The sequence below is a fragment of the Papaver somniferum genome, chromosome 2 (assembly GCF_003573695.1).
Source record: "Papaver somniferum cultivar HN1 chromosome 2, ASM357369v1, whole genome shotgun sequence".
Lineage (NCBI taxonomy): Eukaryota > Viridiplantae > Streptophyta > Magnoliopsida > Ranunculales > Papaveraceae > Papaver > Papaver somniferum.
In genome coordinates, this window is record NC_039359.1 from 119,505,513 (window position 1) to 119,577,601 (window position 72,089).

The 72,089-nt window shown below is 37.0% G+C and overlaps 3 protein-coding genes and 1 long non-coding RNA gene across 10 annotated transcripts; 1 reads left to right on the top strand and 3 right to left on the bottom strand.

Moving 5' to 3' along the window:
• Positions 1-8,709: 8,709 nt before the first annotated feature.
• On the bottom strand, positions 8,710-9,828 carry LOC113351844. Its single transcript, XM_026595763.1, has one exon. It carries the CDS (start codon positions 9,826-9,828, stop codon positions 8,710-8,712), a length of 1,119 nt encoding a protein of 372 aa, XP_026451548.1.
• Positions 9,829-23,908: 14,080 nt separating this feature from the next.
• On the bottom strand, positions 23,909-25,153 carry LOC113348951 (oxygen-evolving enhancer protein 3-2, chloroplastic-like). The gene is made up of 3 exons (XM_026592867.1): positions 24,713-25,153; positions 24,330-24,625; positions 23,909-24,174 (listed from the first exon to the last, which is right to left on the bottom strand). Exons 1-3 carry the CDS (start codon positions 25,020-25,022, stop codon positions 24,076-24,078), a joined length of 705 nt encoding a protein of 234 aa, XP_026448652.1. The 5' UTR covers positions 25,023-25,153; the 3' UTR covers positions 23,909-24,075.
• Positions 25,154-25,327: 174 nt separating this feature from the next.
• On the bottom strand, positions 25,328-29,556 carry LOC113348950 (eukaryotic translation initiation factor 3 subunit C-like). Its single transcript, XM_026592865.1, has 4 exons — positions 29,429-29,556; positions 29,099-29,170; positions 27,193-29,004; positions 25,328-26,564 (listed from the first exon to the last, which is right to left on the bottom strand). Exons 2-4 carry the CDS (start codon positions 29,120-29,122, stop codon positions 25,581-25,583), a joined length of 2,820 nt encoding a protein of 939 aa, XP_026448650.1. The 5' UTR covers positions 29,123-29,170; positions 29,429-29,556; the 3' UTR covers positions 25,328-25,580.
• A 218-nt stretch (positions 29,557-29,774) lies between these two features.
• Positions 29,775-37,544, top strand: LOC113348952. 7 transcript variants are annotated; one of them, XR_003359842.1, is made up of 7 exons: positions 29,775-30,076; positions 30,435-30,551; positions 30,636-30,681; positions 30,766-34,295; positions 34,377-34,490; positions 34,594-34,841; positions 37,136-37,544. It is a non-coding gene; the product is annotated as an uncharacterized LOC113348952 (long non-coding RNA). The 7 variants fall into 7 exon arrangements; XR_003359841.1 differs by having other exon boundaries at positions 30,766-33,822; positions 34,089-34,490; XR_003359844.1 differs by having other exon boundaries at positions 30,766-32,505; positions 33,626-34,490.
• Positions 37,545-72,089: the final 34,545 nt, after the last annotated feature.

Consider the following 72,089-nt stretch of genomic DNA (forward strand, 5'->3'; position numbering starts at 1 on the left):
GTCATAATATGTATAAAATACTACAAAACATGGAATAATACATCATATTTTGTGTATATTTCACAAAAAAAACCTTTATTCTAGCCAATTATTGACATTCTACCACCGTTATGGTGACTTATTTTCATAATAACACATACAATACCTAAATATTTGAAAAACATTTATATTGGAAAATATAAAATAAATGTGCCTGGCACAACACAACACGGCACAACATGTTTATTTTTCTGGCACAGTCCAGCACATCACGCCTTTAAGCACGGCACACACGACACGTCATAATCTCCGGCACAACACAACATGGCTCATAACACGCTAAGCACGTGATTTCGCGGGATGTGTTGTGCTGGGCCGGCACGTTTTACACCTCTAGTTAGGACACCAATTAGTACTTTGATCAATTAACATGTATTTTTTTTTTTGCTCGATAATCATAGGCACGAGATGACAAAGCAGAAACGAACGAAGTTCGGCAGATAACTCCAAACACAAATACGTGGGAAGTATTGAAAGTCATAAATGGAAGAATGCACGGTGGAAGACGCGAAACCGTTGCTGAAATCTCTAATCGGTGAAATAATTATTGGTTCCGTAGACGTGGAAAATCCTACAACTACATCCAAAGAATCACAAACACACATCTAATGAAGGAAACAAGCAAGAGAGGCACAAGAACACAAGATATACGTGGTTCGGTATGATTGCCTACGTCCACGGGGGTAAAAGGATGATCTTATTACTCGATTCAAGGTTACAAAGCGTATATCTCACTAACAAGCACTCTCTTCACTCTCTCAAGCTCTTGATATTCTCTCCACCCTTACTGATTACTTGCCCTTTAGCTCTCTACATGGCTCTCTATTTATAGCTACAAGTGATGATACATCCAAGTTATAGTGTAAGTCGTGGCGTATCTTCCTTGATGTCCTTCTCGAGTAGCAGGCGATGTTTTTTTTTCGAGATGTAGGGCTAGGCCTGGTGATATCTTCTCCAGACATCCATTCATCCTATATCGATCAGTTAGTGTGTATAGACGATGTCGCCCTTGATATTCTTAGCCGAGTCTTACTTTGACCAGATTCTCCTTATCTTCTCAACTACTTCGTCAATGCATTTATTGCTCTTGTACTCGATGGCTGTCTCTTCTGTCACCTCCGACCTTTAAACGTATTGTCTGCACGGGTTCCCTTGGTGTCTCTTTTCTCGCGCCTAGGCCAGGTAGAATGATTTGGTTCTTCACGCCTCATCTTCTGTCGATGCCTCCACTACCTAAGATTGCTCCACCTGGATCTGCGTATTATTTACACCTACATATATGTCCCTTCTTTTACTCGTGTGATCGACACGAGGGGAAGAAACCGCATCGCCTTCCACGTCCGCTGCCATGCCGTGTTTCACGCAATGTTGTTCCCCACTACACTCGTCTTTATGACATGTTTACCCTCTTCGCCGGTTACAATTGTTGGGACTATAAATTCAAGCCTTAAACCCTTGGCTTTTCACTTTTACTTTATCCTAAAATTTACACTCTCTCTCCTTAGTTTCTTATTTCAATTGCTGCTCTGATATTCCTTTATCTTCTGATTCTCTGAAAGTTTCAATCATCCTTTGATCCTTCCATTGCTTTCCCGTTGCTGTTGTTGCGATTCTTGCTGCTTGTTATCTTTTTCGGTCTGAAATTTCTTCCCAACAGTTCTTCCATGGCTTCTTCGACTTCCTCCATGACAGAGAAGAGGTTTATTGGTTATACCTTTTCTGAGGATGATGGTGTTCCCATTGATTCTTTGTTTATTGTTGACAGCCCTGCGCACCATGATCATCATGCCCTTAACTCTATCCTTTATAATGGTTCTCCTTTGTTTTCATGTAGGAATGACAAGAGAGTTGCCAAGGACTTGACTGATGAACAGTTCATCAAGCAGTTAAAAGATGATTTTGGTCTCCATGGTTATGACATCAGACTCCTATCAGGCCAGAAGGGTGTTTTGAAGAAAGGTGACGTCATGAATTTCCCTCACTCGGCCGAGGCGACCGTCATCACCAAGGGTCAATTGGAACTCGGGCTGCGCTTTCCATTGTACGATCCTAGTCGTCCCTTCATGTATGAAGCTCTTTCAAAGATTCGTCCATCTCGTGCTTTAACTCAGTGGAATGGCAACACCTTTCGTCTCATAAACGACTGGGAGAGGTAAGGGCGAGGCGAGTGCACTCCCACTACCTGGTCGACCTATGATCCTTCTCAAGCAGGCGACTATACTCCCGCCAGCTTTGCTACCAACTACCGTAGTGGAACTTCTATTAATGGTGATCTTGTTGGCTTCGCTGTTAGTCTTCATCGCAACAAGACTCTCCCTGAGGGTTTTGAGAAGATTCTCTTGGACGAGGACCCTGAGGGGAAAGCAACTAATAAGCATTCCCGCCATACTAGTGATGTAGCTTGGGATCAAGTTCCTCTTGCTATTTACGGTCCTCTTCTTAGTGGCAAGTTTCCTCCTCCGGCCAAGCCCTATCAGTTCTGGGTGGTCAATGTTGATCGAGTAATTTTTTCAGTCTTGGTCGATGTCGTCCCGAGTGATCAGTGGAATGATGTTTTAATTTGTTTGTATTTTGTAGTTCAAGTCCCAGAGCAGTCTACCCGAGGCTCCCAACCTTCGAAAGAGGGATAGAGGTCCTAGCGCAGGAGTCGAGAAAGAGACAGGGAAGGTGACAAATATACTGCTTTATTCATAGTACATGTACTTGCCCCTATTTGTTTCCTTTAATGGATCTAACGAAGACTCTTGTGCAAAGGTCGAAAGCTGACAAGGGAGGAGCTGGAGGAGCGAAAGATGGTGAGGATCCCGAGGATCGGCTACCTTTATCTCATTTCCTGAGGGGGTTTCCTCAGAAAACTTCTGATGTCTCGTCTACCGTTGTAAGCCCAGTGGAAAGGGTAAGGAATCGAAGGTCGATGAGTCTGCCCCAGGGAAGGTTGGGTCCCAACAGTCTGCTGGTAGATGTGTCATTATCGCATATGGTGTTGTATTTGTATGCTCTGATGATGATGAAGATGATGAGGATCTGTTCGATGAAGCCGAGGGTTTAGTCGGGGATGAGGAAGAGGAGACGATGTCAAAGGAAGGATCTGTAGATGGAAAGGGCCCTGCTCAAGAAGGAGAGTTGTTGGAAACTGTGCCTACTGTGTCTCCTTCCCCGACTACCTTCTTTACTTTCTCGGGCCCGGTGTGTGATTCTTTGGAGGCTATGACTTCTCCTGATTTTGGCTCCTTGACTGATGAAGGGATGATCCTGGCCGTATCCTCGTATTCTGCGGGTCTGAAGGGCACCTTTGATCAGATGGTGAGTGAACTTCCTCCTGTTCTGAAGTGTGAGTAAACTTTCTTAATCGTATCGTTGTAATGTGGTCAGTTCCTCATGCTATGAGGTGTGATGTTCTCAGGCTGTCAATAATAAGTTGCTAGATGCATCCATACGACAGAAGGAGTTAGCAGAAATGGAGAACCTTCACCTTCAATTGCAACAAGAGCATGAGCGATCTCGAGGGCTGGAAAAACGGCTAACCGAGACCCAAGTTACTTATTCAAAAATTCAGTAGCTGTGATTGATTCCGTAGTGCCAATATCCAGAATTTAGTATTATCTTGTTAGCCGAGATGTCTAGTCTATATGCCGATGCAACTTCTGAATATCGTTTGTTAAAGAGAAAATTGGATATTGAGCTATACCATGTTGACAATCTTCGCCAAAGAATTGTGAATAAGGACGATAAGATAGATCGACAAGAGGCCGATCTCGAGCAACTTCGAGATGAACTACTTTGATATCAGAGATTTGAGTATGTGCCGGAAGAGATGGACAATCTTCGGATGAATTTGTCTCGGGCCCAAGGGATCGCTGCCGATAAAACGTTGTTGGCTGACAACTTGGAAAGTCAGTGTGGTAGGTTGAGACTTCATATTAGGGATTTGCATGTTGATCGTAAACGGATACTGAAAGAGAAAGATACTGCTGAAAGTTCTAACCAAGAATTAAGAGAGAAACTTCGACAATTTGATGAGGTATCCCGAAATTTGGAGTGGGTTCAGGATCAGTTGTCAGGCCTGCAGTTGGCTCATGATCGACAGAAGTCTAGCTGGAGCGACCACAAAAAACATTGCCCCACCAATGAGTTCAACAAACAACACTATAACGAGTTAACTGCTAAGATCTCGGCCCTCGAGTGTAGTTTACTTAAGTCCGAGGAAACCGTTAAAGTAGTTTTTCCCTTGCATGAAGGTGTTGTTGGCTGTGTTGTGTTATGTTTGTTTCTATTTTTATGTTATGATGTTAGTGCCCCTATCACTAGTCGTCTTTTCTCATCTGCAGTTGAACAAGGAAAAGTGAAGTCTTTGGAGGAAGATATTGTTCGGCTGAAGGCGAAGGAGACCCAACTACTCGGGCAGGTAGCTACTGTTGAGGCGGCATCGACTCAACTGACTCGGGATCTTGCTTCCGAGAAGGAGAGGCTCAATACTGATCTTGTCGCCAAGGTGAAAGAAGGTGTGAAGGTGGTCATGGAAAAGAAACGGGCCGATGCTGCTGCTAAGAAGTCTGGTTCGGGATCAGTTCCGCCAAAGGCATAGGTAGGTCTTTTGTAGTGTTGCGCCACTATTGTGCTCCTTATGTTGGGTTGTAATTCGCTTGAACATCTTCATCTTTTTTGACAATTTTCTTTGATGGGGTGATGCGTCGCCAATCGGTTGTTTTCTTGTTGCTTGACATTTTTAACTTGTGTTGTTATGGTCGTACTTTGGATTTCTGTCTATGGTGAATTTATTGTTTCCTCCCACAAAATGTTTTTAATGTGTTGTATAAATGTCATTTCTGTCGAACACACTCAACATGGAGGGTCATCGGGCCCAATGCCATGTCCCGATTGAGGTATCTCATCATCGTCATTTTTGATCTAGCGGTAAGGTATTTGGTCATTCCTAGGTTCTATTGGCTCGATATCCACAAGAAGTTATCAATTAACTAGCTTGGGAAACTGATTTCGGCCACTTGCGATGGGAGCAATGTTGTATGCTCGACTGTTGGGTACTCATGCCGCGACAATGGGCCACTGGTTTCCAACCACCAGGTCCCTTAGACTACCTTGGAACTTGCACACTGCCACTGCCCCGAGTTCGAATAGCCCGTCGAGTGTAAGACACCTCAGAACTTGCACACTGCCATCGCCCCGAGTACGAATGTCCATTCGAGTCTAAGTCACCTCGGCACTTGCACACTGTTGTCGCCCCGAGTACGAATGACCATTAGACGAAATTGTCACATTCCCTACCCCACGTGGATTTTTAAGGAAATAAATGACAGAATATCATACCTGTTTACACATCTCTCATGGGTGATATAGCTTTAGGCGTCGAATGATCCACGGTCGCGGTTCGGGTGTTCCATCTGGTTTCAGTATCTTATACGCCCCTTCTCTAACTTTTTCCACAATGGTATATGGTCCGACCCATCGTGCCGCTAGTTTCCCGCCTTTGTTGTCACGCACATAGCTGGGTAGCTCCTTTAATACCAATTGCCCGGGTTGAAATTTCGAACTCGTTTTTTGTATTCACGTTGTAATCTCCTTTGGTAGTTTTCCATTTTTCGTAGGGCCATTTCTCTAGTTTCTTCTAAATCATCGAGCTTAGCCAAAATAAGGTCTGCTGAGATGTTCCTTCTCCACGCCTCGGTCCTTGTAGTAGGTATCATTTCCTCAGTTGGAAGGATGGATTCAGTCCCATATGTTAGCATAAAAGGTGATAAGCCTGTCGCGTCCCTGCGGGTGGTCCTATATTCCCACAGAACATTGTAGAGCTCTCACACCACTCGCCATATTCTCCATCCAACTTCTTCTTTAGGTTGTCGGCTATGGTTTTGTTTGTGATCTCGGCCTGCCATTACTTTGTGGGTAGATGCGCGTTTCCTTGCTTTTGCGGATGTTGTAAGTGTTAAACAATAGGTCATTGTTCTTTCCTTGGAGTTGTTTTCCATTGTCTGAGACGATTGTCGTTGGCACGCCAAAACGACAGATAATGTATTCCCAGATGAAGCGAAAAACGTCATTATCCCGAATGTGCCTTAGTGGCGCAACTTCCACCCATTTGGTGAAGTAGTCAGTAGCCACGATCAAATATTTTCTATGCCCCGACCCGACGTGTAAGGGTCCTACGATATCGATCCCCCACATGGCAAAGGGCCAGAGGCTGATCACTGAGTTCAGAATTACTGCAGGCGCATGTATCTTTTTTCCAAACTTTTGGCATTCATCGCAAATTAATGCCATGTGCTTTGCATCTTCGTTCATGTAGGGCCAAAAATATTCCATGGTCTTAGCTCGGGTTGCCAGGCTTCGACCCGAGCTGTGGTTTCCTGCGGCCCTATAATGTAGCTCGTACAGTATTGAGTGCCCTTCTTCTTTGCTTAGGCACCTTAACAGTTGCCCTAGGTAGGACTTCCTATACAGAACACCGTCTCGTAGTTCGTATGCCGCTGCTTTGCTTTTGATTTTGTTGATCTCGGGTCGTCCTTTAGGAAACTCTCCCGTCTCCAGATATTGGTGAATGGGTTTTCTCCAATCGCCGTCTTCGTATTTATCAGCTGTAGTTACTGCTATATATGCTTTTATGTCTACTGGCTCAGGTACAGATGGCATCAGGATTCTCATGACTCTGATGCCTTCAATACTCGAGTCTGTTAGCATGGAGGCGATGTATGCCAGTGCATCTGAATGTCGATTATCTTTTCTGCAGATGTGTCGGAACTTGATGTTTGGTATCTGGCCGATATAAAATTGGGCGAGCTCCCAATACTTCTGTAATACTGGGTCATGTATAGCATACTGCCCATTGATCTGCCTAATGACTAGCTGAGAGTCACTAGTCAGTCTTACGTCGTGAATCCCCATTTCTACTATTATCCGTAAAGCATGTATCACGACCTCGTACTCGGTGACATTGTTTGTTGCCTTAAATTCAAGCCTAAAGGAGTGAACCATCTTCTGCCCCTTTGGTGTGGTGAAGACTAGCCCTAGGCCCGACCCGTCTTTATTAGATGACCCGTCGACGAAGACTTCCCATCGCGTCGGACTGCAAGTTTCAAGGAGGTCGGAGGGATCTTCTCGGTATTCTTCCATGCTCGGAATGTCTTCAATTTCGTCCTCATCGTCTAAAGGGAAATATGCCAGAAAGTCGGCCACTGCCTGTGCCTTTACTGTCGTTCTCATCTCATAGAAGATATCGAATTGTTTGATTTGAGCACTCCATTTAGAGATACGTCCCGACCTCGCTGCATTATCGATCACTGATTTTACGGAAGACTTCGTAAGCACTCGAATTCTGTGAGTTTGGAAGTACGTTCGAAGTTTTTGTATTGCAAATACTAAGGCTAGTATCAATTTCTCAATTCTGGTGTAGTTCTTCTCTGCTGGGTTCATGGTTTTGCTTATGAAGTACACAGGCTTCTCTTCTGCCCCCACATTTTTGACTAAGACCGCACTTATGGCATAACTCGTTTCCCCGAGATATTGGGTAAGCACTTCATCGGTCTCGGGTCTTTGCAACACTAGTAACCTCGCGAGATTTTGCTTAATCTTTTGGAATGCCTCCTCACACTCCTCGCTGCATTTGAATTTTTCTCCTTTTCTTAACGTACCGAAGAAGTCTTTACATTTATCCGAGGACCGTGAAATGAATCTCCCTAACGCTGCCAAGTTTCCGTTTAGCCGATGTACATCTTTTATTGTCACCGGGGACGACATTTCCAACACAACTCTAATTTTTTCCGGGTCGGCTTCTATACCTTTATCAGTGATTTTGTATCCCAGAAACTTACTCGAGGTAACCCAAAAAGTACATTTGGCTGGGTTTGCTCGCATCTTATATTTCCTCATGGTTTGAAATATTTTCCTGAGATCGTCAATATGGTTGGCTGCCACTTTTCTTTTAACTAACATATCGTCCACATAAACCTCGATGGTGTTGTGTATTTTGTCCTCGAACATGTTCTCCACCAACCTTTGATAAGTGGCGCCGGCGTTCCTCAACCCGAATGGCATTTTAGTGTAGTAATATAACCCTCTGGGTGTGAAGAAAGACATATATTCTTGATCCTCGGGAGCCAGGGGAATCTGATTGTATCCCGAGTATCCATCCATTAGCGTTATCGCCTTGTACCCAACTATGGATTCTACCAGTTGATCGATGCTGTGGAGGGGAAAACTGTCCTTTGGGCAAGCTTTATTCAAGTCGCTGAAGTCGATGCAGATTCTGACCCCTCCATTCCTTTTAGGGACCATCACCATGTTAGATATCCATTGCGGATATTGAGCCTTTCGAATGATCCCAGCTACTTGTAGTTTCTTTAACTCGGCCTCTACCGCTTCTTGCAACTTGGGTGCAATTCTCCGCATTTTCTATCGGATTGGTTTGAATTTAGGATCTATCCTTAGGTGATGTGAGCATACCTCCGGATCAATCTCCATATCATGCATTTACCAGGAAAATACATCCAGGTGTTACTTTAATAAGGTTATTAGCTGCTCTGTTTGTTCGTCCGATAGTAAGGTTCCAATTTTCACTAACTTAGGTTCCTCCTCGGTCCCTAAGTTGATCTGTCGGGTAGTCTCCAAGGCCGAGAAGTTGGGGTTTGATTCTTCGACCGACGTCACCTCCTTTGATTGCTATAAGATCTCTTGCTCGCCTGTTTCGTAGGCTGTAATGGATTGTGAGAGTACCTTCTCCAATTCTTCCGCTGCTTTAGCTTCCTTAGCTTTGTTCTTTTCTCGGCGCTGTCTTGATCGCCTTTCTTCACTTTGTTGAATATCCAGTTGCATACATTGTCTTGCAGCCTGGGGATCTCCTAATACTTCCAAAACCCCCCGGTAAGATGGGAACCTTAATTTCTGATGGTATGCCGACGCCACCCCTTTGATGCCCGCGATCCAAGGCCTGCCGAGAATTTCTTCATAGGGCGATACGACATCCACTACACAAAATGTGGTAAGTGTGTCCAAATATCCTTCTCCATCCGAGACTCTGAGAGTGACTTCTCCCTTTGGCACGGTCACTGTACCATTGAAGCCGTAGATCCGATAAGTTGAATGGATTAAAATATCATCAGATAGCTCCATTCTTTTAAACGTGTCGTAAAATAGGACCTCGAATGAACTCCCACTGTCCATCAGCATTATTTTCAGCCCCCACTCCTCGATGAGTAAGGTGATTACTAGGGGGTCTCCATGTGCTTGGCCATTCGATGGGACATCTTTTTCTGAGAAGGTGGTCGGTTGCATCATCCATGGTTCCATAGGCAAAGTTTTTGCTACACTAAAGATCTCTTTTCCCGCACGATCTCTCTTGTGGATTCTAGAAGTAATGCTGGTCCCCAAGTCGAACCCTTGATTTGCCGAGTGTGAGATGGTATTGTAGGTGAACTGAGTTCCTCGGTCGATCCTCACTTGATGCACGAGAGCATCGGGCTGGGTAGATGTCGGCGTTGTCTTAACAAAGTGTCGTAAGTACCCATCTCGGATCAAATGTTGGACAATGTCTTTTACCTCTCGGCAATTATTAGTCGAACGACCTCGGTACTGATGGTAATGACAAAACTCGGGATGGTTTCTTGTCTCGTCAAACTGGTTCCCCCTAGTCTTTGGGTATCTGATGTCATTTCGCTTTTTTACTTCCTTGAATATTTCTTCCAATGGTGCGTTCAGAGGCGTGTATGTTCTTGGTTCATGACGAGGCTTTTTTCCTTTCTCGACCCATTCCCTCTTTCCCGAGCCTTGCTGTGGTGCCATCGGCCTTTTTTCTGATCACTTTGGGTCTTCTCGAGGAACAGGATCCACCGCTGCGCTGGCTTCTTGTACTCCTCTATCCTGCGCCCCTCTTGTATCTCCTCCAATGCGATGTAATGATCTTGCATCTTCCTTATCTCCCTTAACGTTTGTGGTTTCTCAGTGTACATTGCTATACAAATAGGATCAGACTTTCCTAATGAATTTTCAAACCCGAAGATCTGTTGGTCGACAGGTACCTTCCTGATATCGGTACACAACTTCCTCCATCTGTCCGTTAGAGATCTTAAGGGTTCCCTGAACCTTCGTGCCAGTGTGAATAGTTTATTTACCCTTGGGCGAGCAATGTTGTTATGCATATAGGTTTCGAGAAATATTTCCACTAGGACGCCATAATTGCCAATGGACTCATCGGGCAAAGTATAGAACCAGTTCTTCGCCTCACCTTCTAGACTTGCCGGGAAAAACTTACACATAACCACGTCATAGTTCTTCCATTGTAATAGGGACATGCTATACATCTTGATGTGCTCTCTTGCGTCGCTGGTGCCATCAAACCTGGACGGGAAGGTTGAGAGGGTACACTTTGGAGGGAATGGTGCTCGTTCAAGTTCCGTGGTGAAGGGAGTTTCTGTGATTCTCTAATCACCTCTGCCAGCTTATCTTCCTCGCCATCTCCAGCCAATTTCTTAACCATCTCCTCAAGTTGCTTGAGTTTGGCCTCAGTCGCCGCCTCGGGTCTCCTGTTATGCACGTCTTCGTCGGTTGAGGAATTCTCGGGAGGGTCGTACCCGCTTCTTGTACGTTTAGGGTCGGGTATGCGTCATCAGACAAGGGGTGGAGTTCGGGTTCGTCCTGATCGGGTATGGTTGCTGGAGGCTCCTCGGCTCGATGACCCTTGTGATCCAGATCTCTGGTTCCGAAGCTGATAGTTTTCATGCTCTAGTGCCAGATTCCTTCTCTGGAGCTCCCTCATCATATCTTCCTGCCTTCTCTGGTTGGCCAGAATTGCTAGCAATGTTGGGACGGTGCTTTCGTGACTGGAATGACCATTTACATGGTTCCCTACCATGTTGGGTAGTGTAACCGGTGGTGCCACAGGAGGAGATACGGGGGGAGCGGTTGCGAGTGGTGAGATGTCTCTAGTGGTGTTTCCCAAGTCTAGATGCACTTGTCTAAGCCTCTCGCCTTCTTGTTCCAAAGCAAACCGATAATCCTCTTGTTGCCTTGCTCGTCTACGGTCCTATCGCATCATCCGCGCTTCCTCGTCTTCCTCTATGTCCGATGCAGTCATTCCGTCTATCATCTCCCCTGGTCTCATTTGGCTCGGGTTGATCCTTAGTCCTCTCGGGGAGAGATCATCGTCTCATCCTAGGTCGACTTCCTCATTGACAGTTACCATGCCTCCACCCGGTGCCCGAGATTCTTACTGCTGGTGATGTCGACTGTTTTGTTGTCGAGAGTCTGTTACCCCTTCCTGCGCGCTAGTTCTTCTTACAGTTCGATTCCTCAGGATCCTTCCCGTCCCGGAAGTACTTGCCATCGGCTCAGGTATGATTGATATTCTTCGGCTCGCCCTTCCCTACCTACGTCATAAAAATAGACAGTGCCTCACTTTGGACTGTTTTCGAAAAAGTTAAGGACGAAGTACAGCAGTTCTGAATTTCAGAAAAGGAAAAAGTTCAACCAAGTACGATTCCTTTTTACTTCAATATGCTAAACTCAGCAAATGAGGTGGTTTTGACTAATAAGACGATTTTTTGAAATGTTGTTTTGCTACATCGCTTTCGGTACTTTTCCCATGCATTAATCATTATTTGTCCTAACATTCTTTGTGCCATAAATCATTAATCATCCGTACGTTTGGTGGGAAAATTTCTTTCTTGGCTAAGGTTTGTAGTGATGACTTCCGTCAATCGTTTTGTCGGTGTCTCAGCTGCACAGGTTTCCAAAACAAGTTTTCTCTTCCTTTTGGCTTTGTGATGATGATGTAAGGCTCTTGTTATAGGATTAGGATGAAACTGTCGTCGAAGTGCTCACCATACCCTTTCTAGCCATATCTTTGGAAAACCCTAACTCAATGATTTTGAGTTGATTTTGCCGCTACTACTATTGCGTTTAATTAACCCACGACGAGATATGACCAGTGAGATGAAGTTTCATTCTAGCTTCTACCAAGCATCAAAGATGATCCTTTTGGGAGCTTTGAATCTTTCTAACAACTCGTCTTGTCATAGAAGAAAACACGATCAACCATAACTCAAACCTGAGATCTTAATCATAACTATTTCAAGGATTTTGACGTAATGAAAATATTTTCGAAGACAAAACAAATCACAAGTTTCTTTGACTTGAAATCGTAAGATAAGAAGATTTTTGTTCAACAGGCAACAAGAAATTTTAACAAGAGCAAAACAGTTTGGACTGTTGACAGGATTTTTTGACTCAAAATGAGGACTCTACAAGCTCAACAAAGATTAGATAAAAGCGAATGTAACAGATCCGAGTTTCGAAGGAAAAATTGCTTTAAAAGACTCATCTATAAACTCATATGCCTCAACCACAAGAGTCTTTCACTTAGCGTCAACTAACATCAAAAGATGTTTTAGGAGCTTTTGAATCTCTCTTTAATGGTTTTGATGCAAGGTATCAAAAGATGTTACACGGTCCCCTTAGTCGGCGCCAGAATGTAGATGTGGAAAATCCTACAACTACATCCAAAGAATCACAAACACACATCTAATGAAGTAAACAAGCAAGAGAGGCACAAGAACACAAGATATACATGGTTCGGTATGATTACCTACGTCCACAGGGTAAAAGGATGATCGTATTACTCGATTCAAGGTTACAAAGCGTATATCTGACTAACAAGCACTCTCTTCACTCTCTCAAGCTCTTGATATTCTCTCCACCCTCACTGTTACTTTCCCTTTAGCTCTCTACATGGATCTCTATTTATAGCTACAAGTGATGATACATCCAAGTTACAGTGTAAGTCGCGGCGTATCTTCCTTGATGTCCTTCTCGGGTAGCAGGCGATGTCTTCTCCGTGATGTAGGGTTAGGCCTGGTGATATCTTCTCCCGACATCCATTCATCCGATATCGATCAGTTAGTGAGTATAGACGATGTCTCCCTTGATATTCTTAGCCGAGTCTTACTTTACCAGATTTTCCTAATTTTCTCAACTACTTCGTCAATGCATTTATTGCTCTTGTACTCGATGGATGTCTCTTCTGTCACCTCCGACCTTTACACGTATTGTCTTCACGGGTTCCTTTGGTGTCTCTTTTCTCGCTCCTAGGCCAAGTAGAATGATTTGGTGCTTCACTCCTCATTTGCTGTCGATGTCCCCACTACCTAGGATTGCTCCACCTGGATCTGTGGATTATTTACACTTACAGGTTCTTTGGTGTTCTTTGGAGGACACATTTAAAAACTACCAAATCTCATAGGTTTTGGTCCGGTCAATGGGAGGAAATTATGAATTTGTAATTAGCTTTTGCTATATTTCTAGATGTCTCTTGTGGCCTCTCTTGTGATCAAATCCAAATTCAAGATATACAACAATTTTCTGGTTCAACTTGTGCATCTACGGTGTCAAAAAGATTTAGAGCATTTAGAACCTCTAAAACCCATGCTTATAATCACCAGAAAAAAAGAGACAAATGTTGGTGCAAAGACAAATTACTTTTTAAACTGACCGAAATGATTGTTTACTTTTTTTGTGACGTTGATCCCTCTGCTAGACACTAGTTATGGCTTCATAAAGTTAGTTAAAGTATATGGAAATGGTTCAGTAGGAAAGTGTAGTTCAGACTTCAGATTTCAATGTCTCACCTAATGGGTGCCCTGGTGCCTTTATTTACAATTGTTGTAGCAACTTTCTACAGTTGTAATAAATGTTTCCTGTAATTATTTTACCATTTCAGTTAGTTATTATTGTCGGTTCATCACGGACTGTTATCTGTAACAGAATTATGTCTCCTATAGACATTTTAACGTTTTATGTTTAATATCAAGAAATGATTTCCTGTTTTCCATGGCATCAGAGCTTTGATTTCCGTTTCCTTGCTTTCGTCATTAAACCTACAATTTTTTTTTGTTTTTTGTTTACTGATTTATCATGGAGTCTAACATCTTTAAAGTTCCTCTTAATACAATTTATCACATTGTTTCTTTGAAGCTTCAACATCATAATTTCTTAGCATGGAAAGCTTTACTTTTTTCATTATTCAAGAAATTCAAAGCTCTTATTTATAAATGGATCATATCCTTCTCCAATAAAATATGTTTATGTTAGAGCATTGCTCGGTCGAACTCGCATGCGTTGCTATCTCAAGCATGTTTGTCAATGTTAGTGATCAGAATTATAAGTCTTGATTTCTAGCCTATTTGTAGATGTCTCGGACTAGGACATAGATAGTGTAGTTGACCTTAGATCTCTCAACGTTCATCTCTTGAAGACGAAGAACTACTAAGGGGAGCTTGTGAAACTTCTTCGGAAAAAAGTATGTGGAGACTTGAACTCATCTATCACTTGGAAAGTCTATTTCTACTATCTCCTATATTGAGACATAATTCGTGTTACGATATAGTTTTCTCTATACACATTTGAGATTTGGAGCTGAGTATATCTCACTTACATATTTCTCGAAATATGTGTTGCTAAGCTTTCGCTTCGACCAAGTTCATCTTATATTATGAGAAAATTGTCGAGTAACATCTTACATGGTTTGTGTGATACAATCATTTGATGTAGGCTTGTAATGTTTCGATAATGATTATTTCAATATCTTGAAAATTGCTTTGATGCTAATAGTATGTTAAAACGGCTATTGTCATTATAGAAGAATGTTTCAATGATTGAAATAAAGAGTTGATGATGTAACCATCTTTGGATATAATCATATATAGTGTGTTCGCACATTAGTGTATAAATCCATAAACCGCAAGCCAAGAGTATGCATATGTGTGTATACGAAATTGGTGAAGGAGACAGCTTAAGTATGCGTACCCGTACGCATACTGGTGGAAGTTCTCGAACCGAGAATTTCTTCTGAGTTTAGTTTTTGACAAACTCTTCACTAGTCACCTTAAGTATGTGTGGCGGAAGTTTTCGAACCGAAAATTTCTGCTGAGTTTGGGAACTTTACAAACTCAAAAAGCCGGTTGCTTAAGTACGCATACCCGTATGCATACTTAAGCTGGTTACTTTGTTAAATCAGTCAGTTCATGGAATTAAACATTTAAATCATAAGGAATGCAATCTTTGAAAACTGTGTCTATAATGTCCATGATTGATTCAAGTGAATCAAACCGATTCGGTTTCAATTGTGTTTTCTACACAATTGAACAACTCTTTAACTAGTTTCATTTGAGTCATTTGAACTAGTTATGGTTAATATGAATAAGGTTGATATGAGAGTAATCATATGGCTAACCTCGGTTAACTATTTCTGAACCAACCTGGTGTGCACGTTTAGGTACGGTTACATATACCTAAATGAGGGTACATTTCATTTGTGTGTAACAAGCTAAGTTCGATCTAACGGTTGAAAGATATTAACTTGGTTGAATCAGGTTTTTCATCTAACGGTGATTATTGAATGCTTTGTTACCAAGGTAACTTAGATTGCAAACCCTTATTTGAAAACTGTATAAAGGAAAACTCTAGCAACTGGGAAAACTAATCCCTACACCTCATCTGTGTTACTAGTTGCATAACTAGAGTCGATTCTCCTTTAACCTTAGGTTTCTTCTCGAGACCCTGTAGGCCAACGACTTGAAGACTTCATTGGGATTGTGAAGCCAGACCCAACTATTATCTTTGTAGTTGCGTGATCTGATTTTGATGTTTCTATCCTGTTGAGTGCAATTGAAATAATTGGATCGAGATTTTATATCTCTGATAGGAAAGATAGAAAAGTAATCACAAACAAACTTCGTCTTATCGTTTGTGATTCCACAATAACTTGTTTCGCTAGTCGATTAAGTTTATTGTGAGGTGATTGATAATACTAGGTTGTTCTTCGGGAATATAAATCAGGTTTATCAATTGGTTCCTGTTCACCTTGATTTATCAAAAGACAGAACAAAAACTCTTGGGTATTTCTGTGTGAGACAGATTTGTCTATCAAGTCTTCGACTTTGGGTCGTAGCAACTCTTAGTTGTGGGTGAGATCAACTAAGGGAATCAAGTGCGTAGTATCCTGCTGGGATCAGAGACGTAAGGAGCGCAACTGTACCTTGAATCAGTATGAGATTGATTAGGGTTCAACTACAGTCCAGTCCGAAGTTAATTTGTAGTATGCTAGTGTCTGTAGCGGCTTAATACAGTATGGTGTTCAATCTGGACTAGGTCCCGGGGTTTTTCTGCATTTGCGGTTTCCTCGTTAACAAAATTTTGGCGTCTGTGTTATTTCTTTTCCGCATTATATTTTGTTATATAATTGAAATATCACAGGTTGTGCATTAAGATCAATCAAATAGAATATCCAACCTTTGGTTGTTGATTTACATTGGTTGGCACTTGAAAATTGGTCTTTGGTACCATTCAAGTAACTCTTCTTATATTCAATCAGGCTCGCAGACTTCTATTTGCTGATTGCGGATTGAATTAAGAGTTAGAGATATTAAACTTTTTGATATACTTTATTCTAGATTGAGTCTGTCTGTCTAATTGATTCTCTAGAAAGTGTATTGGAGTAAGTCCTCTCAGATTATCAAAAGAATTGTTGGGTGTGGTTGTTAGACCCCCGCATTTTCAACTTATGCTCCTAGATTCGCAGAACCTAGTGATACTATTAATCCAGAGTACGAACAAGTGAGTCTATGGATTCAGTCCCCAATCTCTAAAAGTGTAATTTCCTATGTTGTTAGTCCAACTATATCCTATGATTTATGGAAATTGATTGAAGAAATATTCACATCTGTTTATTCAACCCATATTCTTCAACTTAGGATGAAACTATCCTTTTTAAAACAAGATAATACTTCGATTACTTCTTATTTGAATGAAATAAATAAAATCTCAGATTCATTTTCTGTTGCTGGATCTCCTGTTGGTGATAGTGAAATGATTGTATATGTTCTTAATGGTCTTGGATATGCTTACGATTCTTTTTCTACTTATATTAGAGTTAGAAATCCACCAGTTACTACAGGGGAACTTCATAACCTTGTATTGGAACTTGGTTCTTGCTGACAAAAGGGGGTCTGGAAATCTCAAACAAATGACTATTACACTTCTGGCTAAGTGGTGTTGGACATTTATGGTGGAAAATGATCAACTTTGCCGTAAAATCATTACTGAGAAACATGGTTGTATGTTATCTCATTGGTTACCTAGTAGAGTTACTAATTCTAGTGAGATTTCTTGCTGGAAAACTATTGTGGAAACCAGCCAGTTGGTTAATGCTCACTCTTCTATATCCATCCAATCATGTGTTATATTTTCTTTCTGGTTTAATAAATGGAATGATGCCGACTCTTTAAAAGTATCTTTCCTGAACTCTTTAGATTAGCAAAGGATAAAAAAAACTCAGTTGCTTCCCACATATCCAATAATGGTAACTGGATATTTTATATTAAAAGAAGATCACTAAATAATGAGGTGAACCAGTTTGTTACTATACTTCTAAGAATTGGTGCTTCTCCCTCTTTATTGAATGATTACCCTAACACAAGAAGATGTTCTTTGGGCAATATTGACGTCTTTTCTGTCAAGACTCTTTATTCTTTACTTATTAAGTCTGATGTTGTGACTAATTTTCCACATAAGTTCATATGGAATTCGAAAATACCTCATAATATCAATTTTTTTATTTGGTGTGTTGTTCATGGAAAGCTTAATTTTAAGGATATGTTGTTTTGCAAATGAATTACACTTGGTAACAATTGCATAATGTGTGGAGCTGCAGTGGAAACGACTAATCATTTATTGTTGCATTGTATAGTGGCTTATAAGATATGGTCAAAGTTAATTCCATCGGGTTTGTGTTGGACCATTCCTCAATCCTTATATGTTTTAGATCATCGCTGGCAATAGTTGAACCGGAATGATAGTGCAGTTGTTTGAAATATGATTCATACAACTGTTGTCTGGGTAATATGAGGAAAAAGAAATGCTCCGGTCTTTGAAAGTAAGAATACATCCAAAAACTGACGATGATCTGATCATAGAAGCAAAATGTTTGATTTTAGCTTGGGCTTCTGATTTTGGTCATCACATTGTCTTTGCAGATGATAATTGGGATGCGATTTTTCATACTATGTAATTTTTCTTTTGTTTCATCTTTTTATTTCCAGCTACTTCTTATAGCTATTTTTATAAATTCTCTTATTTCTAATAATATTCTTTCTTCCAATAAAATTAAAAAGAAAAAGGACATCGTCTAAGAGTGTTATTCATCATGATGAATTTAAAGTTTTTGTTGCTATTAGACCTAATAGATCCTATTATAATTCTCATCCTAGATTTACTCAGCCTCAACAATATTTTCCATCCAGATTTCAATCTTTATACAAACAATCACCGCCATCACGGTCATTTTCCCTTGATAGATCTTCATTTCGACTTTCAACATCATCTGCATCTTCTTTCCCGATGAAAAATCCTTAATGTTGGTTCTCCTGTTGCACCAAGAATGCAAGTTAACAAACTAACTTGTCAGATCTGATTGAAAATTGGTCATTCTGCTACAGAATGTAATCAAAGAATGAATTTTGCCTACAAGGGAGACCAATTCTTCATAATTTACGTGTTATGATGGTTATTGCTGATATTCTTAGAGAAAATCCATATGCTAATACCTGAGAAACTAACCATATTACTTCGGGTACACCTGACTTAAGTAAATTCCAATCTTATAATGGGAGTGAAGAAGTTTCCAAAGCTAATGGTGAAGGTATGTCAATATCTGATATATCTACTTCTTATAAATTTTTATCAAATAATAAAGTCTTTTTGCCTACTATTTCATATTTGTCATCGACATCTTATAAACTTCTGCCATTTCATAAGTTTACTAAGGAAAATCATCGTAGTATAACCTTTGAGTCTGAAATTTTTTATGTCAAGTATCTCAACTCTAAGAAGAGAATTTTCCAAGGGCTAAGAAAGAATGAACTTTATCCTACATATCTATCAACTTCTTCTACAACATCGCTCCAGATGTTACTTCATTCACTGCTTTTGCTGATGCCAAAGTTTTTTCTACTACTCTCCACAAGAGACTTGGGCATCCAACTTTTCAGTCCTTACAAAGAGTGTATCATAGTTTATATGTTCACCTTTTAAAACAACCAATATTTTGTAGTGATTGTCATTTGAATAGATCACATAAGCTCTCATTTGAGGCAACCTTTGCAGCTATTGCGTATGGATTTGTGGGGTCCCAATCATGTATCATCTAATAGTGGTTTCAATTTTATTGTAACTTCATTGATGACATCAACAGATATTTTCACTAATAGGAAAATCATATATTGCTTCAATGTTTTTTATTGATTTTGCTACTCAAGTGCAAAATTTCTTTGATTCGACTATTAATATTATAAGAACATATGGTGGTGGACAGTTCATTGCTACAGAACTTTATTCAATATCAATAAAATTGCTACTGAATATAAATTTATTTTCTAGTTTCAAGTGGTATTCAATATAAATATAGTTGACTACATAAAACTGAGCAGGATGGGGTTGCTGAATCTAAACATAAGCACTTGGCGGGACTAGGCAAAACTCTATTACTACAAGCAAATTTGTCACATTCTTTCTGGGCAGATGCTTTCGAAACATTATATAATTAACAAACTACATGTTTCTAATTTGTCAATCATTTCTTCTTTTCAAGATCTATACGGTGTTTCTCCAGATTATAATACTTTGAGGGTATTTTGGTATGCATGTTATCCTTGGCTACAACCCTATGTTCACTTTAAACTTAAGCATTGAAGCAAATTATGCATTTTTTAAGGATACTCTTAATCTCACAAGGGGTATAGATGTTTCGATCCTCAGACAATATGAGTTTATCTCCAGACATGTGCAGTTTGATGAGATGCACTTCCTAGCACTTGCTTGCAAGATATTTGGTGTCTTTAATCCTTCATCTGCATAGTTTTACTTCAACAACAATACTGCCAATGTTGATTTTTGCACCATTTCTTCTGGAAATTCAACCCTTGCATCACTTTTTCTACTAGATACACAAGCCGCGTCAGATACTTCTGAACTGCTTCACCATCTATCACATCATCTTCTGATGCTACCGCAATATCTATATATACTCACACAATGCATACAAATGCTAAGTCCAGCACTTTTAAACCAAAGGTGTATTTTGCCACAAAATATACTTTACCCAAGGCTTTTCTCACTAATATTACACCACTAGTACCCACTTATTATGCAAAATGAGTTCACTGCACTCAAGGATGCTGGTACTCGGTCATTAATTCTGAAAAGGAGATGGTACCAAGTACATCACCAACTTTTTCGTTCGGAAACCTGTATGGACAAAACCCAATACGATTGCAAGTAGGTTTAAAGCAAGACCCTTGAACTACATATATGTGTAGTTTTTCTCATTTCTCTTCCACAATAAATATGTATAGACCAAAGGTCCATGTACCTGATTTTTATAAGAGTTCTTGCATGATCTCAAAAATCAATATACAAGATCAATCTAGTCATATATGAATTAAGACGATCAGAATTCTAACGAGTATGAAACTTGCAATCTATCTTTAAAGATACCAATTCAACACGAACGAATCTTGTTTTTGATATCAATTAATAAGGACTTAAACTATCTAGATTGATTACGTACTACTTGTGATATTCCTATTATATAAATAAAACAATATAATGTGGAAAAGGAAAAACACAAGACACCAGAAGTTTTTTTAACGAGTAAAACTGCACCTGCACACACACACATACATATACACACACACAAAAAAAAAGTGGCACCTCATCCATCTTTGAAAACCACATTGTATTAAACCTCTACAGACACTAGCATACTATCAAATTTCGAACTAGAATGTAGTTGAGACCGAATTCACCCTCCAAGCAATTCAGCTACAGTCGTGTTCCTTACTATCTTGAACTTCGCAAGGCTCTGCGCATATGATTCCTTAGATGACGTCCTTTACAACCTAATTAAGAGTTGTTTCCACCTAAGTGAAGACTTTTTAATACCTATTTTCCTCTGAAAAACAAGCCTATTTGATTTCCTTTTTGATTTTTCAATCTAGGTTGGAAAATCTGCGTGCAGTATATAAAGTCTAGCAAACCTCCTAATTAAATTTGGTAACTTACTCTCAGTTAGCTGAAAATTATGGATTCTTAACCACTTCTAAAGAACAATTTAAACAAATCAAAGAAGTGTTTAAATATCTATCTTGTGGAATCACAAAGTTTGAGACGAATAGAACTTTGTAATTTCTATCTATCTTCATGATATGAGATTACTTTAACCTCAAAGATAAATAAGAACGGGATCTAGATACAAAAACTATCAGGTAAGGATAGTCTGATCGGGCTGAAGGAATCTCTAAGTGAAGTCTTTAAGTCGTAACCTAATTATGTTTCTTAGAGAAAACCTAGGTTATAGAGAACGACTATGGCTTTGCAGCTAGGACACAAGAGTGCCAGGGGATTAAGAAATCTTGTTGCAAGGGTCTCTATAGTTATGTATTTTCGAGGCTCCGGGTAGCTTCGAATTCAAGCTAGGGTCGCTTAGAATTTAAGCAAACAATTTCTCAGTTTACATGAAATTTTTATTGCGAATCCATGTAAAAATGTGACATGTCTTCCTTGAAATTACATAGAAGAATATGCACTATGGTGCGGGCTTCTAGAAGCGTGCACAATAATGGTTCATGTTGGCATGTATGCCTATTGGACTTACAAGCATAAGTGGTGTTCAATAACACTCAAGAGTTGTTTTTTACACCCATGAAAAAATTAATGGTGTGTTTGTTTGTAGAATTCACGATTTCGACGATTTGTAATTCCATGATTTATAATCTCATGAGATTGCATGTAAATCCCTCGTGTGTTTGGTAACTGTGAAAGGACAAATAGTCCCACATCGCTATAATCCGTTTAATTAACTTAAATATAATATGGAAGGGTCGTTCCACTTATTGTCAATTGGTTTTGAGTTGGATGCCCGCAGACTTTAACAGTAACTCATTTAAAATTCTTAGGTTTCATATAATTATCTTGTTTTAAAGTCCATATATTGTTTGGTATTACCCTTGGAATCTTAAAATTGTATATATATATATGAGATTTAAAGTTAAATAAATCGCTTCATAAGTTTCCTCCATATGGAGGATTTGTTGGAAAACTGATTCATGTGGGAAACGTGATTCCAGAGATTTGGGCAACCAAACATTTCGAAGGAAACATAATTCCACCAAATCGCATGGATCCATAAATCCCACCTTTAAAATTCTACATCCAAACCCATCATAAAGCATTATTGATCCCAATAGGAATTGTGAGGTGTATATACCATGATTTGTAAAGGGGGATACCAGTTCTACTAAGTGCTGATACCGTTTCATATAGTATAAAAAGTTCCCATCGATCCCGGCTGTTGGATCGATGAAATGATATCAGCAGTTAGTAGGACTGGTATCCCCTTTTATAAATCGTGGTATATACGTAAGGCAAGGATGTTTTAGTCTCGTAAAAAATGGAAAACTCACGACTTCGGATATCCTTGCATGCGATTAAGGCACTTTTCTAGGGCGTGCATTGCATGCACATAATCATTGTGGAACAGCATCTAAGTCGCATGCATTTTATTACATTTTGTTTTTGTAAATTACACATAAATACATACGTTTTATTACATCGAACATCAAATTAAGAAGAATTAAATACAAACACGACGGATACATGAAAATATGATATAGCAAGCTACATCATATTACACTTATTTGGTTGAATAGCCGCCCCTGGGAGAAAACAATTGACAAGAAAACAATTGACACCGTACATAGGTACGTATGTATACCAAGGCCGGATAGGTATAATTTAAACAGGGCAGCATTTTGGGCAGCCGCAGCATGGCGTGTACTGACCATTTGGGCATTCAAGCACAACCTGCGGGCAATAAACTTCCGGTTCGCACAAAACATGTAGGCACAGAACTTTTGGGCACTTATTTACTACTTGCTGATCATCCTCGAGAATCACCCCTGGTAGATTCATGCATAAACTCGATTAGTTTCATATACTAACAAAAAATTATACATTTGTGTGCGTAGTAAAAATTGAAACGTTTTAGATTATAAGATAGGAGACTTACTGCTCGAAGAAAAAGCTGGCATGGCAATCAAGATTAATAAAAAGAATCTAAGAAACGTACTGATCTTGGCCATGCTTGAAATGAATGATTTTAGTTCTTCTTGTTCGCGTACTCTTTGTCGATGATTTAGGTCTTATGAAAGGTTATTGTGATCAAGTAATGCTAACTGACCTCTCTCTATATATTACTCTACAAGTTGAGGATATCAATTTTAACAACAATTGAAATAGATAAAGTCTGTGTTCCATTGTTTCGTCTATTTTCGCAACACGTTAGATAACGTACATTAGTTATACTGCTATATTTTTTAAGTATGAATTCCACCGGATGTCAGTTTTGGTGTTCTACATTCCTATTATAATTTCAAAAAGTCCAAACTGGCCAAACAAGTGAATATACACTCCAATAATCATTTACTAAGTATAGTTAGGACGCCAATTAGTACTTTGATCGATTAACACTTACTATAATCAAATGCACGAGACGGCAAGGCAGAAAAAAAAAGAGATAACGTTTGGCAGACGACTCCGTCGCGATTACGTGGGAAGTATGTAAGGTCAGAAATAGAAGAATGCATGGTGGAAGACGCAAAACTATTGCCAGAATTATCTTATTGGTGAAATAATCCTTGGTTCTTTCATGTCTTTTGGAGGACACGTTTAAGAACTGCTTAATCTCATAGGTCTTTTTAGGAATGAGATCGTGAATTGTAATTAGCTTTTGCGAAAATTTGAGACGTCTCTTGTGACTAAGAGGTATTATGATTTTCTTATTGGATTTGTGCGTCTAGGATGCCTAGAACGCGCTTTTTTTGTTTATTTATCAGGTTTGCCACAGCCATAAAATGTGCCAAAAGGAGATTTGCAGAAGGTACAAGTTTAAGCGAAGGCGGATTATTATTCTTTCAATATAAATTAACCAAGCTTGGCAATAACATCATTCAGAGACACTACAGCGTCGGCATAACTCTTTGCTGCTGCTTCGCTGCTTTTGATCTTTGCTGCATTGTCCAGCTGAAGAACACCGGACCAAAAAAAAAAAAAAAATCACAACACAGTCAGGCCATCGATAAACTCAATTTAAAGATCTGACTCGTCTAAAATCTGACTCAAACCATCTACTCAATATTCAAAAATAAAAGAAATGAGTATCTGTGACTGTTACTTACGCTGTCAAGGGAATTAAAGAGTTTGTTGGTGAGTTCTGTAAGCGAAGCCTTTTCTTCCTTAGACTTTGAAGAGATGATGGTTTTGAGATCGTAACGAAGATATCCAGCCTGGGAACGAAGATCGTTCTGAACATAAGGCCACGCCTTCTTGTCTATGTTACTCTTCACATTAAGAATCTCTTTAGCCGCTTCTTTAGCTCTTTGTGCAGCCTCTGTTGGAGACAGTGGTTGAAGGAAGAACCTCTCCTTCAATGGTAGATCAAGATCTCTAGCTTGGTCTGAGTTCAGAGTTCCAGCTGCCAAATTACACAAATATTAACATATTGCCAGAGATGTTAAACTATAAAGAAGAAGAATTTGAATGTGGCAGAGTATAGACTTACGCAATCCACCGGATGGCTTGGGAGGTGATCCCACCTTAATTGGCCTTGCTTCAGCAAGCACACGCTGAATGAATGAGCCACTTACCAATCCGGTAGCTACTAGTCCCAAGACAGCTCGGCGACTACTCTGAGCTACAGCTTCATTGTCCGATGACTGAGCTTTAACTGTGAAACTAGATCGACTAATTACGCTTACTCGGCTGTTGCTGACTCCACTCAATCGGGTGGAGCTGTTGAGTTGAAGGCTACCTTCCAAGACAGCTTGTGAGCTACCACGTAATCCAGTTGTAGAAGCCATTGCGTGTGCCATTTTTCCTCTCTTTTTTTTCTCTGCAAACTCTTCTTTCTTTCTTTTCTGTGTTATTGTCTTGCAAGTTTCAGATAGAAACTAGAGAAATAATAGAACTTATTTGGATGTATATGGTTTGCATATTTGTTTGTGTGATGCGGAATTGATTTGAGGCAGCTGATATTTTGCCTTATCTGCTCTAGTGTCTAGTTGGATAAGTAAGATTTGCAACTGTCCATTGACCATTCACCACGTATGATTTCATTAAACATTATTGGATTTGGCTGACAATTGGAATCCTGGAAGATGATTAATATGTGCCAGTGTAACCGAAAAGAACATCTGGATTCTCCTCTCCTGCACACTCCAAGTCGGAAAGAGTGCACAAAATATCTTGAAATATTCATTTGGGTCCTTGCCAGATGAGGAGAAACCTGATGGTATGAAAATAATTTTAAGTCACTAAGAAATTACACTTTAGTTTAACTAAACAAAAGCGAAATCATCGGTTCATGGACCAAGTCTCAACTAAACATAAAAATTAAACAGGCAAAACTAAAAGACTACTCTTTCTGCATCTCAGTAAGCACGCCCTGCTTTGTTAAGACTGACCATGCGAACTGAAGGATCTCCTCTCCCCCCTGAACCAGTCTGATAAGAAGTCCTCCCGACTCCTGCATCCTGATAATGGTTGCTCTGGTAGCCTGATGAGTAACCTCCTCCGCGAACCTGCCCTCCACTTCTTTGATCCCTAGAATATCCTCTCCCCCCAGATGAAAACTGACGCCCACCACCATATCCTGAGCGTCCACCAAACCCACCTTGCCTACCCTGAGAGGAGTTCTCTTGCCACCGGCCTCCAACAGCTCCAGCATAATCCTGACCACCATCCCTACGCCTTTGGGGAAGCCCATCTAGCCCTCCGCCTGATCTCGCCTCAAATGCCCTCTCATTGCTATCTGCAAGGATGCCAATCTTCTCTGTCAATTGGAATGCCAGAGCCTGTAATCTTGTGTGCTTCACATCATGGAACATGATGCACTTGGTAGGCTGGTCCCAACTTGCATTCAATTCCTCCACAATCATCATCTTGCTTACGATGCTGTGTACCTGGGCTTCAGACAGGTCAAACATGGCAGTAAGCTGGTCCAAGCTCAAGGACTTGTAAGACGAGGAGAAGGTGAACAGGTAGGTTCTAAGGGCTTCTTGCTTAATTCTGGCCTTGAGCATCTCAAGGATGTTTTCTTGGTTTCTGAGGAGCTTCCACACGTCAAGGGACTTAAGGACATCAAAGGCTTTCTCGTGATCTCCTTTGCTTAGCGCTCTAGTTGCTGCCATGACATGGTCTCGCACATTTTCTGGAGGTCCTGTGAAGGTATGCCTCTCGCTGACCTCAAGTAACCTGCGGAACGTCTTGCTAATGACTCTGAGTTTGGGATCATGACTGTTGGCTGCCATGTTGGGGACTTCCATGAGCATGGCACATATAAGATGGACGGACTCCAAAAGCTCGAGATTTATGTGCATATGGTATGGCACTTGCCTTCTGCGTTCCAATTTTTCCTACGTGACAGAAAATTTCCCATTAGATAATTAAATTGTGCCTTAGAATTATCTTTTCCATCAGAAACAAAAAAAATATCAAAGCAAAACTTCAACCCAATGAATGAAAACCAGAAAACTAACCATCTAAATATTTTTGCCTCCTAACACAGATACAAGCTACATTAAACAACTAGATCAGGAAAATCCTATGGTTGGATTTAAAATTTAATTAATAATTTGGAATACAGCATGATCCGAACTCATCCAGATAGACTACAGCTAAAAAAACTTCCCAGAAACGTTTTCTACCTGAAATTAATACATGCCAGTAATGGACAGCACATTGGGGGCTCACATTGAATGTAAATTATGTAATCAGCAGTCCTAGGTTACACCATTTTCAAGTTTGAAAGACCACATCAAGAATTAGGACAACTTCTTTTGGTTCACCCACTTGTAAAATGGGGAGCCAAAATCATCCATCAGATGTGGGATGGAACACAATAACCGTCAGTCTTTTCCATAACCGTCAGTCTTTTCTCTAATGATGCTTTTCCTTTCTTTCTCAAGCAGTACATAATGCATTTACTATATAATATTCATGGAAATTTGAAGATCCAAGTGTCGCAGTAAAAGAAATATTTACCTGCTCTGGAGTTTTCTCATGATAACGGCTCTGCGATACACCTTGTGCAATCAACTCCCTTACTCTTCCACCAGCATAGAGCTCTGAAAGGCATCCGTGTGCCTCTGTAATTAATCCAGCTCTAAAAGCACATAAACCGAGTTGGGCCATAGTTCTATTGAAAAGTATCTGAGTTAAGATGTCCATCTGCTGAATCCCATCTTGCAAGTGACTCATTAAAAGCAAATCTCGGGAACTTGCAAACTCATCCATGATGGCATGATTATATATATCACAAAGCATTGCACGAGCTTTGGTGCGCTCATCCCCATACTTGTAGATATGAGAGACTAGTACGTCCATCATTGTCCTGCAGCTCATAGGAAAAGTGGGTCTTCGTGGCACAAGTTCTGGAGTAGCAACAAAAGCTGGTGGGCCAGTGATCACTTGGGCCTCATCTCCTGTCTCAGTTTCAACATTTCCTCCAATCTCTGTTACCTCAGCAAGCTTCCTCATTGCATCATAAACCTCTTGAGGCTTGTAATATACAACCTCAACCAGCTTTACAGCAACCTTTGCAGCTGCCCTAAAATCCCCAACCCGTTCCAAATAACGCTGAACATTTTGGGCAAGGACAAAGAAAATGGGCTCGTCTCTCAGCCTATCCACATACTCACGTGTGTGGGGGTCAATGGTCTGCAAGCTCTTAATGTACTCGCCATCAATACGCTCAAGGAAAGAGACCAAGTTCCCCCAAACCCGAATTTTCTCCTTATAATCTGCACCCTTTTGGGATTCATTTTCCTCGGGCTCAACAGAGTCATCCACCACGATATTTGGATACTGCTCAAGAATATCAAGGATAATGAGCATGTTCTGCACACACTTCTTCCACACATTTACGGGCATATGCCCACTAAGACTAGGGTTCACGTCAAATTGAGCAGAGACAACACAAAAGAGGATCTCAAGCTTCTGAGCAGGGGTCTTAGCAATTTTTGTCAAGAAGGTGAGCTGCTCAACCTGCTCAACTCGTCCAGTTCCCTTTCGACCCCTAGCAGCTACAATCTCTTTCAGTTTCTTGTCTACTATATCCCATGAGATTTCACTAGGATTTTTCCCAATGAGTCCTTCAAAAATCTTATCTTTCTTCGACTTTTGTGTCTCCCAACGAGTTTTATTTGGGTCGGGTCCCGCTTCGGGCTCTGGATCTGACATGTTAGCCTTTGATGGGTCCTCCTCAACCTCTTCTTCAGATTCATCATCCTCTGACTCTGCAACCTCCTCCTTTTCAGGCTCACTCTCTACAGGATTCTCCCTAAAATCGTTAATACGATCTTCAAAGTCCTTGTTATTCTTCTTCAGTTTCTGTTTCATGGAATTCAACGCCCTGGCATTGCTGCTGCTCATTTTCTTCTTTGCTTCCTTGTTGGCTAATGCCTCAGCCAGAAAATCCTCCAACATGACAAGGGCTCTAATGTAAAGAGTTGGAGCCTTTACTGCTTCTGTGGCTCTCATAACCTTTTCAAGTTGCCTATTCATCTTATCAAAATTCTCTTGCAGACTAACCCAGTCATTAATCTTCATACCATTCTTTAATTGCTCAACAGTTGCTTTAATCTCATCAAGACGTTTATCTTTAGCAGATTTAATGACCCTTACCTTATTTGAGCCATCACTACTATCACTTCCATAACCTCCGGGTTTGTCTAAATATTTGTTGATTCTGCCAGTTTGCCTTTCAGGAGCTTCCCCGAGTTCGTTCTCAGACTCAATGTCTGTTTCTCCTCCCGTACTATTCTCCTCCTCCTCGGTATCACTACCTCCTCCTCCCTAATAACCAAAGAGAAAACAATCATCAATTATTCATTCTTCAATTAACTAATTCAACAAAATTTAAACTCGAAATTAAACAAACTCAACCAACCTGCGTCCAAAATCTCGAAGCCATATTGTATTATCCTACGCGTCTGAATAAATCCGGTAACCTAGAAAATCTCTGCGAACAGTAATAATAACAATTCATCAGACCCGATGAAAAACAACAACATCTTGAATACCAGATACGATTGAGAAATACACAGATTGCTAAAAGGAACTCTACGCACATACAATTTTTAACGATATAGAAAAGAAAAGAGGCAATAGATTTTCAATACAAACCCTGATAATGTTCAAACAAGCGGCAGAATTGGAGAGGTTAATTGAGAAAAATAGAGATTGATTATAATTATTAAGTAGAAGTGAAGATACATACCAGAAATCTCTGTAGACTTTTAACCCTAGTTTTGATGACGACGACGCAGAAACTATTGAGAGAAACGAAATAAGGAAGGTAAACGAGTCTGTAAACCCTTGTGTTTGTGCCCTTTTATTCTCTTTCACCGACTAAAACTACCCAAAAATAAAAGGTGGTGTTTGACTCTTAGATTTGAGAGTCATTAAACGGACGGGATTCAACGGGGACCATGATCTGGCGGTCCGGATGGAGTTTTGACTTGGACGGTCAGGAAATTTCAGTAATGTTACGGAGTGGAATGCGGGTCAACAAATTTCGACCCAGAAGAAATTTGTTTCTCCCGTTCCCGTCTAAATTCGTACTTTGCTCACAGTTCTCTACAAACACTAAACGCGGAAGAAAGAAGTTGAATTCAGTCTTTCTCTTTTCATCTTATTCACCGCATGAGTTGATGTTGAATCAGAGAGGGGTTCATGGTTCTTTGCTTGAAAGAAGTTGTTATAACCATCAATACTATTGGAGGAGCAGTTATCGCTAATATCAAATCAAGTTGGATTGCATGAAGCCATCGACTATCTTGATCTCTAAATTAGTTTGGTGATATAATTTGAGAAATTGGTAATTGGGATTCTGAATTTTCTAGGTTAAAATCCTCAAATTGAAAAGGTATGATCTCGAAATCCATTATTGAGTCATTCCTTTGTATATCTTATAACCAGATAGTGGGATTTCTGCAATTTATGATATTAGGTTTGGGCAGAGTTATTGTTTCAATTACGTTCAATTAGTATGCATTACCAGATTGCAATCTGTTTCACAAAAAATTCCCTTATTGTTGTGTTACAAGCCAGCATATAAGATATGTAAGATTGTTGCAATTTAGGTTTTTAGGTTTGGGCAGAGTTTGGGTTTTCTGGATTTATCAATTTCCAGGGGTTCATCTTATCAAGCATATCTTCCAGTTTCTCACTTTACTGACGTTTCTCTTTTTCTGCTGCTACTATTCTTCTCCTCTCTCTCGCAGAAACTCTAGATGTTTGAAAATCTATTTTGGTTCCTGCGGTTTGTGTGCTTGTTGTTTGCCTGAGATTCAGGAGCAAGGTTTAATCAAAAATAAGGTGCAGAGAAAAGGAATTAGAAGGTAAACATGTTGAAACCCTAGAATTTTTGAATCTGTATTTGTTTATTTTTCCTCTTTTTTATTGATGTTGCTTGATTTTTGCAGGAATTTTTTTAATCAAAAATACGGTGCAGGCGAAAGGAATTAGAAGGTAAACATGTTGAAACCCTAGAATTTTTGAATCTGTATTTGTTTATTTTTCCTCTTTTTGATTGATGTTGCTTGATGGTTGCAGGAAATTTAAGACGAAAACTTTGATTTTTCTGAACCTGTTTGTGTTGAGTTACTGATGCCCCGTATTTAGTTTTGTCTCTTCATATTGATTTTCAATTGATGTTGAATAACTCAGCAGTGGTCGATGTTTCCAGTAAATTTAGGAGGCAAAGATTCGTGATGCATAGGAAAGCATGTGAACATGTGGAAACCCTACAAGTTTTAAATCTGTAAAAAAAATTATCCACTTTTTGTTTGGCGTAGGCAGATTGACGACTTTTTCTTTTTATCTTCGTTACTCCTTGGTGCTTACTTATCAGACATTGCTACCAAGGTACACCAATCCTCATTCTTATTCTTAAGAATTGCAATTGACTGGTAATAGAATTTTTTTTCTTCGCTTTACGTGAAATCCATACGAAACAGGAAAATCCTTTTTATTTACTAAGATTTAACTGTTTTGTTAGCATGTGTATATAGATATGAATGAATGGTATACTGTTTAATATCTTTAATGTCTTGGAGCCACTGCGATTTTTAGTTCACATATGTTGTTGTATGTAATTGGAAATAGGAATGCCATAGTAGGAGATCACTAATTATGTGCTGTGTATTCCCTTGAACTTTATTACAAATATGAATTCACCGAAAGGGAAACATATCTAAGAGAAATAGAACAATCAGAGAAGGAGAAATTGGGAATGCTGTATGGTATCTGAATGATGATTTACTTCTCTTGCTGTGGCAGCTTATAAGAATTCATCAATTGTACTCTGTATTTTTGGTGGGTTTTTCCTCCATCGCTTCATTTAACTATTTTCTATACACAAAGTGTTTTGTGGTGAAGGTGATCTTAGTGACAATATATGTCTTAGGATTAAAGCTGTCCATATGTGTACAGTGCGGCAAGTCAGCGGAAATTGTGCAGAATTAGGCTATGATTACAGGAAGATACATGTATCTCCAAGTTCATTGCCAGCTGATCAATACAGTGCCGAATTAGACTATAATTACAGGCAAGTAGGGTGGGTGATGCTTTAAAAAGACCAGGGCCGCACAGATATTTTCATATGTTTTTGGTCGTTGGATGCAGATTTGTGTTAGATAAAATCCGTTTTCTCTTTCCACCTCTATTTTTTTTCTTCTTTTTTTGATGGGGAAGACAGAGCGAAAGATGGTTCCCTCCTACCCTAACAGTGGCAATTCTCTGTGAAGATTAGAGATGTGAAGATTAGACGTGGCAAAGCATATAATAAAGATTGTAGAGACGCAAGCAGAGGCCAAACTCATGTTTTGCACCACTATTATTAGAGCACCATGCACGATACACCCCACATTGAATTACTACAGTGATATGTCTTATTGTCTTCCACTCCAAGATCAGGCCAATGTTTATTTTATCTTCCTGAAATGTTTTTGACTTCTCTTTTGCTCATATATGCTTTGTTTAAATGGTTATAGGATTTTTTCCTTGGTTTCTGCACATCATCAAATATTCAATAAATTTGTAGTATCATATTTAGTCTCATGTAATATTTGTGCAGATTTCCATTCTTTCAATTTCAGAGTATGTTTAAAGATGACCAAATTGATTAAAGATGTGGAAGCTTGGCGTGAAGAACTGAGAAGCTGTTATAGAAGAGAGGGTCCAGGGGGTGCATCAGTAGCAGCAATAGTAATGTCCAGCAATCAAAATAATAAAGTTTGGCAAGTAGCACAGTTGTATAAGTTGCATTCCAAAATTTTGGTGGATCAAAGATGTGTAAGTTGCCCTAAACTGAGCACTTGAATCTTTTGTTTATATGCTTCTTCTACTGTATAGCAGTTTTGAGTTCTCTAAGAATGCGCCTTCACACTAATTATCCTTATTACTTCGATAACAACGTTTCTTATTGATCAAATTGAAGTTTTTCTCTATAATTTAAGTCAGTATAAACACTCTTGAATAATCTGTTGGCACAGATTTGTGTGCTCGGCTGATGCTTATAAAGTTAATATTATTCCTAATAGGAAGTTGAATTAACTCTGGGAAGCATCAGCTGAGCATGGATGAGTAAGAATAATGAAGACTCCGAGGTGGAAATCACGTTTACAGTAAATATTATTTCTAATAAAAACTCATCCCTCAAAATGTTTGAAGATGTGCTGACTACTCTATTTGCTCGGCGCATATAAACTCATCCCTCAAAACGTTTACAGTGAATATCACTTATAAATAAATATATATATTGTGCAATATATGGTGGCGTAGGATACTCTATTTCGATGAAGTAATTGCCATAAATGAAGTTGGCTCTTAAGTACTTCGTACGCAAGATCTTTTTGGTCAAGTTGGCTCTTAAGGCTGTTAAACTTCTTAGATGTGTTTTTCCAAGTTGGTTTTGCTAACTTTTGTTGCTTAATGGAATTGAACCATAACAGTTGCTTAATGGAGCATTAATTAGTCTTTAGCTAATGAACCAGTGTAAAAGATTTAGTTCTTAAACTAAATCTTTTAGCTTAATCCAAAAGTTGTGGTAAAGAAGTGGGCGGTGCTTGCAGGTGGATATGTGGTTATTTAGGGGTTCGGTTATTAGACTTGCTGTCATTAATTGTTTATGCTAGCGATCTGGCTACATATATGCTAAAGAACCAAATATGTAAAGAACATTTTGGAAGCATATGATCCATGCTTCAATTTTATTTTGCACACTCAGTTTCTTCCGAAATTTGGTAGCAGTTTCATTCTTAATTATTTGGGCCATCCATAATGGCTCGGAAACTATGACCTGACTAACTAATTTATTATTAGTCACAAATTGGTTTATTTCATCTCTTTCTACTATATTAGTTATGATCACTAATTTTGTTCTGATTATCCAATTTGTTGTATTTTATGCAAGTTGCATATTAAAGGCAAGCAATCCAACAGCACCACCACTAATTGCAGGGTCTTACATGGATAAAACATAATTAATGAAGTAGCAAGAAGAGAAGAGACCTTCTTGAGGCTGTAAAGGTTGAAAGCCGTCACTCTACGGTTTTTATTTGTAACATTGATATTAAATCTCACGACTTTGATTATCCATTGTGATATTAGGTAAAAATCACTCTTATTGTTCTTCTTTGTTAATTCAGCATTCTATTTGGTATTTTTCTTTGATCCAATTAGTGACGGTTCTGCTTCCTTTCTCATGTATGAAATAGCTGTAGAGTGGTGAATTTTGAGATATGGCAGCTATTTGAGTATGAATTTTGTCTAAGAGATTGATGTGTTCAGAATACGAATCTGAGATGGTTTGTAGTTTTAAAGTAAAAGTTGCTATTAAGGTTTTGCTTATATCAGAGAAATGGACGCTGTAACAGGCAATCATGTCAGGAGAAGATACTCAGAGCAATAACCAAGGATTGATACCGCTGCTTAACTATTCTTATTCTCATGTATTATGTTTCTGTCTACAATATCATATCAAGGACTTGCATATGATAGAAGAAACATATAGAAAAAGACAATGAGCTGCGGAAGATGAGCTAGAGTTTTTTCATGTGAAGCAGGATTTTGAGTCTTTGGTGGTAAGCTGGGAGTGTATGGTGCCAGAACAAATTGAAACTGACAGGCATATCATGCTAAATCTGTCGACTTCTATTTTTCAGGGACTTAGCCTGGTGTGAAACTGAATTGGCAAGAGCCAGATGTAGAGTTTGAATGAGCTAAATCTGGATTTGTTGGCCAAATCTCTAAATGGTATAGAGACAGGAAAGCAGAAGGTATTAATGGTCATGATATGCGGAAACTCTGCTCCTTCCTATCTATTCTTTTTGATCCATTTTTCTGAGAGTTTTCTATTAAGGCATGGCTATGTTCGTGTAGGTAATGTGTTGTCCATGAATATTGACAACCCCATACAACAACTAGGTGGAGTGGTTTCAAAATACCAGAAAAAACGTATCATTGTTTGTAACCATTTTATTGTGATCGTGATCATGGTTGAATCTCCGTCAAATAAATTTTATTCGTGGGTCCCTAGATAGCTTTGTGGTGTGCTGCTGCTGCTCTAGCGTTAATATGGGTGCTTCAGAATTTTCTAAACCTTGCACAGAGGTGTAGCTCATCTCCAGGTATGGAGTAATTCAATGGTGATTGTAAGCTTTATATAATTCCCTTTATTTATAGAAGTAATAAAGTAGCGAAGCTGGATGCTTGCATTTATAACTTTGCATGCTCAACAGTTAGCAACAACGATTCACCTGCTGCTGCATTCATTGGATTTCCTGAATACGTAAAAGAAAGTTCTTAATATTTTGGTATGGCTTGAAAATATTAGTTCATGGTAGATTATATAGATATTAGTGACCCTCATAGATTGAGCTCATTATTCCTTTCCGATTGTCTCTTCAAATTCTTATTGTTTCTAACACGGAAAAACATCTATTTTGGGTCTTTACTAACGGTTCTTATAAGAATCTCTTCAAATTTTAGGATGATGATCACTATTGTGTAATAAGAGATCAAACCGAATTAGATTTACGTATAATTTGGTATTTTAATTAGATTTGGGTTTGTGGGTTAGGCTTAATTTGAGTGTCTGGTTTATCTTTTTCAAATGAGTTTCATGTGATTGGTAGGTTTGAGTGCAAATAGTGCAAATAAGCTTGATTCAGGCCCCTCTGCAGATTCTTCCTTTAGTTGGTATTGTATTCACAAAAATTGTATTGATTTTAAGCTAAAACGTAGACATATGCATTAGGAGGTTGCACTGTTTATTCATTAACATAAATACTCATACTCATTGCAAGACTGAACCTCCTAATTCCAAATCACAGGTTAAACTCATTTTCTTTAAAGTGGAAATTGAATAACAACCCCTACTATCCATGGGTCCTTCACAATTATCCTTTACAGATTTTACAAATACCCCTAATGGCATAATTGAAATGTTATCTGGAATCATAATTTTTATAATTCCCCTTTTAGCCTCTGTGTAATATATTCTTTGCATCTATCGAACTTCTTCTTCTTCGTTTCTATCAAAACTCGACAAAAATCGCTCCACCGTCTCTATCGCTCCCACCACCATCTCGATCGCCTCCACCACAACCAGCCTCTGTTACCTCTGCCACTACTATCAATAGATCCATATCGATTTATATGTTAGATTTCAACTAATTTATATGTTAGATTTCAACTAATTTTTGAAACCAGATTCATATATGGATCTGATTTTTTGTTTACGACTTGATAATTTCGAGTTGAGATTTAGATTTCCTGTGGATTTTGAGTTCAAGATTCAACGATTTGAGCTCGACCTTTGTTGATTCCGAAACTGGTAAGATTTAACTTTTGAAATTTCTGAAAACTAATTTTAGGTTTCAAAAAAATTTATGCTTGAATTCATACGGTCAGTAACAATGTTGTGTTGGTGTTTTAGTCGTGGATTGGTGGTAGATGGTGGAGTTGGTGTTGTTGCACCGGTGGTGGTGGAAGTTGCAGCAATGGTGTTTGGTGGATGTTATACTTTGTTGTTATAATAACGATTTTAGTTGATTTTTTTTTTTCAATTTTGTTTAATTTGGTTGGGTTTTGATAACGATTTTGGTTGTCATGGATTTTATTAGGTACTCCCTCCGTTACTTTTTAATAGGACAGCTTCTATAAATAAATATTTCAAAAAAAATAGGCCAGTTTCCTAATTGGGAAAGTCAAATGTTACTTTAATTTTCTGTGACCACTTTTCATTTAACTTCTTTTGATGACAAGTGTTATGTGGACCATTTCACTTATTTCTTTGGCTGACAAGTGTGATGGGGACCATTTCACTTCACTTCTTTTATTGACAAGTGTCTAAAGGACCACTTTCAATAATTAGTTTTCTTAATTTCCTTAATTTTCTCAAAAAAAAAAAAACTGGCCTATTAAAAAGTAACAGAGGGAGTAATAATTATGCTAATTGATATGTTACATTTGATAGTGGTGGTGATGGTTATAACAGAATTTATCATGTCAACTCTTGTTGATTTCTTTTACGAGGATTCAAAATGAAGTTTCAGTTTAGTAGTAACCGGCTGGCTGGAATGTGGGTTTATTTTGCATTTAGGAATTTGAATAGATTTTAGGATGTATTAGCATAGAAATGATAGTTGCCCATACTAGCCCGGGGTCTTTTTATATTGTTTAAAGGAAATCTGTTAGAACAAAAGGTATATGTGGATAGTTTGTAATTTGTTTTTTTGTAGATTGCATTGAGCTGCTTTAGTTTGAATTTGAGCTTAGTGTATTGAATTGGTGAAACACGGAAAGTAAATTAGAGAAACATGGGTCCTTGTTGTTGCTTTTTTTAAAGTGGCACTTACTGACTGTCTTACTTGTTTATTTGGAACCAGTTTTGAGAAGATATCTTTTCCTTGTTGTTCAGATTATGGAGGTCAAAGATCTGTCTTTTGCTCGCCTAATTCAGCAAGATTAGGTGTCCATTTGTTTGCATTTACACAGAGAGATCACTTCAATGGGGGACCATTCAGTTAGAAGAACTCATCTTCAGTCAATGCTTTTACAGAAAAAGTAACAGCAGTTGAGGAATTCTACTTGAATTTGGTGAGTTCATTTTCTAGTCATATTGAAGCATTGAGTTTGTATGCCATTTGGTGCCCTGTTCTTATATAAGGATATTCCAATATGTTAGCAATCAACTACATAGGGATCTTCTTTTGTCGTTGGTGCATCAACATTTCGTACTTTATGAACTACTATTAAACTTGGAATTCATAAACGTTTAATGTACTGGTAGGTTTCATCCTTTATATATGCCATCATTTTTTGGGTTTCTACTTGTGCATTATTAAGTTTCTAATTGTTCCGACAACGGCATAGACGGCGATGGTTTGTTTATTGTTGATGTCTTAGTTTCTGACGAGTACTTTAAATTCTTTATTTAGCTTGGGAACTAACATGCGATATTGATTCTTATTAACTCGTGCCTTTTGCTGATTTTTAACTGTTGTTAACTAGAAATTTGGAATGTTTATTTTTCATTTGGTGCATATAGATTCGTTAAATTTGTTTCATTTATTTGTTCATAACGTGTCTTATTTCGTTTTATTGATAATATATCTTTTGCGTCATAATCGTACTCATGGTGCTTCGATTCTTTAATTTTATTTTCATTATATAATACGAAGTTGAACTGATCCAGTGGTGCAGTAGTTAGTAATGTTGTTATTTTCTGAGGTTCATATTCTTCAAAGAACGGTATAAAAGTAGAATTTTTTTATGACATCAACAACTTGACCAAGTTGCTTCCGCTATTGGAGACAACTTGAGCTAGTTGCTCCCTTTTTTTGGAGACAACTTGAGAAAGTTGCTTTCACTTCTGAAGGCAACTTGAGCTAGTTGATTCCAGATCCTAGTTAGCAATTCGGAGTTCGGCATACGTACGGAACGGCAATCGTACGAGTCTTATTCGGATTTATAAAAATTAAATTCGGTCTAAAATCCGGTCAACGGTTCGCGAGTCGGGAGTAATTCGGAACGCCATACGTACGTGTATAATTCGTTTTACTAATTTGTGTTCGGTATTGAAAATTCGGTGTGTATTAATTAATAAATAAATATATTTCTGGTGTGGGGAGTATGATTTGGGATTTAAAGAGTATATAGTAATATATTTAGAATTGACACCAACACACCCAGTGCAGTGGCTTGAGGTGTAGTATTGGAAGCAAGAGAACGAAGTTCGAATCCCATCCTTAACATTTTTGAAAAAAAGTTAATATCTTGAAATCAGTGGGTTATAGAGTAGATATGGGCTTTGAATAGTATTGGATCGGGTGGGCTTTGGGAAAAAGTTAGAAAGTCCGTAACAACAGCTGCCGAATCAAACGGACGAATGATTCGGAAATTCGTAAAATTCACGAATTATTCGCCAAGGCCACAAAACACGCTACCTGGTTCGGAGGTATGTAGCTCGGGCGTATCATTTGCGAATAATACGCCGAATTGCTAACTAGGTTCCAGATTGGAGGCAACTTGAGCTAGTTGATTCCAGTTTGGAGGCAATTTGGTTATGTTTTTGGGTCCATTCATTCATCTGAAATTATCTTATACATATATCTTAAAGTAGTTGTTGTGTTGAGTTGTTGATGATGGTTGTGCTGCTGATGCTCATGCTTTAAAGTCAAGAGGATAATGAATGCTTAGGAAGTTCAGCAGGAACTCAACATGAGTTGCAGTAGCAGAGATGGAGGATATGGTGTTGTCTGGTGGTGGTTTGAGTTGTGGTGGGGGTAATTGCGCGAAAACTACTAGGTATGTATATGTTACAGACCATGAACATCTGTGTAGTTTTATACATCAGTAGTTGTAGTATATCTATTTGGATGTGATTTTGTATGTCATTTTGCATTAACAAACTTGTGGTGCAACGGTAGCACGACTGACTCCATGTCAGATGATGCGTGTACGACTCACGCCGGGTTCATTTTTTGTGTATACTTTTCATAAGTTGGAGACAACTTGTCCTAGTTGCTTCCATATATGGAGACAACTTGAACTAGTTACCTCCATTATTGAAGACAACTTCAGCAAGTTGCCTCCAGATTTGGAGACAACTTTCCGCAAGTTGCCTCTAGATGATGGTGGTGGAGTTGGTGGTTGCTGGTGGTGATTGGTGGCGGTGGATGAAAGTGGTGGTGGTTGGTGGCGGTGGTGGGTAGTGGTAGTGGTTTTCGGTGGTGTACAGTGGTGCTGGTTTTCGGTGGTGGTGGAGGAAAATGGTGTTGCTGGTTGGCGGTGGTGGTGGTTGGTGGTGGAAAATGGTGGTGGTTGGCGGTGGTGGTGGTTGTGGTCGTTGGTGGTGGTGGGCGACGGAGGTGGTGGGCAGTGGTGCTAGTTGGCGGCGGTAGTGGTGGACAGTGGTAGCGGTTGGCGGTGGTGGACATTGGTGGCGGTGGGTTGGTGGTGGTTCGCGGCGGTGGTGGTGGTTGTCGGTGGTGGCGGCGGTTGGCAGTGGTGTTGGTTGGCGGTGGCGGTGGTGGTGGTGGTGGTTATGGTGGTCGGTGGTGGTGGTTGTTGGCGGTGGTGGACAGTAGAGGTTTTCTTATGTTGTTGTTTTTTGCTTTTTTTGTTGAATAGTGATTAGTGGTAATGGTTTTGTATATATATTACACAAAAAAGGGTATTTTAGTAATGCATTATGCTTAGGGGTATTTGTAAAGTTCAAAAGGGTATATTTGTTGTGGGTCTCATAACAGGGGTATATAGATAAGTTTCCCTTTTTTAAACTTGCTCTGTGCAGATTGTTCCAACAGTTGGTGTTAGATTCTCAGCAGATGACATTGTAGATTATAAACCTAGAATGTAAACTAATGCCCTCACAAATGAGATAAGAACATTGCTTCAGGTGAAAATTCTACATTGTGTCAGCTTGGAAATGGATGAATGATGAAAACTATTATTTATAGGAAATAGGACTCTAGAAGTTAAAGGTATACTCATTTGATGTACACATGCAACAACTGAACTTGATTTAACCTTTGATGATGGTCTATTGTATGAGGAAAGACAAGGGGCTTTGATGCAATTGACCCTGCTCTAGAAAGGGATGGTGATTGCATTGCCTGATTAGTTTCCTAGAGACGTTCTTGCATTTGTCCACGGGGAAACACTCCAAGATGACAGGGTCAATTGACGAGCATTACCGGGTACTGGAGGTCCAAGTTCCCATTCACGCTAATACTTGTAAGTTTCAAGAGGGAGAAAATGGATGATTAGTGCCCATCAATATACAATGTCGGTGCAAGCATATCACTCTTTCATCATGAATAATGAATCTGTGTAGGCTTTCGTCTTCAATTATATTAACTTATAGGTTGATGTGCATGTATATGATTGTGTGCACGATAACGAATCGTTAATATAATTGCTCAATTTCAAAATTTCCAGAATTGCATATAATCATTACCAGATGTAGCTTTCTAGGATTTTTTTTCCCAGTTCTCCCTTATTTTGATTCTTATTGTTAATTAAACTATATAATGACAACTATAGGTTCCGCGATGACTGGACTGGGACTAAAAAAGTCACTTCTGAGTAAAAAAACTCCATTTTTGCATGCTCTGAGTTAGGTTAGAAAAATCCATCTCTGAACTGGGTTTCATTAGTAATCCAACAAAAATAGGAATAGACATTCCTCACAATGTTTTATTTTTTGTTGATTCAGTTTGTCAAGTCACAAGTATGCACAGCTTAAATGATCATTCCTCCATAGTGAAGGTATTCTACGATCTTAGTTTTTAATGTCTTTAAAAATTAATCTTAGTTTAGTACTAAGAGATTGTTGTGGTAATTATTTGGAGGAAAAACTGCCTGGGAAAAATTACTGGCTAAAGTTTCTGATAACAATGTAACATATCTCCAGCATTCCTCAAAAGTAAGCATAAGATTTATTGCTCATGTATTTACCTAATCACATAGTTAAGTCTCTCTTTTTGTGCCCCACTCAGACTTACGCAAGATTGTGGATTTGGTTGAGGTGTAGAGTTTTCATATGGTTAGCGCTGTCCAATTACAAAATACCCTCTTTCCTGTCAAAGAAAATACCTTTCCTTCTATTTAGATTTACGTACTCAGGAAACCGTTGATATATTTGCTGACATATCTTATTCGGGCGATGATGTTATTATTTAGTAGAACGATCCTTTATAACGTTGAACGGAATATACAATGTCACTAACAAGATGAGCAATGGATTTTATGGCAGTTGATGGAAACATTTTGTTGCATCAAAGGGCTTTTGGCCATTGTTGAATAAACAGTTGTGGGAATTATGAATATTATTCTATGAGTTGTTATTCCTTGGATTATGTCTTGGTCTTCTTATTGATTTTGGTAATTCGTTTTTGCAGATGTGAGGTGTAGACTACATCGTCTAAGCTCATTTGGTTGAAATTTTCTACCGATTATCATAATACTAATTGAACACCCTCATCTACCTATAGAAAGGCAACCATCCATTTATGTTTGTGTAGTTATATTAAATTGGTCAATGAGTCAATGCTAAATGGATGTTCCTCTTTGGGTGATAGAACCACTGCGTTAATCAAGGACCAGTGGTTGAACAAGGATCAAAAGGAATCCCTACGCGAAGTGGTGAAGGGTGGGTTTTACTAATCCTGATTTTTCATAGGTTTATACCAGGTGGTTCATATAATTCATTGGTTTTGTTTAGCAGGATTTTTGTTGTTTAAGTATAATAATCAGTATCATGTTGCGTTTTCAGAATTTACTCCCTCTGGATGGTGACAGTCTGGCCTGAGGTGATGCTAGGTTTGCTGACAGGTTAATGTAAACAGGGAAAATCAGTCAAGATCATGAGCATCTGTTAGGGGTAAGTATATATACCTCGGTTTTGAGTTATATTCTTTGCCACAATTCCTTTGGGCAGCAGCAGGAAAACAAAATAAAAGTGGTATAAAGCGCAATGTGAAATATCTCAGTGTTTCATTACTGAAGCAGTCTTGCAGTACCGAGTTTGTATACATCTGCATGCAACTATGCACGGATATTTGTTTACGATATCATATTTGATTGTTTTCAACTTTCAATGTATTTGTTATTGATTAATTTTTGTGTTGGTTTTGTAGGTGAAGAGGCTAATTTGGACAATGGGTGTCTCATCGGATTTGATTCATTTTTTGAGGTAATCTCTTCTCTCTTTGATTTATGTAATCTGCATTGCTATAAATAGATGCAAATTGGTTCCCAGTTAATAACGGTATGAATCTCAATCCTAGGCTCTTTAGTGGAAGACTTAAGGTTAACATGTTTTGATTATTCTGTTTAATGGTGTAATACTAATTATTTGTGATTCATTGGTTTTGTATGTTACTTCACTCTAAAAATCGAACTTATAAATTTTAGGATTATAACAGCATAACCTGGAAATTTTGGTACAAATTTATTCTTCGTTTGTTCATTGTAATCCATGTGTCAAAGATTTCGTTTTGTTTGCTAGATTGCCTTTAAATTTTTTTATTTTGGCATGTTTAATTTCTATTAGAACAAAGTTTCATGGTTCAAAATGGTGCAACAATGAATATGAATCTGTGGCACAATGGTAGTGTGTCTGACATCAAGTTAGAAGGTTGTGTGTTCAATTCACACCAGATTCAATCCTCTATAGTAATCATTTTTGTATTGCATCCTTTATCCTAACTTACAAGTAGTAAAAAATTACCAAATTTGCACATAGAATTGACATTGATGATTGAATTGTGTTTCACCAGATGAATAACGCACTACGCATTCATGCCATCACCAGTATTAACAAGTACATTGCATCTTTTATAGATGAGGGAAACCTTCTTTTAGCTTTGTGAATGGGTCACTAATCACAAGAGATCACAAATTCTCTGATATTAGCTACTTTCATATACCTAATTCTCTCATTACATGATTTTGCATTTGATTCACTAACCTGTGTACTTTTAGCACTCAAGTTTTAAACGACTTAAGTGATGGGAGTCTACTTTCTATACTGTTTGGAATCGGATCTTTGAGATGCGGAGCGGGAAGAAAAATGAGAAATGATAAAATCTCCGCAAATTATGGAACTGAGTTCCCTATTTCTATTCTTGGGTGAATACCTCTAGAACCCAGTTCCCTATTTTGCATATTGTGGTAAGTCAGCAAGGTAAAATACAAGTCAGAAAATTCTACTGAAATTTCGTTTTCTTATTTGTAGGTTATCTTAATGCAGGTCTATCCAAGCTACTGAAATCTCCAAGTGATGCTCAACTGGAATAAGGCTCCTATCAGAACGTACGACAATGAGGAGGTTACTCAGATATTCAGGTATAGAAATGAGGAAGTTATCATAGACATAACACGTACTATAAAGGAAAGAGATTGCTTTGATCAGCTATCTATTTGTTGCTCTGCAATAAGTTAGGAGTTCCCTTTTCCTCGATTTTTTTCCATGCAAGTGGTCGTCTTTTAATGAGTGTGGTTGAATCCTATTGTGGACATTTTTGACTGGAGTTCACCCTTGCACTTGGTTCCAGAAGTCTTTGGATTTCAAAAAGGTGGAGATTATATGAAAGCGCATAACTACTTTCAAACCTTGCGTTTTAGTGAAGAGGTAAGCATTACACTACCTAACATGCATCCGCATTAGTAATTTCATTATCCCATTGGCGATGTTGTCACATTGCGTTCAAGAAGCCATAATATGTCTCGAAAACCACGAAAGGGTTGTGGATACCAGAATTGGGTTACTTAACTGTCAAATATGTAAAAAGATAGTTGAAGAAGTTTGTAAATGTTCATATGCTTTTTCGTTGTATATGAAAATTTATGTGATTTGGAGCTCAACATTATACACTTTTTCAATTAATAAATTCTTAGGTTAAATATCTAGCCAGCTTGCTCATGTCTATGAGATGTGAGCCATCAATATTTAAAGCATAGTAGTTACTGTAGATATGGTCATGTAGTGGTGCTTGCTTGGTTATCTTGAAATTTTAAAAGAATAAAAATTCACTTCTATACCAGGGGTTGATTTATGAAATAAATTCTCTTTTTTTCCCTTTTTTACCTTCTTTTCTTGGAAAAGTTAGTACCTACCCCCTTAATTAGATATAGAATTCATTTGTGGTGGTTGTTAGCTCCTTCAAACAAGTTTGACCAAAGATACTCGCATACACCCCAATTAGCTAGCGTACTAATTTTCTGACACATTTGTCGAATTTTTCTGTAAGATTAGGAAGGACCTCCAGTTAGGAAACTTGCAAGCTTGCAACTTAACAGTGTATGTACACATAGGGTCATTAGTTGCTACCAGAAGTGACACAAATAGGAATTGGCACTTTGAGTTTAACCTACATTCAGACGTAGTTTCTCTAGCGAATGGTTGGTTAGTTTTATAGCCTTAGACGCGTGTCTACATGGATTTGAGATTAGTTGCATGCATTTTTGTTCGTTGTACTGATTAATTGGTTCTCAAGATTTTACATTGGATGATTTAAATGATTTCGGTGTTCCATCGGATAAAGAAAGTTACAGAGCTACACAAAGTGATGCGAATCAAAATATTGTTCAAGACTTACTTGTCTGTCATTATCTCGGAAGAATATATTTTAAATGCTCCTCAAGTGAATCCTTGAACTGGATCGATAAAAGACTGTTGTATATCCAAAAGAAACCACTCTTCGAGGAATTTCCTTCATGGAAAATTGAAGCTTCTTTTATTAATTGCTTGAATCCCCGTAGGCTTTGAAATATTTATACGAGTCCCCAGTCAAGATTATTTCTAATTGTTCAAATGAATTTATTATTCTTGGTTTTAATTTGTATCCAGAGTGCTTCTCAATAGATAAGGAACTTCAACATATGAGTGAGGAGCATTGGTACCCGATGAAGGAAAAGATCTGATAAACAATTACTATATAATAAATTTTACTCCAAGTATACTTCAGCACATGAGATTCTAAGAAAGTTACTTCTTCCTAAGAGAATGTAAAAGTTAGCATGCGTTATAAAAAAATTACAGAAAGGTGTTATAACTTGCCAACGACTGATTCTATTAGTATAAATTTCTCAGGTACCTAGCCTAAGGGATATTATATTCCAATTTATAAGTTAGTACGGTTGCAACAGACTATAATTAAGTCAACATTGATGGTGTACTCAGAATATTAACCCTACTAATTCCAAAACTTACACTTATCAAGAACTTCAGCAACACTTTGTGTCGGGAAAAAAATGATGAATAATACGACGATATGGTTTAAGATTGCAAGAATGTACTTTTCCATCCATAATTCGGGTTGGTTGTACTACTTGCCCTATTACTGTATATTCAGATGGCTATCCAAAGAAAGTTAAGGATGGGCCCATAGTGATACTTCACGTTACTTATAGAAAAGTCTGCATTGCATTTTGAATTCTAGAAGATAATTAATGGGTTCCAGATTATCCAAGAAGCAATGATAATGAAAAATGTACTTCCAATTTAGAAGCGGTGGTTAAAGTTTGGATTAAACATATGTGAGGACCATGACTACTTACATTTTAAACTACATATGAGTACAACAGCCGAAGAAAACTAATGAACATGTAATTGATTATGAATTATATCTCTTGATGATTTCAAAGATATTCCAAAACCAATACAAAATTGGAATGGTGTCGATGGTGATAGGTACATGTAGGAGCATCGGTTGCTCCAACTTGCAATACAAGATTCTGAAGTCAATGAGGATATTAGGATATAGAGCTTTACTCAGTTGTTGGCATCACATGTTTTTACAATATGCATTGTTATAGTATGTTTTCTTATACAGAATTACGGATTATGCACTGTTACAGTCATAACCAACAAAATATTTTACATAGATAATTTCTGATTCAACGTGCACCGTTAGCATAGAAAAACTAGATGCTCGCTGTCTTTTTTTATTTTAATTAAAAGTATGTTATCTTTTATTTATATATATTCACATCATGAAAAAAATACGTCATTTCTATATGATGTATTCGCCTTCATAGATCCATGTCGTATTTTTCGTCCGAACGAATGAATACAATCATGCCTCTCAAAAATTTATACTTTTCGGAATAGTTTATAACAATAATAAGACACTCGAGGTACATTTTTTTTCTTTTTTGATTTCTAGAAGGTCGTTATAATAGGATTCAATAGTCGAGAAAGGTTTGTGCAACGATAAGGAGCGTTGGGGTAGAGTTGTATATAGCAAGTGAAATCCTTAGTTTAAGTATTGAGACCTTATCAAGGTACGAATATGTATATTTAACATAGTGAATCATTCCGTATAATACAAACTCTAAGACTCCAGTCTCTGTTTTTACGGTCATCTATGACATAAATTGAACAACGTCGTTAAAAATTCAATCTGAAAACGACATTCAGTAAGAAAATATTATAGGTCCAATCAAATGATACCATCCACTTCGCCGTGTAGCGGCCTCAACATCTCTACAGTAAAGCTTCAGGGACAATATTCATCCTCGAAAGATCCATGGTCTTTTCTAGCAGAAATATTCGAATTAAAAATACTATCTATCCCAGAGTAGTTTAACAAGGTCTCTAAGGCTTATTTCCAAGCGATTAACCGCTACTCGCTAAATAGCCTTGGTGATTTCTGATTCCCACCTGAATCCGAGTTTGAGCGATTAAATAAGTCTCCAAGGACAATTTTTGGCGATTCTTTAGCCTATTCCAAGCCAAGTTTTGCTTTAATGTTAAATACTCCCTCTGTCCTAAATTATCTGTCCTAATTTCTACTTTGGTTTGTCCATTTTTATCTGTCTGCTCTGTTTATAGACATACTTTTCCCTTAAACTATCAAATATACTCTTTATTTTTAATAATCATAAAATCATTTTTAATATAATCTTAATTCAAAATCTTAAATATTATCATCATATATAAGGAAAAAAACTTACTCAATATCTTTGTATTAATTGTCATTCCTTTTTTAAATAAAAACACTTATGGATAGTTATAAAATTCCTAATAAAACTTCTACCTATTCTTACTTATTCTTATAAAAAAAATTCTTAAATTGTGGATTTCATAATAAAAGCAGTATATTTTGCTTTTATTTCTTAAAATATTTCCTAAAATAATAATACTATCCAATTTAGAATTTTTAACACTAATAATTTTAGTTTTGGTAACAACATAACATTAAATAGGCTAGTCAAGGGCTAGTCATGATATTTTATAGGATTTCCTTAATACCTTGACAAAGTCAAAGCGGACTGTTGATTTTGGACGGAGGGAGTATATGTTATGTTGAACTTATATATAGTTTTAGTCATATTGATGTTGCTAAATCAATACATGATAATGTTAAAATTTTGATTTTAATTAGCTATAAGTCATGTTAGTAGTAATATATGATCAGCGGGACTCTGAGTCTCTATAAAATTCATCTGAGTATTAAGCCAAGTTTCAAGCCCGAACTCATTGCTCCAAGCTCCCCAACCGAGTAACACCTTGAAGAGAGTCAAACTACTTTGATCCAACCACATTGTTAATGCATGGATGATTATTCTTACTTTTGTTGTGACAGGGTATTTAATATGAAGGTGAGGAGAATTGGTACCTGATGAAGGATAATATCTGATAAAACAATCATTGGCTACTCGGGTGATACGTAATCGACAAAGATGTGTTTGATTAATGATTTTTCGTGGGTTATGGTTGTAGTAATGAGGTTCAAACTCTCGGACTTGTGAAGATTAAATTTAAAGATTTAATAAAATTATATACAAAATTATTAACAATGGGTGCGAGAGGTAACTAAGACACTAGATTCCACTATTATGCAAAATTGAATGATAAATATTTCAAAACTCTATTCAATTCTTAAGTCCTCTTTTATCTTTAATTAACTATCAATCATACAGATTCTCAAACATTATTTGTAAACCTTAAGCATAGATTATCAAGAGATTAAACCAAGCATAACCTATCAAACTGAATAACAAATAATTAAGAAAATAATTCAAACAATTTAAAACTCTGCAAAAGCAGCGATTAGGTGAATTATATAATTAAATGAAATAGTTACCCATTTATGTTGCGTGAATAGCTTCCTCCATTGCCTTGGTTACGAGGGAATTAGCTCATCATAGTATAAATTCTCTCAAAATAATTTATTATGGCTCAAAAATGGTTTACAAATGATGAGAAGAAGAGAAAATGGTGTAAACAGCTAATGTGCGACCCACAGGAAGCGTCACACAATAACGATACATATGAAATGCTGTAGTCTTTGGGAAACTACGACCCACACTCCACTGTCGCTGTCACTGTTGAAGAACGACAGTCTCTTACAGTCTATTGTTCTTCGTGTTCATCTTCATGTAGCAGCAGCAGAAACAGAGTTTTGTTAAACTCTGATTTCGTCTTCTCTAGCTCTCCCTAGCTCCCAAAACTCTCGACCCCCCTTCTATGAGACCCTAGGATGCTATTTATACACAACAGGAGCAACGAATCACTCACAATAATTCCACATAATTCTCATTTACTCGGAAAATATTTTTTTCATTTTCTTAACTGTCAGCCGAGATACGATCTTTTCCACCTCTTCTTCCTGCGCAAATGAGTTGTAATACTTCCATAAGTCACATACAAACTTTATAAGAGAAGATATCTTTCCCTGTTGATCCACAAACTTGCCAAAATCGGCTCACAGTGCACCCGATAATATCTTCCCCTGTTTAACTTTGATTTCCTCCCACGGCTTATCTGGCCCATTTTGATCGATCAAATTACTTACAATAGCCCTGTTTAGCTCTATCAAGTTAAGCCCAACTGATTCTTGGTATTGAATCTCTTTAGAAATCTTCCAAAATCAAATCGAAAATTCAACAGCGTCTGCATGCATGTTTCCCGCCATTTTGAATTTTCAAATCGTGAAGAAGGGTGTCCCCCTAACCACTGTTGGGTGTCCCCTTAGCAAATGGGGTGGAAACATCCTTTTTGGGGTGTAAATATCCATGGGGTGCCCTTATCCAACCAAGGGGTTCCTTTAGCAATTCTTCTAGGATATTTTCCGCACTTTTTCGGGGTTCCTCCGGGACATTTCTGGGGTACTTCCGGCACACTTCTGGGGCGCTTCCGGTATACCGTCAACGGAGCTCCAAACGCCGCATTTTTAACCAATTTCGCCGCAAAACCTTATTTTTACAAAAACACCTATAAATAAATAAAACACCATAATAAGTACAAAAACGGGCACTAACAGTATATACAAATGAGATATATTAGACACATAAATGCGTCTATCAAATACCCCCAAGCTTATTATTTGCTAGTCCCGAGCAAATCAAAACTACAAAATAAAATCCTAACTCACTTTCGCAGGCATCGTCGATTGCATTTAGCATATGCAATAAGCCTTTAAACCCCTAGGTGTACCTAGTGGCCGAGTTATAGTCTCGGGAGGGCTTACTAGAGATATACCCACAAAACCTTAATACTCCATACCCTAGCTATCTACAACGAACCTTGGAAGGCACTAAAGAATCTCCTTGGTTGGCATACTTATTGACTACAAGAGGAAGTACCTTGATGCGAAATTCCAACTGATGTACACGAGTTTGCACTCAAGCATACTAAAATTCATATATAAGTGACAGAGCTCTACTCAGATAGTTGCATTATGGACATCATACTCATAGTCAGACTAATCATATGGATAGATTAAGAGATGGATATATAAAAAATATAGATGATTTTGATGTTAACTAGGTGAACGATGTTTCTCATATCTGTCTGAAGGTCACTGCCAAAATAAACCTATCCTAAATGACTGAGATAGTATGACTAATATCAAATCACTGGCATATACAAGGGAACCAGTGTTCGAAAATCCTAACTCTAGGTCAACACAACTGGCATATACAAGGGTTCCAGTGGCCGACTTTATTGAATTTTATTCCGTTTGGTCAAATGGTTTGGTCTAAAACTTTTTTTTTTTCATAACTTTTTTTTTTTGTTTAATACTCAGTCACTCTATTTTACCTTAGCAGTGGTAACAACTTGAATCGTGAGCCCCACCTAATCACCTAGAGAAACATAGTTTAAAAATAAAAATAGAAACAGAAATGAAAAGGACTCAACGAGATATGGCGAAACTATCATGTTATTTCTAACACCTGAGCTCTGTGCTTTTATGAATAAACTCTTTAGATGTTTCCATCTAGTCAGATTGGTCCCTCAACTCCTAAAACCAAAATGCTTCCATCCACTTAGATTGGTTAGTGTCATCCTAAATAAGCATAAATTTCTAGGCTCTGGAGTTTATTTATTATGCAACTAAAAAGTTTCTCCCATACCCCCTAACTTAAACCTAACATTGTCCTCAATGTTCTAAAGATAAAATTAAAAGCCTGAACAAGGAGAAACTGTTACCACTTGAAGCAAAAGAGATAAGGTAAGATATTACTGTGTCGCAAGAATATTGGGTTACCTCCCAAGAAGTGCTAAGTTTAAAGTCTTCAGACAGACATCGGAAGAAATTAGTCACCTCATAAAATCATATAGAAGTAGTCGGAATAACTGTGGGTCATCTGGATCAAAAAGTATTACCCACAAGAAGAGGAAACTGCAACATACCAAAAAGATACCGAACATACCCTTGTTTAAGACAACTACATCTAGTTGTGGCTCAGGTTCAGGTTCTATAACTGGGTCTAGATAATAGGTTTTCATCGGTTGGATTTCCTCAAAGCTAAGATCCGGTTCAGGTATTAAAGTCTTTAAAAACTCAACTAAGAACTTATAAGCACACAACAACAACCTGAATAACTGGGGATCCTCTAAGTCAGTCAGATTTGACTCACACAGCTGACCACAATGAAAGAGGTGGTCTTCCTTAAGAAAATGTGTCGACCCTAATATCCTAAAAGTGATTAGGTTTAGTCTCAAAACTTAGTAACCGACACATCTTAAAATCAAAAGTTCCCACAATTGGTTGAAAAGTTTTTGGTGGGAAAACAAAGTCAATCTTGGTATCATAGCCTGGGTTAACCACATCAACCAGAGGATGGGTTTCTAACAACTGATCTTCTTTCTGGACATCATTAGGTTCGGGAAAACGTGTATGAAGATAATCTTGTAAGATGGTTGAGGCACAAATGTCAAGTACTACAGGAGGGTACTTTCTAAGAGTTAAAGCACACGGAGAATGATAATCACCCCCAAACTTAGAGTTTTCTGTGTCTCTAGAAAGACTAGTCACAACTTCCCTAATTTCTAGGTCATCAGATTTCTGGAAATGGTCAATAGATTCTTCTAAGTTGGGTTCATCCTCACTCATTTCTACGAGTTTATCATCTTCTAAGACTAGTGTTTCTAAATCGCTAGATTCTAAAACAGTATTCTCAGGGTAAACTCTTTCCTCTAAACCATCATCACAATCATATAAAGGATTATCATAGAAAGTTTCATATAAAGGCTCATCAACTAAGGTTTTAATCATAGTTACCTCCTCCGATTCACTGATAGGCACATCAAATAATGGATTATCCAACATACTGCAGGCTAAAGGATCATGAACTACATCGTCTAAAACGGTGGTATCTCTAGTCAAATCCATATCCTTTTGAATAGGTGAATAATTATTAAAATTATTTGGATTTGTATTAGAAACAACACTATCATTATAAAGCTCAATCGGAGTAACAAATTCTTGATCACTATGCCTACATATTTCATGTTCTTCATCAATACTATCCTCATCATAATCATCACTATAATAGCATGAAAATGATCGAACCTTATCAAAACAAGTAATGTTACCAATTCTAACCTCATCCTCTAAATTAGGAAAATATTCACTATTGATATCAAGGGTAGAATTAGAAACCCTATTTTGGAAATTTAGATTATTTCGAGCATCATTAGCCAACTGTTCATTTTCTGCCTCTAAACGTGCCTGAATTTCACTAAGCATAACACTTATACGTTCACCACTCTCGTTTATCATCTCAGAATATCGTGTACACTCTTCTTTTGAACTATTCATTGCAACTAAACGTTTATACGTCCTTTAAATCCGTTGTTGGGTCTCTTCTAGAGATGGAACAGGTTCAGAAATATCATAATCAGGACTAGTTTCCAAAAACGAGTAACCGGTACTACAGTGTTCCTGATTTTCTTGCTCGTAAGACCAACTCGCGTGTGGATAGTAATTGGGCTCACCATGGTATGAACCATAACCTTGAAAAGGTTGGCGTTCCCAACTACTATTCCCACCATGGTCATAAAAATGATGATGTCCATATTCAAATTCAGATCGATACTCATTGTATTGGCTTCTATCATACCAGTTCGACATTCTTAATTGCAAGGGAATTCTACACAACCACAAACAAGGCCGACTCGACTCCACCAAAACAAACCTAAATATTTCTAGCAAACAAAAAGCATGATGGCTCCACTTAGATTTTTCTAGACCAGCTTCTATTCCTTCGAAAAGGAATTCGTTACAATTTGAGCACACCCTTCTGGAATCAATCCGAGCTAATGTAAGTTGAATCGAGGCGAGGGAATCTCAGTGGAGCTTTGATACCCAAAGACTCACCGCTATCACAAGGCGGCGCAGTCACGCATTCAACTCACAGAAACCATCATGAACTTCGAAGTATGTTAAAAGAGTAACCAATATTTTTCGAACGACTTTCCTACTAAGCTCGTTACCCTATCGGTCTCGTTCTAGTCAAAATTTTAACCTTAGGTTCGCGTTTGGTTTCGTTTTCCTAAAACGGGCAAGAAGGGAGTGGTGATGAAATCCGAACCCTTATCTTGTATTGTCCAGGCCTTGCCCTTTACTAGGAATTTAAAAACAGTCCAAATTCGTCTTCAATCAATGAATCACCTTAAGGAATACAGTAACTCGCTTACAGGAGATTCGCGAGTGTTTCGATGGACTTACCTCCCGTACCAGACGGGGGATGAACCGTTGAAGTCGACTCGGGCCACGACTCCTATGTCATGTACGAACTCGAGGGGCCGAGACGATATAGTAATCGTCGTCTTTCCCTGCACACAGTTTATATATAATTTTTTTTTTTTAATAATACCCTTCCGTAGGGTTAAAAAAGGAATAAAGTCCAATTCTCCAGAATAAAGTCCAAATAAAAAGTCCAAAAATTACAAAAATTATGAAAAATAAAGCCTATTTACAAATCCTAAAAAACAATTATGTCTTTTTTTTCTTCTCTTTTAGCTTTAAGCTTTTTGTTCCCAAGTCCTTAGTATTCCACTTCGAACCTGTAAATCAAAGACACAAAAAGAAACGTAAAAAGAAACAAATAATAGTAAAAAAAAAAAAAACCTAAAAACAAATCTATAAACAAGTTTGCGTCGGCGGCGCCAAAATGATTAATGATTTTTCGTGGGTTATGGTTGTAGTAATGAGGTTCAAACTCTCGGACTTGTGAAGATTAAATTTAAATATTTAATAAAATTATATACAAAATTATTAACAATGGGTGCGAGAGGTAACCAAGACACTAGATTCCACTATTATGCAAAATTGAATGATAAATATTTCAAAACTCTATTCAATTCTTAAGTCCTCTTTTATCTTTAATTCACTATCAATCATACAGATTCTCAAACATTATTTGTAAACCTTAAGCATAGATTATCAAGAGATTAAACCAAGCATAACCTATCAAACTGAATAACAAATAATTAAGACAATCATTCAAACAATTTAAAACTCTGCAAAAGCAGCGATTAGGTGAATTATATAATTAAATGAAATAGTTACCCATTTATGTTGCGTGAATAGCTTCCTCCATTGCATTGGTTACGAGGGAATTAGCTCATCATAGTATAAATGCTCTCAAAATAATTTATTATGGCTCAAAAATGGTTTACAAATGATGAGAAGAAGAGAAAATGGTGTAAACAGCTAATGTGCGACCCACAGGAAGCGTCACACAATAACGATACATATGAAATGTTGTAGTCTTTGGGAAACTACGACCCACACTCCACTGTCGTTGTCACTGTTGAAGAACGACGGTCTCTTACAGTCTATTGTTCTTCGTGTTCATCTTCATGTAGCAGCAGCAGAAACAGAGTTTTGTTAAACTCTGATTTCGTCTTCTCTAGCTCTCCCTAGCTCCCAAAACTCTCGACCCCCCTTCTATGAGACCCTAGGATGCTATTTATACACAACATGAGCAACGAATCACTCACAATAACTCCACATAATTCTCATTTACTCGGAAAATATTTTTTTCATTTTCTTCACTGTCAGCCGAGATACGATCTTTTCCACCTCTTCTGCCTGTGCAAATGAGCTGTAATACTTCCATAACTCACATACAAACTTTATAAGAAAAGATATCTTCCCCTGTTTGTCCACAAACTTTCCAAAATCAGCTCACAGTGCACCCGATAATATCTTCCCCTGTTTAACTTTGATTTCCTCCCACGGCTTATCTGGCCCATTTTGATCGATCAAATTGCTTACAATAGCCCTGTTTAGCTATATCAAGTTAAGCCCAACTGGTTCTTGGTATTGAATCTCTTTAGAAATCTTCCAAAATCAAATCGAAAATTCAACAGCGTCTGCATGCATGTTTCCCGCCATTTTGAATTTTCAAATCGTGAAGAAGGGTGTCCCCCTAACCACTGTTGGGTGTCCCCTTAGCAACTGGGGTGGAAACATCCTTTTTGGGGTGTAAATATCCATGGGGTGCCCTTATCCAACCAAGGGGTGCCTTTAGCAATTCTTCTAGGCTTTGTACTCGTTTAAATTTTTTTATTAGTTTTTGTTTTATATTGGAATAAATTGTTGTTCGTTTTGGTTATATTTTGGATTTTAACATTTTTATTTTCGTTTTCTAACTGCAATTTGAAGATTAATTACTTAAGATTGTTTTAAACCATAGTTCATATCAATCTCCAAACCCCAAACAAAAGTCAAAGCAATCATTACAAAACTTGTTTGGTCTTATTGACATGGTCTGGTTAATGTAATGGGCATTGGGCCTCAAAATAAGTATTTTTACCTGGCTTTCCCGGCATGACAGCTTTTTGGATAATTGAATATGAATCACGTTCGGCCTGGTCTGGATTATAAAACAGGTCAAGCTTCCCGACCTTTCCCAATTTATACCCTTATCTAACAGTCGTCATTCATCACCCAATTCGCGAACTCGAATGGTCCGTCTGCTTTTTTTCGGATGAGTAAGCTACTAATATTATAGATATGGTGTATATTTTTAAATTTAATGGATATTGGATTAGATACGGGTGTAAACTTAAAAATACGCCAGGCACCCGCGTCCATTAAGTTAATGATATGTTTGGAATTTTCAGAGGATATGTGACTAGTTTAAAATTTGTCGATATCCAAAGGGGAAGAGGCGGAGAACACAAGTTGATATTGGAAATGACACCTACACCAACATAGATCCAGCTGAAGGAAATATTACATGTGGTAAAGGTAAGACACCTGAGAAAGGGAAAGGATCAAGTTGTTTTGGAGAATGATTTTGTGCTAAGAGATGTCAAGGATATAACTGTGCACCTACTAATGGAATTGTAAAAGAGCAAACCATTAGTCAAAGCTTCTCAATATGGTGGCTTTGTACAACAAACTGTGACACAAACCTTTACGTCTCCAAAAGGAAAGGCAAAGAAAAAAAAAGAAAACAAAGAATAGCTAGTTTATGTTATGCGTTATCAATGGGTGTTTTCTGTTTTGAGCATAAAACTCGTTTAAGATATGTTGTGTCTATCTTTTGCAAAAATAAAATCGCATATAAAGCACATCTAAAGCTTCATATTCTTGGCAGGCAAGACAATTTATGTTCTTATTGTGTTGATTGTTGCATAACTTCGGTTTGTTGATTTGGTTCTGATTTCAGTGGAACTTCCATAATTGATTATTAGTAGATGACAAAAAATAAAATATAACGAAATAAATTTCAATAGTTGATAAATGATAAGAAGTAAGAAGAACATTAATAAACTACTCCAAAATACTAGTTTTCCCTCCTTAAAACAATAAGAATAAATCCTTACAAGGAGTTAACTATGAAGCACAAACAAAGATATTACTGAAGGAACTACGCATCAACTTATCATCTTCGGATTCATTCCATGTGGCATGGAATTTTTTCATTTCTTCCTTGAGCTCAAGATATAGTGTTGCAATAATATCCAAATGAAGTTGCACACTTCTTACCTTGTTCTCGATTCTTTGTTGTCCTTTGACAATTCTATGAAGTAAACTCAAATAAGTAGAATCATGTGAACATGAAACTGAAGGAGTAGAAAAATAATAAGAAACACTTATGGGTTTCTTATTGTCGGTTTCCATCTTGTGAACAGACAACCTAAAAGTGGAGATGGAACACCCAACAACATTCATGTACAAGTGAACAAGCTAGCTCTATAAAGTCTTCTAATAAGACAAGGAAAACTAAAGATTTTCTTACCTTTGGTCATGTTAATAATTTGATGAATGATTATACCACAAATGTTAAGGTTTCTTTACTACAGTGCTAGTAGTATACCATCCATACAAAGTCATGACTCCAATATGAATTCTTGATCAAAGTTGGAAAAATATTCAGAATGCCAAAATTTTCAAATATTTGAAAAGAAAATGAGGAGGTCCTTGGTAGGGAATTTCCCATATTTTTATTCCATAACATCCCCGCAAAGTTGCATAGAAATATCATTTTTGGAGGTCTCACACGAAGAGGTCTTGGAAATTTGTATGAAGTTTATTGAGATTGGAATCTTTTGGAAATCATTTCGAATAATTTCCTCCTCTGTCATGGTTTTGAATCTCATGATTTCTTCATCCATACTAAAGATATTACATCAAAAGCTTCACCATAACATCAAACATATTTACCAATCGAAAACTTTCCACACAAGCATCATCTCAATGATACACAAAATTTTCCTTACTCCATTCTAAATAAAATTTCTCGAGGATATACTATGGTAAATTTTAGAACTCTTCTCATTAATGAACGATATCTTAACACGAGTATCATTATTAGTAGCTTTATTCTTTTTCTTAGAAATATCTTGATGAAGCGTAGAAAAACTAGAATTTACGACAAGCTTGGTACTATTTACTCTAGTTTTAGCCATCTTAATCAAATCTTAAATGTAGTAAAAAGAAGAGAATGTAAAATTTTCTTGAATCAAGACTTTTCACAAAGAAACCTTCACAATTGAACCAAAACTTTTATAGGAAACCCAAATAGGATCACAAAGATGCCAAGGTTGAAGAAGGGGGAAGGTTTGCAACCTTGAATTTGCACCGACAGTTCCTTACATAGAACTTCCTCTTTAGGACTTCGTGAACCCAGAAGAAAAACAAATAGCTACGTGGACAGTTCGCGAACCTAAATGTAGGTCCCTTATTGGTCCTTTGAGAAGTTACTGAACTTTTAAGTTGAACTCTCAAACTCTTACTGAGACTTATACATAAAAGGTCTTAAGTTGAAGAGTAAAAAACTCTCAAACATATCTTTTTATCTTTTGTATGTAGATCATTTTAAGCAAGGCCTAATTCAAAATCTTGAAAAATATTTGTATAATTAAAAACAAATGTGTTAATACTAAGTTCAAGAAATAAATAATTATAAAGGATAGTCTAATAAAATTTAATGGTCTTCTTAGTATTTTGACAAAGTTAAAGCGGACTAAAAAAAAGGAGGTACCATTTAAGATGTGAATATCAAACTTATCGGTTTTTGGCATAACCCCAACAAATTGTTCAAGTCATGTTATTAGGAGGGAAAGAATGGATATGAGGAGGGAAAATTTTGGCGAAATTCCAGTCAACATACAGTCAAAGTCAAATACGACGACTACAAGTAAATTTTATCAAAATATCCACCCTATCCTTAATAACCTAAACTATTAGTCTCGATCTTTAACTTCTAAGGAATCAAACGCTCATCTAAAAGAGAACAACCTAGATTTTGATAAACAACGAATCAGACCAAAAGGAAGTAAATACTTAATGGATATTTTTTACTGTGATTAACTAATGTTTATTGATGTCGTTGTTGATCAAGTTCAGTAACATCTTGAATACCAAGTACAATGAGAATACACAGATTGCTAAAGGAACTCTACGCACATACAATCTTTAACGATATAGAAAAGAAAAGAGGCAATACAATACAAATCCTAATAATATTCAAACAAGCGGCAGAATTTGAGAGGTTAATTGAGAAAAATACAGATGAGATTATAATTATTAAGTATAAGTGAAGATACATACCAGAAATATGTGTTGAGTTTTAACCCTAGTTTTGATGATGAAGGCGACGCATAAACTGTCGAGAGAAACGAAAGACGGAAGATAATGAGTGTCTAAACCCTTTTGTTGTGCCCGCCTTTCTCTCTTTCACCGACTAATATACTAGGGCTGTAAAAACTACCCAAAATAAAAACTAGGAGTCTATGGGTAGGGCTGTAAATAATTCATGGAAAAACTCGGTTTGGTTGTACAAGCAAAAAGGAGCCCAAATCCTGTTATAGTCCGTTGGGCGGGTTGAGGCCTTCCTTAAAATATATTCGGTTCGTGCTATCACGCACGGTCGCATGGGAGACTGTTATGAGCTAGCAAATTCCGAACCGTTACATTAGCTTAATCTCATCATTATTTTGACTTTTTGTTTTATTGTTGCAGCTGGCGATAACTGTGAAAAGTATATATAATTTTTAGTACATCCTTAAACTTAATTTATATTTATTAAGTACTCCTTTTGAATTTGGCTAAAATTCCATTCCACTTGTTCCTGGCGAATGACATGAAAAATCAACATAACTAGGCTACTTCTTCCATAACACATTCTACTCGCCGGTTAAATTTGATCAACCGGACTCTCCTTAATATCGCGTGCAGGTAGTGATAGACAAGAACAAAAAAAAGATGAGTTTGGAGAAAAAGATTATAAGACGAGTTTTTGTTGTATTTGTGTCTGTAAACTTACCATCTGTTTTTGTCTACAACACATGTTAAGTGAAACAAGTTTCCGTAGGTAGAGGGAGACACAAATTAGGATGAGTAATTAATTTGTAGTAACAGTACAATTAGTAGTACAAGGTTCAGAATATGCAAATTAGAATGAATACAAATGTGTTTCATAAAGATAGGTAAAAGAACAAGTAGGCGTAAAAGAAATAAAATAAACCAAAATGCTTGTTAACTAGTTTAAACAAGGCATAGACTTTCTCAATGTGCCCAATTAGTTCTTATCAATGGAAACATTTGATCTAAAAAAGGATCAACTGCTCATTGCACATTTAGAATTATTTTTTGCGACTAATTCAGAGACCTCCTTGTTGTTGTTGTTGCACGCTGATGTTTCCACTTGTTGAACGGCCTGGTTGGACTGTTTGGGTATAAGAAAATAAAATCCACAGTAAGAGTTCTGCAAACTGTTAGTTTGGTAAAATCATGGACAACAAATTAAGTACTAGTAAGAGTTTTGCAACTGTTGGTTAGCTAAAATCATGGACATCGAATTAAGTACTATTAAGCCTATATAAGGATAACGGAGTACAATTTAATAAATAGTCAATACGAATAGTTAATCGGTGAAGACAATACATAAATTTAATGTTTTAATAGTGCAACTTGAGCTTTCTTCTTCATACATAGTAAAGTTTTTCAAATACTTACCTTGGGATGATTCGGGTTGGCTGTTTATTTCTCTAAAAGATCTTTGTTTTGGCCTTCGATAAAATTCATAAATTACAAACTTACTAACTCCCGAGCATTTGGAAGGTTTCCCACATTTTCTCGATATCTCCCTTTTTGCATTTATGTTTCACAATAGGTGGATCACTCACTAACTCCTGAGCATTTGGAAGGTTTCCCACATATTCTACATGTCTTGTAGTATTTTCATTTTGTGTTGCATTAGATTGACTTTCGGCATTTACTTGAGAGTCTTTTATCGTTTTCTCGATATCTTTTAAATCTTTTTATAATACTTGAACTGCAACATTATGTACCGCATTAGATGTATAACCTTTAACTGCAATATTTATTTCATCTTGACAGAGTTTACTATATCTAATTGTAACTGCATCCCGACAGTCAGTTGTGATTTCTTCACCTTGTTCGAATACTACAGCTCCAAATTTAGCATCTCTTGTCCACCATTTTAGTACATATTAAGATGGAAGATTTTGAATATTCTCAACTATAAAAACCTTCAGGATGTGTCTACACAAGTAACTTGCAAATTCATACAACAAGCAGCTACACTGAGCGCTCTTATCAGAAGAATCAAATACCACAGTCCGAAATTTATGCGGATATCCAACCCTAGATAAGTGGTAAGTCGAATTTGTTCCAATCTCTTCGACTTTATCATGAGAATAACGAAAACATTCAGTCAATTATTCTTGAAATTTTTTAAAAATTGTCTTTGTGTACACTATAGCTGCATTTTCTTCAATACCCATTTGAAATCGCAAAACTGGTCTTGAATAATTTGTTTCATAGTCCATATTATTTTCTGCCTCTCGTCTTGCAACCAAATCCCTTTCAAATTGTCAGACAAATTCACACAAAGGAAAATCTCTTTTCAAAAATCCATCAAAAAAAGAATTTATACTCTCATTGCGTTATGTTGTATACATGTCTCCACAAAATATATCAGGCGTATACACTGAGGCTCAATATTCACGTTTTTCATACAAACTTAGCAGCCAATTATTGTTATGCAATTCGTGATTCGCAAGCATTATCGTCCAACCATGCTCAAATTTTTCAACTGTATCATACCCATATAAGCAATTGCTAAACTCCGAAACAAATTCTTTTGTTACGTTAGATAAGTTTTTCATAGCATTTCTAATAATATGCCATAAGAAATATCTATGAAGAGTACTTGAAAGAACACTTGTAATCGCTCCTCCAATAGCTTTGGTTATTGATCCGTAAGTATAACCTTTGGTTATTTGTCGTGCATTGCCCTCATCCATGTTTCCATTACCCGCTCAAACGACTCTTCACTTTCGGAATAAAGCAGAGCGCCACCGAATAAAATAGTTTGATGATGATGATTGATTCCCACTATCGGAACAAATGGCATGTCACATCTATTTGTACTATAAGTAGGATCAAAACAATCAACGTCTCTGAAATAGTAATAATCCATCCTTGACTTAGCATCTTCCCAAAAGAAGTTAGTCATTTAGCCTTCTGAATCTACCTGAATTGAATCGAAAAATGATGGATTTTGCATTTGTTGACGTTCGAAGTAGTCTAGTACAACTTGAGCATCTCCATGTTTTAGCTCCAATTGGCGTCTTGTACTCAAATAATTTTTAGCATCTTTTGGAAGAAACCCAATGTTCTTCACTCCACCATTCTCAACTGCCAAATAGATTATTAATTGATTTATTTTGACGCCTGCTAGTCGATAGTTCACAATTTGTTGTTTTTGGACACTAATTGTAATTCTCAATGACCGTAGATTGTGCCTTTTACTTGGGGAAACAAGTTTATGATTGTGTTCTTCTACAACACGGGACACAACCCATCTGTCTTTTATCTTCTTTATCATCATCACTCCTTGCAATCTGTCCTCACATTAGCTTGCTGCCTTTTCCTTTCTTCAACAGGATTAGCTCTACGCTCTCTCAGTCCTTGACGTGCACAACAAAATGTGCGCTCTATCACTTCAAAAGGCTCAACCCTAGACTTATTTGTAGAGTGTCAACGAATACTAAATCCAGTTTTACCTGCAAACCGGTTATAGATATCATATGCATCATCTTGAGATTCAAACTCTTTTCCAACGTACGGGCGGAAACTGTTAAGTTCTTCTTCCGTAAGTTCTTTAGCGTTGTTGGATACTGTTAAGTTCTTCTTCCGTAAGTTCTTTAACGTTGTTTGCTTCAATCACCTCCCCCTGAAATTTATTTTCCTTTTCTCCATCAAGTAAATTAACATTCTCAATATCTTCCATATTGATAAATGTTTCTTCATTGAAAAGTTGTATCTCATCTTCATACGTATATACTGGATTACATAAAAAATAAGATTATATTAAATTTGGCTCCATAATAACTGAATGGAAGAATAGCTTACAATAATTAAACTACTAATCCATTCACTAGTATGATTGTTAATAAATTATTGGTTAACTCTAACCACTGTTATTTTTATGCCAAAAAAAAAAGGTTTTAAGTTTATGATTGCTATACCGTTTTTTATTGGTGATAGATCCCAATTGCTATGAATGACATCTTTGCTACGACCGAACTCACTCAATAGATCTTGGCAAGGATTCATTGTCGCACAGCACGCAGCGAAAACCCTAAAATTGATTCAATTGAAGGATGTAAACGTGTTTTTATTTTACTAAATGGAGAGGTCCTTTTAACGAAGGAAAAGATATCTATAAGGGTTGTTATAATTATGTTAAATTAAAATAAGGACTTGTTTCAAATTAAAATCCATGTCAGTTGTACATTCATAATGGACGGACAAAAAAAAAGATATATTTGTATCTAACAGTTCCGAATTCGCTAGCTCATAACAGTCTCCCACGCGACCGTGTGTCATAGCACGACCCAATATATTCCCTCTGTTTGAAAATAATAGGCTGGTTTCATGTGAAATTTATACATGAAACCATCCTATTGTTATGAAACTGGGGAGTAAGCTATAATAATCTGGCTCGGTACTCGTTTAATTTTTTTTATTAGTTTTTCTTTTATATTGGAATAAATTGTTGTTCGTTTTGGTTATATTTTTGATTAACATTCTTATTTCGTTTTCTAACTACAAGTTAAAGATTATTTACTTAAAATTGTTTTAAACCATAGTTCATTCAATCTCCAAACCCCGAACAAAAGTTGAAGCAATCATTATAAAACTTAATAGGTATAAAAGTTGGTTGTGTTTGGTCTTCTTGGCATGGTCTGGTTAATGTAATGGGCTTTGGGCCTCAAAATAAGTATTTTTACTGGCTTGCCCGCATGATAGCTTTTTGGATAATTGAATATGAATCACGTCGGCCTGGTCTAGATTATAAAACAGGTCAAGCTTCCGACCTTCCCAATTTATACCCTTATCTAAGAGTCAGCATTCATCACCCAATTCGCGAACTCGAATGGTCCATCTGCTTTTTTTCGGATGAGTAAGCTACTAATATAATAGATATGGTGTATATTTTTAAATTTAATGGATATTGGATTAGATACGGGTGTAAACTTAAAAATACGCCAGGCACCCGCGTCCATTAAGTTAATGATATGTTTGGAATTTTCAGAGGATATGTGACTAGTTTAAAATTTGTCGATATCCAAAGGGGAAGAGGCGGAGAACACAAGTTGATATTGGAAATGACACCTACACCAACATAGATCCAGCTGAAGGAAATATTACATGTGGTAAAGGTAAGACACCTGAGAAAGGGAAAGGATCAAGTTGTTTTGGAGAATGATTTTGTGCTAAGAGATGTCAAGGATATAACTGTGCACCTACTATGGAATTGTAAAAGAGCAAACCATTAGTCAAAGCTTCTCAATATGGTGGCTCTGTACAACAAACTGTGACACAAACCTTTACGTCTCCAAAAGGAAAGGCAAAGAAAAAAAAGAAAACAAAGAATAGCTAGTTTATGTTATGCGTTATCAATGGTGTTTTCTGTTTTGAGCATAAAACTCGTTTAAGATATGTTGTGTCTATCTTTTGCAAAAATAAAATCGCATATAAAGCACATCTAAAGCTTCATATTCTCGGCAGGCAAGACAATTTATGTTCTTATTGTGTTGATTGTTGCATAACTCGGTTTGTCTTAGAATTGCAAGTTGATTTGGTTATGATTGCAGTGGAACTTCAATAATTGATAATTAATAGATGACAAAAAATACGAAAAAAATTTCAATAGTTGATAAATGATAAGAAGTAAGAAGAACATTAATAAACTACTCCAAAATACTAGTTTTCCCTCCTTAAAACAATAAGAATAAATCCTTACAAGGAGTTAACTATGAAGCACAAACGAATATATTACTGAAGGAACTCATCTTCAGAGTCATTCCATGTGGCATGGAATTTTTTCATTTCTTCATTGAGCTCAAGATATAGTGTTGCAATAATATCCAAATGAAGTTGCACACTTCTTACCTTGTTCTCGACTCATTGTTGTCCTTGAGAATTCTATGAAGTAAACTCAAATAAGTAGAATCATGTGAACATGAAACTGAAGGAGTAGAAAAATAATAAGAAACACTTATGGGTTTCTTATTGTCGGTTTCCATCTTGTGAACAGACAACCTAAAAGTGGAGATGGAACACCCAACAACATTCATGTACAAGTGAACAAGCTAGCTCTATAAAGTCTTCTAATAAGACAAGGAAAACTAAAGATTTTCTTACCTTTGGTCATGTTAATAATTTGATGAATGATTATACCACAAATGTTAAGGTTTCTTACTACAGTGCTAGTAGTATACCATCCATACAAAGTCATGACTCCAATATGAATTCTTGATCAAAGTTGGAAAAATATTCAGAATGCCAAAATTTTCAAATATTTGAAAAGAAAATGAGGAGGTCCTTGGTAGGGAATTTCCCATATTTTTATTCCATAACATCCCCGCAAAGTTGCATAGAAAATCATTTTTGGAGGTCTCACACGAAGAGGTCTTGGAAATTTGTATGAAGTTTATTGAGATTGGAATCTTTTGGAAATCATTTCGAATAATTTCCTCCTCTGTCATGGTTTTGAATCTCATGATTTCTTCATCCATACTAAAGATATTACATCAAAAGCTTCACCATAACATCAAACATATTTACCAATCGAAAACTTTCCACACAAGCATCATCTCAATGATACACAAAATTTTCCTTACTCCATTCTAAATAAAATTTCTCGAGGATATACTATGGTAAATTTTAGAACTCTTCTCATTAATGAACGATATCTTAACACGAGTATCATTATTAGTAGCTTTATTCTTTTTCTTAGAAATATCTTGATGAAGCGTAGAAAAACTAGAATTTACGACAAGCTTGGTACTATTTACTCTAGTTTTAGCCATCTTAATCAAATCTTAAATGTAGTAAAAAGAAGAGAATGTAAAATTTTCTTGAATCAAGACTTTTCACAAAGAAACCTTCACAATTGAACCAAAACTTTTATAGGAAACCCAAATAGGATCACAAAGATGCCAAGGTTGAAGAAGGGGGAAGGTTTGCAACCTTGAATTTGCACCGACAGTTCCTTACATAGAACTTCCTCTTTAGGACTTCGTGAACCCAGAAGAAAAACAAATAGCTACGTGGACAGTTCGCGAACCTAAATGTAGGTCCCTTATTGGTCCTTTGAGAAGTTACTGAACTTTTAAGTTGAACTCTCAAACTCTTACTGAGACTTATACATAAAAGGTCTTAAGTTGAAGAGTAAAAAACTCTCAAACATATCTTTTTATCTTTTGTATGTAGATCATTTTAAGCAGGGCCTAATTCAAAATCTTGAAAAATATTTGTATAATTAAAAACAAATGTGTTAATACTAAGTTCAAGAAATAAATAATTATAAAGGATAGTCTAATAAAATTTAATGGTCTTCTTAGTATTTTGACAAAGTTAAAGCGGACTAAAAAAAAGGAGGTACCATTTAAGATGTGAATATCAAACTTATCGGTTTTTGGCATAACCCCAACAAATTGTTCAAGTCATGTTATTAGGAGGGAAAGAATGGATATGAGGAGGGAAAATTTTGGCGAAATTCCAGTCAAATACGACGACTACAAGTAAATTTTATCAAAATATCCACCCTATCCTTAATAACCTAAACTATTAGTCTCGATCTTTAACTTCTAAGGAATCAAACGCTCATCTAAAAGAGAACAACCTAGATTTTGATAAACAACGAATCAGACCAAAAGGAAGTAAATACTTAATGGATATTTTTTACTGTGATTAACTAATGTTTATTGATGTCGTTGTTGATCAAGTTCAGTAACATCTTGAATACCAAGTACAATGAGAATACACAGATTGCTAAAGGAACTCTACGCACATACAATCTTTAACGATATAGAAAAGAAAAGAGGCAATACAATACAAATCCTAATAATATTCAAACAAGCGGCAGAATTTGAGAGGTTAATTGAGAAAAATACAGATGAGATTATAATTATTAAGTATAGTGAAGATACATACATCAGAAATATGTGTTGAGTTTTAACCCTAGTTTTGATGATGAAGGCGACGCATAAACTGTCGAGAGAAACGAAAGACGGAAGATAATGAGTGTCTAAACCCTTTTGTTGTGCCCGCCTTTCTCTCTTTCACCGACTAATATACTAGGGCTGTAAAAACTACCCAAAATAAAAACTAGGAGTCTATGGGTAGGGCTGTAAATAATTCATGGAAAAACTCGGTTTGGTTGTACAAGCAAAAAGGAGCCCAAATCCTGTTATAGTCCGTTGGGCGGGTTGAGGCCTTCCTTAAAATATATTCGGTTCGTGCTATCACGCACGGTCGCATGGGAGACTGTTATGAGCTAGCAAATTCCGAACCGTTACATTAGCTTAATCTCATCATTATTTTGACTTTTTGTTTTATTGTTGCAGCTGGCGATAACTGTGAAAAGTATATATAATTTTTAGTACATCCTTAAACTTAATTTATATTTATTAAGTACTCCTTTTGAATTTGGCTAAAATTCCATTCCACTTGTTCCTGGCGATGACATGAAAAATCAACATAACTAGGCTACTTCTTCCATAACACATTCTACTCGCCGGTTAAATTTGATCAACCGGACTCTCCTTAATATCGCGTGCAGGTAGTGATAGACAAGAACAAAAAAAGATGAGTTTGGAGAAAAATTATAAGACGAGTTTTTGTTGTATTTGTGTCTGTAAACTTACCATCTGTTTTTGTCTACAACACATGTTAAGTGAAACAAGTTTCCGTAGGTAGAGGGAGACACAAATTAGGATGAGTAATTAATTTGTAGTAACAGTACAATTAGTAGTACAAGGTTCAGAATATGCAAATTAGAATGAATACAAATGTGTTTCATAAAGATAGGTAAAAGAACAAGTAGGCGTAAAAGAAATAAAATAAACCAAAATGCTTGTTAACTAGTTTAAACAAGGCATAGACTTTCTCAATGTGCCCAATTAGTTCTTATCAATGGAAACATTTGATCTAAAAAAGGATCAACTGCTCATTGCACATTTAGAATTTTTTTTGCGACTAATTCAGAGACCTCCTTGTTGTTGTTGTTGCACGCTGATGTTTCCACTTGTTGAACGGCCTGGTTGGACTGTTTGGGTATAAGAAAATAAAATCCACAGTAAGAGTTCTGCAAACTGTTAGTTTGGTAAAATCATGGACAACAAATTAAGTACTAGTAAGAGTTTTGCAACTGTTGGTTAGCTAAAATCATGGACATCGAATTAAGTACTATTAAGCCTATATAAGGATAACGGAGTACAATTTAATAAATAGTCAATACGAATAGTTAATCGGTGAAGACAATACATAATTTAATGTTTTAATAGTGCAACTTGAGCTTTCTTCTTCATACATAGTAAACTTTTTCAAATACTTACCTTGGGATGATTCGGGTTGGACTGTTTATTTCTCTAAAAGATCTTTGTTTTGGCCTTCGATAAAATTCATAAATTACAAACTTACTAACTCCCGAGCATTTGGAAGGTTTCCCACATTTTCTCGATATCTCCCTTTTTGCATTTATGTTTCACAATAGGTGGATCACTCACTAACTCCTGAGCATTTGGAAGGTTTCCCACATATTCTACATGTCTTGTAGTATTTTCATTTTGTGTTGCATTAGATTGACTTTCGGCATTTACTTGAGAGTCTTTTATCGTTTTCTCGATATCTTTTAAATCTTTTATAATACTTGAACTGCAACATTATGTACCGCATTAGATGTATAACCTTTAACTGCAATATTTATTTCATCTTGACAGAGTTTACTATATCTAATTGTAACTGCATCCCGACAGTCAGTTGTGATTTCTTCACCTTGTTCGAATACTACAGCTCCAAATTTAGCATCTCTTGTCCACCATTTTAGTACATATTAAGATGGAAGATTTTGAATATTCTCAACTATAAAAACCTTCAGGATGTGTCTACACAAGTAACTTGCAAATTCATACAACAAGCAGCTACACTGAGCGCTCTTATCAGAAGAATCAAATACCACAGTCCGAAATTTATGCGGATATCCAACCCTAGATAAGTGGTAAGTCGACTTTGTTCCAATCTCTTCGACTTTATCATGAGAATAACGAAAACATTCAGTCAATTATTTTTGAAATTTTTTAAAAATTGTCTTTGTGTACACTATAGCTGCATTTTCTTCAATACCCATTTGAAATCGCAAAACTGGTCTTGAATAATTTGTTTCATAGTCCATATTATTTTCTGCCTCTCGTCTTGCAACCAAATCCTTTTCAAATTGTCAGACAAATTCACACAAAGGAAAATCTCTTTTCAAAAATCCATCAAAAAAAGAATTTATACTCTCATTGCGTTATGTTGTATACATGTCTCCACAAAATATATCAGGCGTATACACTGAGGCTCAATATTCACGTTTTTCATACAAACTTAGCAGCCAATTATTGTTATGCAATTCGTGATTCGCAAGCATTATCGTCCAACCATGCTCAAATTTTTCAACTGTATCATACCCATATAAGCAATTGCTAAACTCCGAAACAAATTCTTTTGTTACGTTAGATAAGTTTTTCATAGCATTTCTAATAATATGCCATAAGAAATATCTATGAAGAGTACTTGAAAGAACACTTGTAATCGCTCCTCCAATAGCTTTGGTTATTGATCCGTAAGTATAACCTTTGGTTATTTGTCGTGCATTGCCCTCATCCATGTTTCCATTACCCGCTCAAACGACTCTTCACTTTCGGAATAAAGCAGAGCGCCACCGAATAAAATAGTTTGATGATGATGATTGATTCCCACTATCGGAACAAATGGCATGTCACATCTATTTGTACTATAAGTAGGATCAAAACAATCAACGTCTCTGAAATAGTAATAATCCATCCTTGACTTAGCATCTTCCCAAAAGAAGTTAGTCATTTAGCCTTCTGAATCTACCTGAATTGAATCGAAAAATGATGGATTTTGCATTTGTTGACGTTCGAAGTAGTCTAGTACAACTTGAGCATCTCCATGTTTTAGCTCCAATTGGCGTCTTGTACTCAAATAATTTTTAGCATCTTTTGGAAGAAACCCAATGTTCTTCACTCCACCATTCTCAACTGCCAAATAGATTATTAATTGATTTATTTTGACGCCTGCTAGTCGATAGTTCACAATTTGTTGTTTTTGGACACTAATTGTAATTCTCAATGACCGTAGATTGTGCCTTTTACTTGGGGAAACAAGTTTATGATTGTGTTCTTCTACAACACGGGACACAACCCATCTGTCTTTTATCTTCTTTATCATCATCACTTCCTTGCAATCTGTCCTCACATTAGCTTGCTGCCTTTTCCTTTCTTCAACAGGATTAGCTCTACGCTCTCTCAGTCCTTGACGTGCACAACAAAATGTGCGCTCTATCACTTCAAAAGGCTCAACCCTAGACTTATTTGTAGAGTGTCAACGAATACTAAATCCAGTTTTACCTGCAAACCGGTTATAGATATCATATGCATCATCTTGAGATTCAAACTCTTTTCCAACGTACGGGCGGAAACTGTTAAGTTCTTCTTCCGTAAGTTCTTTAGCGTTGTTGGATACTGTTAAGTTCTTCTTCCGTAAGTTCTTTAACGTTGTTTGCTTCAATCACCTCCCCCTGAAATTTATTTTCCTTTTCTCCATCAAGTAAATTAACATTCTCAATATCTTCCATATTGATAAATGTTTCTTCATTGAAAAGTTGTATCTCATCTTCATACGTATATACTGGATTACATAAAAAATAAGATTATATTAAATTTGGCTCCATAATAACTGAATGGAAGAATAGCTTACAATAATTAAACTACTAATCCATTCACTAGTATGATTGTTAATAAATTATTGGTTAACTCTAACCACTGTTATTTTTATGCCAATAAAAAAAAAAGGTTTTAAGTTTATGATTGCTATACCGTTTTTTATTGGTGATAGATCCCAATTGCTATGAATGACATCTTTGCTACGACCGAACTCACTCAATAGATCTTGGCAAGGATTCATTGTCGCACAGCACGCAGCGAAAACCCTAAAATTGATTCAATTGAAGGATGTAAACGTGTTTTTATTTTACTAAATGGAGAGGTCCTTTTAACGAAGGAAAAGATATCTATAAGGGTTGTTATAATTATGTTAAATTAAAATAAGGACTTGTTTCAAATTAAAATCCATGTCAGTTGTACATTCATAATGGACGGACAAAAAAAAAGATATATTTGTATCTAACAGTTCCGAATTCGCTAGCTCATAACAGTCTCCCACGCGACCGTGTGTCATAGCACGACCCAATATATTCCCTCTGTTTGAAAATAATAGGCTGGTTTCATGTGAAATTTATACATGAAACCACCCTATTGTTATGAAACTGGGGAGTAAGCTATAATAATCTGGCTCGGTACTCGTTTAATTTTTTTTATTAGTTTTTTCTTTTATATTGGAATAAATTGTTGTTCGTTTTGGTTATATTTTTGATTAACATTCTTATTTCGTTTTCTAACTACAAGTTAAAGATTATTTACTTAAAATTGTTTTAAACCATAGTTCATTTCAATCTCCAAACCCCGAACAAAAGTTGAAGCAATCATTATAAAACTTAATAGGTATAAAAAGTTGGTTGTTTGTTTGGTCTTCTTGGCATGGTCTGGTTAATGTAATGGGCTTTGGGCCTCAAAATAAGTATTTTTACTTGGCTTGCCCGACATGATAGCTTTTTGGATAATTGAATATGAATCACGTCCGGCCTGGTCTAGATTATAAAACAAGTCAAGCTTCCGACCTTTCCCAATTTATACCCTTATCTAAGAGTCAGCATTCATCACCCAATTCGCGAACTCGAATGGTCCATCTGCTTTTTTTCGGATGAGTAAGCTACTAATATAATAGATATGGTGTATATTTTTAAATTTAATGGATATTGGATTAGATACGGGTGTAAACTTAAAAATACGCCAGGCACCCGCGTCCATTAAGTTAATGATATGTTTGGAATTTTCAGAGGATATGTGACTAGTTTAAAATTTGTCGATATCCAAAGGGGAAGAGGCGGAGAACACAAGTTGATATTGGAAATGACACCTACACCAACATAGATCCAGCTGAAGGAAATATTACATGTGGTAAAGGTAAGACACCTGAGAAAGGGAAAGGATCAAGTTGTTTTGGAGAATGATTTTGTGCTAAGAGATGTCAAGGATATAACTGTGCACCTACTTATGGAATTGTAAAAGAGCAAACCATTAGTCAAAGCTTCTCAATATGGTGGCTCTGTACAACAAACTGTGACACAAACCTTTACGTCTCCAAAAGGAAAGGCAAAGAAAAAAAAGAAAACAAAGAATAGCTAGTTTATGTTATGCGTTATCAATTGGTGTTTTCTGTTTTGAGCATAAAACTCGTTTAAGATATGTTGTGTCTATCTTTTGCAAAAATAAAATCGCATATAAAGCACATCTAAAGCTTCATATTCTCGGCAGGCAAGACAATTTATGTTCTTATTGTGTTGATTGTTGCATAACTCGGTTTGTCTATAGAATTGCAAGTTGATTTGGTTATGATTGCAGTGGAACTTCAATAATTGATAATTAATAGATGACAAAAAATAACGAA

Coding starts and splice junctions, on each gene's coding strand:
- LOC113351844 (XM_026595763.1), bottom strand. CDS start 9,828: ATGGCACCACAGCAAGGCTCGGGAAAGAGGGAATGGGTCGAGAAAGGA.
- LOC113348951 (XM_026592867.1), bottom strand. CDS start 25,022: ATGGCACACGCAATGGCTTCTACAACTGGATTACGTGGTAGCTCACAA. Junction 24,626..24,712: donor CAAGCCATCCGGTGGATTGC/GTAAGTCTATAC, acceptor GTAATTTGGCAG/CTGGAACTCTGAACTCAGAC. Junction 24,175..24,329: donor TCTTTAATTCCCTTGACAGC/GTAAGTAACAGT, acceptor GGTGTTCTTCAG/CTGGACAATGCAGCAAAGAT.
- LOC113348950 (XM_026592865.1), bottom strand. CDS start 29,122: ATGGCTTCGAGATTTTGGACGCAG. Junction 29,005..29,098: donor CTTCGAGATTTTGGACGCAG/GTTGGTTGAGTT, acceptor TTTGGTTATTAG/GGAGGAGGAGGTAGTGATAC. Junction 26,565..27,192: donor ATGAGAAAACTCCAGAGCAG/GTAAATATTTCT, acceptor TCTGTCACGTAG/GAAAAATTGGAACGCAGAAG.